This window comes from Lemur catta, chromosome 11 (genome assembly GCF_020740605.2).
Source record: "Lemur catta isolate mLemCat1 chromosome 11, mLemCat1.pri, whole genome shotgun sequence".
Taxonomy (NCBI): Eukaryota; Metazoa; Chordata; class Mammalia; order Primates; family Lemuridae; genus Lemur; species Lemur catta.
The window spans coordinates 77,211,040-77,283,128 of NC_059138.1; the positions used below are offsets into that span (position 1 = coordinate 77,211,040).

Sequence of the window (72,089 nt, forward strand, 5' to 3'; positions counted from 1 at the left end):
TTTTATAAATTCCAATCCTGCTGATTCTCAATATTTATATATATAGACAACTTCTCCTGTTACCAAAGTATTCCCCTCAATATACATATAAAAGAAACTCACCCACAATGACCTTCTGTAAGTATAGTCATTATCATTCATTTAAATCCTTGTGAACCTGATAGATGAATTTGTTTGCATTTATCTAAATAGTACTGAGGTTATACATTTTTGACCCTTTCTGATTTCTTCTTTTTGTTTTTTGTTTTTTAATTGTATTTTCAAAGACAGAATAATGACCAACAAACATGTGAAAAAAATGCTCAACATCTCTAATCATCAGAGAAATACAACTTAACTCCAGTGAGAATGGCCTTTATCAAAAAGTCCCAAAACAATAAATGTTGGCGTGGATGCGGAGAGATAGGAACACTCTCATACACTGCTGGTGGGACTGCAAACTAGTGCAACCTTTGTGGAAAGCAATATGGAGATACCTCAAAGAGATACAAATAGAGCTATCATTTGATCCAGCAATCCCATTACTAGGCATCTACCCAAAGGAACAAAAGACAATCTATAAAAAAGACATCTGCACTCGAATGCTTATAGCAGCACAATTCACAATTGCAAAGATGTGGAAACAACCCAAGTGCCCATCAATGCATGAGTGTATTAATAAAATGTGGTATATGTATACCATGGAGTTCTACTCAGTCACAAAAACAGTGGTGATCTAGCACCCCTTATATTATCCTGGATAGAGCTGGAGCCCATTCTACTAAGTGAAGTATCACAAGAATAGAAGAACAAGCACCACATACACTCACCATCAAATTGGTATTAACTGATTAACACTTAAGTGCACATATAGTAATAACATTCATCAGGTGTTGGGCAGGTGAGGGGGAGGAGAGGATGGGTATATTTACACCTAATGGGTGCAGTGCACACCGTCTGGGGGATGGACACACTTGAAACTCTGACTCAGGTGGGGCAAAGGCATTATATGTAACCTAAACATTTGTACCCCCATAATATGCTGAAATAAAAAATAATAATAATTATAAAAAAAACCAAATTATTTCCCAATTTTTTTACTAAGTATATGTTTGGGAGTATAGAAATAAATCAAGACCACTCAAATGAGAATAAGCTGATACACTGTCTCCAGAGCTTACTATAGTGAGGGAGTCAGCCACCATCACTTGTGTTTGTCAGAGACTCAGGGGCAGGCAGGGGAGTGAGCTTTATAGTGAGAGACAAAAAAGGGAAGGCTTCCCGTCTGCCCTGATTGGAACTTGTTGGCATAGAAAAGCTGGAGGTGGGCTGACTAGAAGCAGGGCATCCTATGTGATTGGTTTATGAAGCTTATTTGGCTTTTCTGGTTGACTTATGGAGTTGGAAGTAAAGTAGGGGAGGAAATTAGGGAAGCTGACAGTCCTTGACCAAGTCCTTACTGTTTGGACCAAGTCCAATGGCTGCAGAGGTTGAGGGTGGCAGTTTTATTTTTATATATGATCTGGCCATTGTCTGTTTGTATTTTCAGTATCGTAGGAGGGGAAAGATGTCTCTTTCTTTTGATATTTAAGAACTCTTGATAGACTAATCTGTCACAGGATTAAGAAACAAAAAAATAATAAAATAAGAAAGAATTCTATGGATTAGAGAGATTCCATCTGTGTTATATATGTTGCAAATTAATCCTAAGCTTTGAATTTGTTTAATGTGTTTATGTTATATCAGTTTTAAAATTTTATAGGGACTATCATTTTGCATGTCCTCTATTTTAGTTAGTTTAGAAAGATTTTTCACATTTACAGATTTAAAATATTCACTTGTATTTTCTTCTAGTACTTTTACTATGCTACTTTTGTTTTTTGCATTTACTTTTTCAATCTATTTTGAATTGATGTTGGTGTAAGGTGGGTGGTAGAAACCAGTTTTCTTTTCTCTTAAATTGATGTGCAGTTACCGCAACATCTCTGATTGACAAATCTATCTATTTCCTATCAGGGGATTCCCCACTAAGAGTTTTGATTTTGATAAGATTATATCAGAGAGTAATTTTTTTTTAAGCTCTAAAGTGATAAAGTAACTTCCAGAGTTTTAAATGGTCAGAGTCCAAGCTGGGGAAAGGCAGGTAGTAAGCATCTTCATGGGCAGTGGAAGGAAAATCTAGAAAACTTCTGGGGATAAGAGCACGCATTTCATTCACAAAAGCTTCTATGTTTACTTTTTTCCTTTAAACATGCAATAAAATGTGTAACTCTTCAATGTACCATCCAATGACTTTTGACAAATGTACATACCTGCGCAACTTAAACTACTATCAAGATATGTAACATCACAGTCACCTTAGCAGTAGTTCTCTCGTAGATTTTTCCATGTCAGCTCCAGCCCCACCCTATGGGGGCAATCACTGTTCTGATTTTTTCCGTCATACATTAGTTTTATCTATTGTTGTCTACAACTTACTTTGAAATGCATCCAAAATAATATGCCTTTATGAAGGGGTAGAGGAATGAATAGATGGATAGTTTTACAATAATGCAAGAATATAAAATGTTATAATAAAATCTGGATAGTAAGTTCATGGCTATTTCCTTAAAATACTTTCAAGGTTTCTATATGTTTGGAATTTTACATAATAAAATGTTAGAACAGAGAAAAGAAAAACAAAAGTGCATAGAAAAGATAAAATACTTCTGAAGATGAAGATCAAGATCAAGTGAATATATCTTGCTAGATATCAAGAAAAATACAAAGAGCTCTAAATCAATACAATGTGGTATTTGTACAGAGATAGAAAAAATGGTCAATGAAACAGAATAGAGAACCCAGAAACAGACCCACACAAATGCAGAAACTTCACTCATGATGGAAATAGCACTACAGATCAGTGGGGGACGAATGGACCTTTCAAGAAATGGTACTTGTGCAATCAGTTATCTACATAAAAAATAAAATAAAATGATGTTCTTTCTTAATAGTATAATGGCAGATTATTTAAGGACTTAAATGGGAGGGAAAACTGTGAAAGTTTTAGAAGATGTGCTAGATGTAAACTGACGATCAGAATTCATTTCCATTTTCTTCTTATGTGTCTCACTGCAGGTCAGAAATCTTAAAAAAAAAAAAAAATCCCAACTTCCCAGGAGCTAAGGATCTTGATACAAATTAGGTCACATCAATTAAGTACGCTCACATGAGATTTAGAAGGTAGCAGTAAGCCACAGCTTGCTGCTTTAGGCTGTTTTCTGCTTCAAGCATAACCATGGAGAGCCCCACAGAAGCGTGCCTGCCCCATTGGGGGCAGGGGCGGTTGCAATGGCAGCAGTAGCTGGACTCTATTTCCAGTCTTTGGTCACCAGCTTCAGAGCTTCTGAGATGTGGTTGATTTGGTGGCCCAGTGGCATGTCCTTGAATTCAGTAGTTGCAGTGGTGGTGTTTTGATTCCCTTCTTCCAGATTTGTGTGTGGATATAAATTCCCATGGTGGGTCAGATCTATTATTTCTGGGAGTCATTCCTGGAGGCCCAACCTAGATCTATCTCCTGGAGGCTAATGTAGATTGCCTCAGAATTAACTCCCTCTTTGAAACTACTCCAGCCCTAGCCAGTATTGGTGGTGACTTTGTGTTGTTGCTGATAGCTGGATTGCTTCACCATCCCCCATGTGACTTCTCAGATTCCTGCATTGCATTTCTTTTGTTTCATACTCAGAATGATTTCTGTTTTTCCAACTGCTCCTTGACTGATACATACAACTACATACATCACTGAGAATGGATCTCAGAAACCCGGGGAAAAAAGAAAGAAAAAGGCAAATTGTAGAAAAAATACTAACAATATAATTGCACTTGTATGTTTAGTAAATGTACAAAAACAGTATGTTGGTTAGGGATAAAAGCTTGCTAAATTTATAAAGAAAAGCTCTGGGAAAATTTCAGCAATGGAAATATAGCTTCTGAATCTCACTAAATTACTCATTTAAAAAAAAAGGAAAGAAAAAGGGCAACAGGATAGCAAAACCCAAACCCACTGACAACATATCCAATAAAGCAGGTGAAGAGATATCCATCTGAAGAACCAGGTATCCTATATCTCAGAATATACCACCTGCGACATGGAAGAGAGTATTTAACCGCTGGCACTCCTCTCCCAGAGTTGCCCCAGAATGTTAATGCCCCATTAATACTGTGATGCTTCCTGCTTTACACACGCACTGGAGTGACTAAGCAGGCTCCTGCAGGTGCTCCACGTGGAGTAGCAGAAAAGCCCAGGTAGAAAGCAAGAGATATGCCAGGCTGTTAGCAAGGGTCAGAGCAACACAGTGGGACTAGGTAATGTCAACCAGAGTCTAAGACGCATCCAACACAACTCTAAATCTTGACAATAGAAAATGAATTTTCTTTCAAAGTGCACATGTAACATTCAGGAAATTTGGCCATATTCTAGGCCATAAAGAAAATCTCAATAAATTCCCAAGAAGAAGAATACTACAAACACCATTCTCTGACCCCAGTAAAATAAAACTAGCAAGGAATTTAAAATAATAATAGTTTTTAAAAACCATGTATATAGATTATTAAACAACTCCTAGGTCAAAAGGGAAATACAAAACAAAATTTCTTAAAAATTACAAAAATGAAAACATTGCATGTCAGAAGCTGATACATAATTAAAGCACTGAGAGGGAAAAATATATTCTATATAAATAATACACATATATAAGTACATATATAATTAACTCCTAACTCCAAAAACTAGAAAGAGAACACAGTAAATAAAGATAAAGCCAAAGGAAGGAACTAGTGAGATAAAAGTATAATACAATTTAATGAGTAAGAAAACAGAAAAATACTAGGATTAGAAGTACAAAAACAGTTTCTTCCAATAAAATTGAAATACACAATTCATTAGCCAAGCTAATGAAAGGGAAAAAAAGGCATAGTGAGGAAATGACAAAGAACTAACCTCAATTAAGGACCTTTAATAAATTATAAGAAACGACTATTGCACCCAGTGACCATTAGTCCTACCATCCCCAGAGCAGTTAATACCTATGGTCCCAGCAGTCATCCAGTTATCATACTCTGTAGCTCTCAAAAGTGTCCTGGTTTAGAAAATGATTTTTATGCTCATCATAATTTTGCACAACTCTACATAAAAATTTGAAAACCTAAATTGAAATGAATAATTTTGTAGGACAAATGTGGCAGCAAAATTAACCAAAGCCAAGACAGAAGTCTAAATAGGGCAACTACCATAAAAGACAAAGAGGAAATAGTTCCATGCATTCCCCACAAAATAAACACTGGGACCAGAGTCTAGTTTTGTGGGGGCATTCTCCAAAACCTTTAGAGATCAGATAATACCAATGTTATTTATACTACTCCAGGGCACAGTAAAAGAAAAATTTTCAAATTCATTTTGTGAAGTGGGAAGATTGATACCAAAACTTGAAAACCGTTACATGAAAAAGAAAACTATGAACCAGTCTCACTTATCACTCTATCCATGCAAAAACCTTAAACTATTAACCAATAGAATATAATGGCACAATAAAAAATGTGTCCTAAGTGATTTCTCTTCCCCAGCATATAAAGTTTGTTAAATATTAGAAAGTCTTTGAATATAATTCATTATACTAATAAAGTTAAGAAGAAAGGTTGACCCAATTGCAAATAGGATTCACCAGTTTCTAAGTGAATCAGATTTCAGAAAATGAAGCCATGAAAATACTAGAAAGCATCCTCTATAACCTGTAAGTGGAGGAATCTTTTCTAAGACTGAAAAACTGATATATCTGACTATACAATTTTTAAAAAATTTTTTTCAGGTGACAAGCAAGAAGCAAATTAAAACATAAATGGCAAACTTGGGAAAAAATTGCAACTTTTATCATAGACAAAAAAGAAATAACCCAAACATTTAAAGAGCTTCTTAGAAAAGGTTCAGAAGTATGATTGAATTTTTCACAGGAAAAAAAAATACAGAGGACTCTTAACCAAATGAAAGAATGTCCAATCTCATTCAGATGAAAGAAATTAGAAATTTATTGACACACCATCTTGGCAAAAATCCATTAAGTGTGACTATTATTCTGTTATTGTCTATGAGAAATCAGAAACTTTTAACATTACCAGAGTGAATGCAATATCTAGCACAGTATCTAGTGAGCATTATCTAGCACAATGGCATATGCATTTTCTCTTTTACCTAATTGTCCCACTTCTAGGAATCTGTTCCAAAATAAGAGACAGAACATTTGCATCACTCCCAGAAAGGTCCTTTGTGCCTGTTTCCAGTTAACAACCTACCACAGGCAACCACTCTTCTGATTTCTATCACCGTAAATTAGATTTGTCTGTTTTTGAATTTCATGTAAATGCAATCATACGATATGTACCTGGATTCTTTGCTTAAAAAATGTTCTGAGATTCCTTTATATTGTTTGGCATAATAGTAGTTCTCTTCTTTTCATTGTAGTGTAATATTTCACTGTATAAGGGTGCTGCAATTTGTTTATTCATTTGCCTATTGATGGACATTTGAGCAGTTTCCAATACAGGTCTATTATGAATAATCTGCTTGGAAATTCTTATTTTCATTTCCTTTAGGTAAATATTTAGAAATGGAATTGTGCATCAAAGGGTAGATGAATGTTTAACCTTATAAGAAACTACCAAATATTCTCCAAAATGGATGTATCATTAACACTCCCACCAATAATAAATGACAGTTCCAGTTGCCCCGAATTATTGCCAACTTTTATATTCTTGGTTGTTTTTATTTTAGTCATTCTAGTATGTGTAGTGATACTCCATTCTGAGTTCAATTTAGACTGAGTACCATTTTCATATGCCCATTGGATATTTGCATATCTTTTGCAAAGTGTGTGTTCAAATCCTTTGCCCATTTTTATTGAATTGTTTGACATTTTACTGATTTATAGAAATTCTTCATATTGTCTGAATATGAGTTATTTGTCATATGTAAGTATTGTGAATATTATTTTCCAAGTCTGTAGTTTGTTTGTTCATTTTCTTGATGTTATTTTTTGGTGAGCAAAAGATTTTACTTTTGATAAAGAATAATTTGTCAAATGTTGATTTTATGGTTAGTGCTTTTTTGGTCTTGTCTAGAAAATATTTCTATGCCCCAAGTTTATGGAAGGCAATATTTTATATTTTCTTCTAGGTGCTTTATAGATCTAGCTTTTTTGTTTAAGTCTATGATAGATCTCAAATTAATATTTGTATATGTTATGAGGTGGTTGAGTCTACTTTTTTCTGTTTAGAAGGCCAGCTGTTTCATCATCATTTGTTAAAAAGACTTTCCTTTCCTGATTGAATTGTTTTGGCAGCTTTGTCAAAAACCAATTGATGTAACTACTTCTGGACTCTAGTTTGTTTCACTGGTCAATTTTCTACCTCTGCTATCTCTATGACAGGGGTTCTCAACCAGGGTAATTTAGCAACTCTGCTGATTCACTTATTATTTCTAGTATTTTTGTAGAGTTCTTAGTATTTTCTATGAATATAATCATATTATCTTCAAATAAAGACATTTTCTTATCTCCTTTTCCTATATTTCCTTGTTGCTGATTTTAGGGCAAAAAGAATTTAGACTTTTACCAATAAACATTTTGTTAGCAGCAGGTTTTAGCTTAGACATTCTTTACCAGATTGTAGAAATTCCTAGCTTAAAGATATATTTTACCATGAATGAATTTTGAATTTTATTGAATGCTATTTCTGCATCTAATGAAATGATCATACTTTTTTAAAATTCTGGTAATAGAATAAATTACATTAACTGATTTGTAAATGTGAAACCAGACTTGAATTCTTGGTATAAGCGTCAGTTGATTATGATGTATTATTATTTTTATGTATTACTGGACTTGATTTTCTAATATTCTTAAGGATTGTATTTTGAGTTTTACATTCATGAGAGATATTGGTCAATAGATTTTTCTTCTTGTAATATCCTTTCCTGGTATTATTCTGGTCTTATAGAATGTTTTGGGAAGTGTTCCTTTCTCTCTGTTACCTGAAAGACTTTGCATAAACTTGGTATTATTTCTGTCTTAAATGTTTATAAATTTAGCAATGAAGCCATCTGAGCTGATAGTTTTCTTTCTTGCTTTCTTTCTTTTTTTTTCTTTTTTTTTAGGTAATTTGTGTCCTCTAAGCATTGCTCTAATGGTACCCTACAAATTGTAATATGTTATGGTGTATTATAATTTAGTTCAAAATAGTTATTCTTTATTTTTATTTCTTGACTAATGGGCCATTTTGAAGTATGTGTATTAATTATCAACTATTTGAGGATTTACAATTTTTTTTTATTTCTGGTTTTATTCCATCGTGGCCAGAAAATATAATCTACATTATTTTAGTCCTTAGAAATTAGTTGAGAGAGAGAGGTTATGGTCCAGCGTATGGTCTACATTTATAATGTTCCATATGCCCTTGAAAAGAATGTGTTGAGTGGAATGTTCTAATACGTCAATAAATTTCATTTGGTTGACAGTGTTATTCAAATCTTCTATATTGCTATTGATTGCTTTTCTACATGTTCTTTCAATTACTGATAAAAAAGAATTTACAATTCCCACTAAAACTGTGTATTTCTCTATTTCTTCCTTTAGTTCTGTCAGTTTTTATCTCATAAAACCCTATTATTAATATTAGGTACCTACTCATGATTTATGTGTGTTTTTGATGAGTTGACCCTTTTGTCATTATGAAATGCCCTTATTTTTCTCTGATAATGCCTTCTGTCCTGAAGTCTACTTTGAGATTAACCTTGTAACTCCAGCGTATTCAAGCTTACTATGTGCCTGATAATATTTTCCCCAATTTTTTGTTTTTATCCTATTTATATTTTTATATGTAAAGTCTGTATCTTATAAACAGCATATAATTTGGTCTTTCTTTTTTATAAAATCAGACAATCTCTACTTTTCATTTGAGTGTTATTCTACTTAAATTTAATATAATTACAAATGTTTTCTGTTTTAATGCTACAATATTAGTATTTTCTAAGTGTTCCATCTATTATTTATTTCATTCTTCCTTAATTTCTACCTTCTTTTGAATTAATCAATTATTCCTTAGGATTTTATTTTGTGACCACTCTTGGTTTATTAGATGTACCAATTCATTTTCTTTTTAAGTTGTTGATCTATGGTTTACGATACGCAACTTTAACGTATTATAGTCCACCATCAAATGATACTTTGCCATTTTACATATAATGTAAAATCTTACATCAATATGCTTCCTTTTTCTTCTCTTCTTTCCAACTTTTGTTCTCTTATTGTCATATATTTGACTTTTATATGATATAATCCTGGCAAAATTATTTTTCTTTATGCTTTCTGCATTTAGTTATAATTTAACAATTAATAAATTAGAAAATAGGTTTTTATTTTAACTTGCAGGTTTACAATTTCCATGGGTCATATATTCTGGCTTCTTTGCATTTACCACAATTTTTTATTTTATGCCAGATATCATGGGTAAAAGAACAGCAGAGACTGAGATAAATAATTTTTACCCCTAAAAAGGGGCACGTTTATTCTTCTGTCAGACACTAGCATGGGGATCTGAATAAATCTAATCTGATGTTAAACTGGATTTGGGCTTTGGTTAGATTTAGTTCACTGCTGGCTTTAAATATTTTCAGGTGGGATAAGGACTTTCCCTTCAACATAGCTGGGCTCTATACATCAGTGATTTCAAGATATCTCTAAGATTCACTGCCCAGCTGCCTGCTTTCAAAACAACAGGATTTCTCTCTATATATCAGAGCCCAGCTTTCAGCCTTTTGAGTCTTTGGGGTCTTTTCTTTGTTCTTCAGTCTCTCTTCAGGTTTTGTCACTTATGGAGGATCTCTCTCCAACTTCCTGCCAAACCTCTGACCTTTGATCATCTCTAAAGCGTACTTGGTGATGGCCTGCAGTGATTCTCTTGGTTTTGGCATGATTTCTCTTGGTTTTGTGGCTCTGGTTCCCAACATTCAGCAGGTTGTTTCTTTGTACTCAGCGAAGGCATGAAGTGCCTAAAGGGGATCTCCCTTAGCTGTCCTGCCCTGGATGCAGCCTTCATGGGCCACTGCATTTAAAGTGAAGAAGGTGCCATGCATTTCAGGGAGAATATCTCTGCCTTATACCAGACTCCCTACCTTGCTCCTGCCTGTAGCACACTACCTACCATGTGACACTCAATGAAGACCCTTGGGAAAGTGGTAGCAAGTGCGTGTAGATTCTCTTTGGTCAGGGATCCTCAGGATTTTAGTCCATCACTACAGTTAATACCTGGTCATTAAGGTTTCTCTTATCTCTGTCTACTGTGGATTCTTCTTTCTTCCCTGTTTTCATCAGTGATGAAGACAGCCATAGTCTCTTCTCCCCTATAAAGGGTTACTTTCTCCAATTTAGCTCATTTACATTTCTTGGCATCATCGACTCCATGAGGGGTTAAAATAAAAAAACTATGGTTTTTGTGACTTATCTTGCTTATGCTCATTGTCAGAATCTTGCAGTTTTCTATATCCTAACTGGTGGCAGAATCTTTCCCCGCCTTTTAATGAAGGCTCTTTGAATGATCATGGAGCTATAACCTCTTACAAAATGTCCTCACAGATGATTTTTAAGTTTCTCCTGAACCTCTAAATACGGATTTTGTCTAAATTGATCCATGACATTCTTATTTGACAAAATCAAACTTGATTTTTTTTATCATCAATGGGAATGGAAGAATAACAGATGAGTCAAATGAAAGGAAGAGTGTATCTATTATGTGCCTGCCATGAGCCAAGCACTGTATCAGATACCTCAGTGGTATTATCTCACTAATACTCGTTGCAGCTCTGCAAGACAGCTATTATTATTCCCATTTTATAGTTGAGAAATGAAGTCTCAGAGATTAAGTTTTTTTCCCAGTGTATTATATGTATGAGAAAAGAAAGTGTATTGAGAACAGGAGGAAATTGTTCAGGAAGTAGTGGGTGACCAGATTGAAGAGGTAAGATGGGATTAGATCAAGTGAACCTTGATTCTTGTTGTAGATGTTCAAAACTGACCTCAAAAGCAATGGGTATCATTATAATTTCTTCTAATGTGATGGGAATATAAGAAAAATTCCTCTGGAAGCACTGGCAGAGATAAAGTATAGTTGACTTGATCTGTGCCACCAATGCAAACCCACATGAATGCATAATCTAGTAAAAACCATGTGCTTACTATGTAAATATAGCTTGGAGGCAGATCCTCTAACCTTTCCCAACAAGAGTGCGCCCTCGGGCTGCTCCTATGTAGGTATTCCAGAGGTGTCACTGCCAGGCCAGGGTGTCCTGGACAGATGGGAAGAGAAGGCCAAAATTCTGCACAGAGACCCTTGCCAGAAACTGGGTAGCTGACCTTCTCACTGGCAAAAGGCAAGAGAGTTTCCCACTGGGCTTTATGAGTATAGTAATACGAGGCATGTAATTTCCTTGAAATCAAGTGCAGAAGTTATAGCTGCTATTTTAAATACATGCTGGGTTTAAAATTTGCTTTCACATATTCCTAAATTGTGTGTCATTTTTCATGCAGTTGAAACCAAAGAGGCAAAGTCCTAAAACTTGAAAAGATTATTCCATAGCATAAAAGCCTTCGTCAACACTTTTCCTTATGCTCATGGAGAGTTAATGAACTTATTAATATTTTTGTAGCTAAAACTCAAACGTGATAACCCCTCGTATCTAAGTACTTTTCTCTCAGCAATGGAAGCTTTAAACTACATTGCAAATACCTTAAAATTCTGTGTGCCCTTTGGGAAAATATATGCGCTTGCTCCCTCTGTGTTCGGAAGCGCCCACAAACCGCGCATCGTGTCTGCCGTTATCACCATCTGGTCGCTGACATCAATTCCCTCGCCGCTTTCCTCCAACACGGCAGCCTTATATGAACGCTTGAGGTAATGTTTGACAGGCTTTGGTGACACAGTGGGGATTAGGCTCGGTTCCTTCATTGTGCTGCCTCTCTAGTGGAGATTTTTCTCGGAATGTGGGCAATTCTCAGATTTGAAAAATCCTGATAGCTTAGCTGGAAGAAAGCAAGCCAGGGAAGAGGGCAAGGAATTTCTTCTCTGCAGGCCTATCCATTTCCTTGTGCTGCGAGAAGTAAACAGTGACCGGAGAGTGGCCAGGTGCCCCTTAATATCTCGGAGCTGCATTAGTCAGCATATTTTTAGCATGTTTCTCATCTTTAGTACACTTACTTAAATGAGCCTCAGAGAAGCCATGACAGAAGTAATATTCAAGCAAAGCTTTGGGTTAGTAACCGAATGAAAGCCACATGGCTCCCTTGCTGAGTGGTAATCACCATTTATACGGTAGCCAGATGTCCAGCTTTGAGAACATGTTACTCAAAAGGAATAGAATTAACTTGGTTTTCATGAGCGAGCAAACGATGGGTCAGATCTGCCCATTTCATTGATGCAGGAGAGTAGAAGGGCGTGAAGCAGGGGAGAACACCACGGCAGAGCCAGCTGGGGAAGGCATCAGGCCCTTTGCAGAGTGAGCTGGAGGGAAGAGCACAGACTCTGGGGAAGAGGAACCTGGGTTCAAGTCACCCGCTTGCTCTTACTAGCCGTGTGGCATTGGCAAGGGACCTAGGTCTCTGAAAATCAAGTTTTACACCTGCAACATAAAGTGACAACATACATCTCATGGGGTTGTGATGAGGATTAACCAGAAAATAATTAGGAGATTGTAGTGAGAACTTAATGAAAGGTAGCTGGGTCAGAGTGACTGTGGCCCTTGGGGTCAGAACAGCGCTCAAGGACCTCATGGCTCTGGGTCTCCATTGGATAAGACAAACCAATATGGGCCAGGACCTGGAGACTGGACAGAAATGCACCTGAGTGGGCAAGGCTTAGTGCTGAATCAGCTGCGGGAAATGAATAACAATCAAGACAGAGAGGTGGGACAAAGGGTGGGGTATGCATGGAAAATGGGGACATATTATAGATCAGATGTCCATCAAGCACCAGAAAGCTCCAGTGTGGGTCCTGACAGGTGAGCGGTGCATCCTCAGAGACAGCCAGGCCAGCCAACTGACCTCAGGAAGTGGGGACCAGCCCAAGCCACTTAAACATGATTTGCCCACGTTCCTCAGGAGATGCTGTCATTGAGGCCAAAATGTCAGAAATAATTCAAACGTTTATTTAAAGTTTGATGGTTCTTGAAACCAGATGACACAATCTCTACAGAAGGATTGGAACTTTTTGTTCTTTTTGAGAAGGGTAGGTAAATAGCTACTATAATACATTCTTTCAACTTTCAGAATTTGGCTATACTTAGCCATCTCCCCTGCCACCATCCACTCAAAGGACTTTGAGATTGTAGTGACACTGTATTTTATCCACCCTTGAATCTGTAGTACCTAAAACTGCCTGCACAAAATTGCTCAGAGTCCAGTCAGATAAATACGCTATTATTCCTCAGCCTAGATGATCTTTTCCTGCCTTTCGTTCAAAGCCATCCCGCCCTTTCTTCAACGGCCCCAACTCATCTCCTTAGAAACAGGTTCCTCTTGCTCAGTGCTCTCACAGTACTGGGCTCATATTTCTTCTAGAGCACTCAGTGCACCTTTTTATGATTTTTTCTGCACCCGTCTCCCCTCATTTCCATCAGATTATGAGCTCTTAAAAAAATGGGCACCGGCTCTTATTCATGTTAACTCCCTAATAAACAACAAGGAACAACAGCAGCAAGTCAACTTTCAGGAAACCATAATTGCATAAACTAACTCCCTTTGTGAAAGCAGCCCTCCCTTTCAGTCCTGGGGGGCCTAAAAGGGGCTACTGTTCTATTTGGCTCATGGTAAATGTTTCAGGGCCTTGCAGAGAAGCCCACACATTGGTGTGTTCTGGGGGAATCCACCAAGGAAGTAGAAGCAGCAGTAATCGTAACTAGTTAAATTTTTAGCAAAATGTCCTCTGTGTCCTTTTGACAGTTAGTCTCCCTGAATTGCCACCCATTCTCAAGCAGCCTTAGATCTGGAATCTGGTCGGTAGTTTAGAGCGCAGATGCTGGAGCCCAGCTGTCTGGGATTGAATCTCGTCTCTACCGCTTCTTAGCTGTGTGCTTAATCTCTTTGTGCCCCACTCTCTTCATTCATAAATGGGATAATAATGGTAGTGCCTACTTCACAGGGGTGTTGTGAGGATTAAACAAATAATTGGGTAATAAGTTGAGTGCTCAGAACAGTGTCTGGCATGTAGTAAGAGCTAAGTTAAACATTTTCGTTGACAATTTACCCTTTTTTAAATATAAGAAAGGAAAAGAGGGGACCTCTGGTCTGGACTAGATGGCATAGAAAACAAGAAAATGATGGGAAGAGACATTTTGCAGAAGAGGATATAGACGGCCAATCAACATATGAAAACATGTTCGACATCATTAGCCATCAAGGAAATGCAAATTAAGAACTCAGCGAGATGTCACTTTACACCTATGAGAATGACTAAAGTAAACAATAGTAATGGACAGTATCCTGACTGTGGTATTGGATACACGAACCCACACAGATGATAAAATTATATGGAACTCAACACACACATACACACACATACAAAACTGAAGAATCTGAAGATAGGTAGATTGTACCAATATCAATACCCTGGTTGAGATATTGTGATATTGTGCTATGGTTTTACAAAATGTCAGCATTGGGGAAAACTGAGCGTGAGAAACAAGGTATCTATTTCTCTCTATTATTTCTTACAACTGCATGTGACTCTACATATGCAGGTAAAATCTTGATAAAAGTGTCACCTAAAATAAAAGAGGAAAAGACAACTATTCACCTTACCTCTTATGTTAGTAGGTATTTAAAAGCATTTGACAGTTAATATCAGAAAGATTAAAAATGGGTTCTATATTTTTATTTCAATGAGATGACAACAAATGACTTCAGATTTTCCCATAGATTAAGTAATGCCCCATTATCAAGAGTTAAAATGTGTTCAGAATTGCCCAGAACAAAGGCATAGGCATTTATTTACCAAAAGATACTGACCGGAGACAGTTAACTTTCCTCTCTGGCAGGCTGTTGGAGAAAATCAGAGATCCAGCAAGATTTCTGGGATAAAACCGGCCTGCAAATATTCAGTGTGCTCCCTCCCTCCCTCCCTCTCTCTCTCTCTCTCTCTCTCCAGATTGAGAAGCTGGAGCCCCATCACTCATTGACACAGAGACTGCCCTAGACTGACTATGAAAGGCAAATCTCTCAAGTGGATGTTTTACAGATTATTGACAAATAAATTGTCTGGCAATGTTCAACACTATAATCATTCTTATTCAATAAAGATAGGATATTTGTGATTAAAATGAAAATATATTCACTTAAAGCTAGTTACCATTAGGCATCCATCAGGAATGAAGCCAGAAGTCAATTTGGCCATACCTCCGAGGGCTTTTGGACGTACAAATCATGTCATGGACACAATGGCTCCTTGTACTTACATAGGGAGTGCTGTAGGCCAAGGGGCTATGACTTCAACACTGCACATATGTGGTTGTTATTTAGAACTCTCCAAGGTATAGACTTACATTACCATCTGCCATCTCAGTTGCTGTTTACATCTGCCTTAAAAGGGGGAGGGGGCATAATCAATCACATTATGTGTAGAAATCCCTCGGAAAAACCAGCAGCCACATGCTGAACTTGGGAGAAGTAGACATGTCTATATTCAAAGAGGAAATGGGGAATTCATACTCTTCTCTTTTTTCAAATATTCCTTTCAAATTGTGGAAAATTAAGTGAAAAAAGGGTTTGTTAAAATTCACAGGCTGCAATATCCTAACACAGTTAAGCTTCTCCGAGAAGCCTCAGAAAAATCTCAACTCTATATGTTTTAAACTTAATTTAATGACAAATTGGACTTTACAAAATTTAAAAATCTATGCTTTTTGAAAGACTCTGTTAAAAGGTTGAAAAGACAAACGACAAACTGAGAGAAATTATTTTCAAACCATATTTCTGATACAAGACTAGTATCTGGAATATCTAGTATTCAGTTTCAAAGAACTTTTACAACTCACCGGTAAGAAAAATCAATCCAATTAGATAATGGGCAAAAGACATGAAGTAACGTTTCACCAAAGAAAATACACAGATGAAAAATAAGCACATGAAAATATGTTTAACATCGTTAGCCATCCACAGAATGCAAATTAAAACCACAGTGAGATATTACGACTGTACCTCCCCATGAGAATGACTTTAAAAAAATAGTGGCAACACAAAATGCTGGTGAAGATACAGAGAAACTGGATTATTCATACATTGCTGGTGGGAATGGGAAATGGTACAGTCACTTTGGTGGCACTGTAACATTAAGCATGCAATTGTCAGCAATTGCACTTCTGGGCATTTATCCCAGAGAAATTACAAATTATGTTCACATAAAAGCCTCTACACAAACGTTCATAGCAGCTTCATTTGCGATCACCAGACATTGGGAACAACCCAGTTGTCTTTCTACAGGTGAATGGTTAAACAACTGGGGCACCTACTGTGGAATACTACTCAGCAATAAAAAGGAGCAAGTTATTGGTGCATTCAACAACCTGGGTGGATCTCCAGGGAATGACGCTGAGTGAAAGAAAGGCAAACCCACAGGTTACATACTGTACGATTCCATTTTTATAAGATTTTTGAGATGGTAAAATTATAGAAATGGAGAACAGACAGATTAGTGGTTGCCAGGAGTTAAAAAGTGGGTGGGAACAGGGGGGTAAGACTGAGGGGAGGTGTGTGTGACCATATGAGGGTGGGAAGGGGGGGCCTTGCAGTGACTGAAATGTCCAGTATATGGCTGTATCGGTATCAATATACTGGTTTTGATACTGCAGGATAGTTTTACAAGATGTTACCTTTGGAGATAACTGCTTAAAGAATACAGGGAATCTCTCTGTATTATTCCTTACTACTGTATGTGAATCTAAAATTTTCTCCCAAAAAAGTTTAATTTTTTTTTAAATTAAGGGTTTAGGAAGAAAGTATATCTTTTCCACTCAAGTTTGGAATGAATATGCTCCTAACTCATGGGCCAGCAAGGCTGTTGCTAAGAAGATGAAGCAGGCAGTTTGGAACAGAGAGCATGATTCCAGGCACCATTCCCTAGCATCCAGGGGCTTCCCTTCCGAGCCAGAGCATTACTTCTCGGCAGCCCCCATCTCTTTCCATTTGGGGAACAGACCAGGAAGTCTACTCCCTGATGATTTGTCACCATGGCCTCTGAAGACATTCTAACCCTAAGAGTCAACCTCAGGATGAGTTTACTATGGTTTCAGCCCTGTTACTGGGGGTGCTGGCAAGTGGGGAAGGAGACATCAACCTGTTACCAGTGACTAGCAGGCAGCTGAAGCCAGCGAGGGGCTGCCTGGACCTGCACTGCATGCAACCTCGGGAAAAAAGGAGACGGTGTGGGCAGTGCCCACAGATCTTCTGTGAGAACATATCTCCTGGGCACCACTGGGTGGTCTCTTGGCTGCTGTCGGGGGTCTCAAGCCCTTCCAGGCTGTGCTGAGCTCTACCTGACCTCCCAGACTCACCGTCTGCTCCTAATGCCCGGACCGATGACTGCCAACTGCTGCTCCTCCGAGCAGCCCACTGACCTCTCCTCCAGTGAGCTAACCCAAAACATAGGCCCTTCCCCTCCACCTGACAGCATGCCACATCCCCGCCTTGCTGAGACAACTTGGGCCCAAGTCATTTATGGAGTGCCCACACATTCTTAATATTGGAACATGTGGTTTAGTTCCTTGGAAGAAACACATATTTCCTGTCCTCCACACCCAATCCATACAGTCAGGGGCTGCTTCCTTCTGCTATGTGCTGTTTGAAAGCGGTTAAGAGCTTGGTTTCTAGCATTGAATTACCCAGTTCAAAGCCCAGTCTTACCGTTTGCTAGTGGTGACACGTGGCAGATGATTGGGCAACTCTGGCTCCAGCTTCCTCATCACTAAAATGGGATGGTGGCAGTAGCTCATGTCACAAGGTTGGTATGGGGATTAAATGAGTTGATAAGTGTGGAGTCTCTACAAGAGTGCCTGGCCCATAGGTGGCCTTATGTAAATGTTAGCAACTGCTACTGTTACTTCTCATCATGGTAGTACTCTGAAAGGCAGCAGTGGTGAGTGAAAGTACTCTGAATCAAATTCTAATAGATTTAAGGGTCAAAATTAGCTGGGTCAAAATCCCCTCTTGGGCAAGTCACTTAACCTCTCTGTGCCTCAGTTTTCATATTTGCAAAATCAGACCCAAAAAGAACCAATTGCACAGGCTTGCTATGGAGATCCAAAGATGTAGCTGACTCACGTGGATTTCTCCGGCGTGCACACTGGGAGCTCAAAGCACGACTCTGTGTATTGTATTTTGCAATGTACAATCATTGCAGTGGAGAGCAGTGATGGCGAGGTTAGTCCTCTATCCTCCTCCATCCCCCTTGCCCTGGCGCCTGTGAAACAGAGCATCCCCATGGCAACAGCAGCAGCTGGTCCCTAGATAAGAGGAGCTGGAGCCGGCCAGCAGCAGCCACTGCCGCAGAGGAGCCAGGCCCAGCTTCGGTGAGCAAACGCGCCCTCCCTGTCGCTCAGCTTCTCTTCCCAGCGCCTGCACTGATTGGTAAGTGCTTTGGATTTTTACTCCAAGAACTTTTGTGGCAACAAAAACAAGTTTCTAATAAGTTACAACTTCTTTGTGGCTGCTGGGACAAAAAAGGTTATAGCTGGTGGCAGGGGGTTTGTGCTTTATGGAACAAGGCTGAGCTGGGGCAAGGTGCGGAGCAGAGAAAGTCACCACTTTCAAGTCATTTTTCCAAAGGTGGTATGGTACTGAGTTCTGTAAAAACCCCTGAATCCTCACAGACTAAATTGCAAAGTTTTAAGATAACGGTGTATCTGCATGTTCACACGGGGGGGAGAGGTTTATCTTACAAGGCTGGGGAAAGGGCGCTTCTCAAAAACATCTCTGTGCCCTACTTCAAGTCAGAGTCATTCCTCCAGGAATACTGCCAATTTAGGTCTTCTAAATGAACAAATTTGATCTTACAATGTGCTACTTTTTAACCTAAATTCAATCCTCAGGTTAAAAAGAGGTTTGACAAGGGACGTGTATTTTACATAGCCAGAGGGTGCAGTAACCAGAAACCACATGGGCTGTGGCTATAACTTTCTACCTTTTTATCCCATCAAGTAAATCTAGACCTGATTACTTTGTGGATATTCTTTAGATTATTATCTGGCTAAGCTAAGTGTCAACTCACACCTAAAAATCAGTCTTATCATGTTCCTAAGACCCAGAAATGGGTATTCTGCAGCTGGTTTGCACCTAGAACTGTTCTCATCTCATTACCAGCTTCAAAGAAGGCCAAAAATGGGATTAGGAGATTATTGTGATGGATCAATTCAGACATACATATTAAAATCACAAGGGCAGGACTGAAAGATCAAAGAAGGCCACTCACTCATTAAAATGTTAGCATGTGGGACCTGGGCTGGGTGCTTTACACACATTGTAGTGTTAATACTCTGAACAACCCTGAAGAAGAGCCACTATCATCCCCATTTTACAGATGGGAAAACTAAGTTTCCAAAAGGACCAGGTACATCCAGCTAGACAGGGGTACCAGCAACTAAACCATTGCTTCTATCTCATATTGCCTCCCAGCATCAAATGCTTACAGTCATGAGAAATTTTCTGTCCATGAGTTACATATTCTCACATCCAACTGAAGCACCTACTCAGTGTTAAGAGAAAAGACAAAATTCCCAGACCACCTTCTAACCACAAACTGAACCCACAAATCTTTGTTTAGCAACAGAGACAGCATTACTACCCTCCTGAAACGGGAACCAGGTCTGAGCCAGCGGAGGCTGGCCTCCATAAAATGTGTCCTCAGCATTCCCAGGCTTCCCTGATGTGCCTGCCCTTCTGTAACTTAGTGGGGTTCCTTCCCTGGCACCCAGTGCCTTGGCCCTTTCAGTTCCTGTTCTCAAAAGAGAAGGTGACTTTTGTCATTAACAGTCCCTGTGTATTGTGACATCAGTTTATATATCTCCTCTCTCCCCGGTACTTGCATTTACAGTGTCTCTCTGTGAAAAGAAAAGCTTTGTTCCTTGTGAAAGGGAAGATAAAGATTAGTAAGAAGTTGCAAGAGTTAACTTGTTAACTTCAACGCAAACTCATTTGGTAGCAAAACCTGACCTGAAAGGATATGAATCTTTTTGTAGTCTGTCTTTATGTCATGTAATGTGAATATTCATAGTTTTACAGTTTTGCAGCAGAAAAAAATGCATGTGACTTTTGGTACTCCCCGGGACCCTCTGGGAGTGTTATGTAATAAAAATGTCCTGGTTTTCACAGCACACTGGGCCCCAGGCTTTTCATAAGGGGCCAACATTGACAATCACAATGGCGACCCAAGTCCCTGGATGAGTGTTAGAATGCAGAGCCCACAGTGAACCAATAAGTGGCCAGAGAATGTTCAAGGGGTCACAAATCTTTATACTAGAGACAGTTTATGAAATACTCCCAAATGTAAAGTATCAGTCAACAGACGTCTCTGAACATGCTAGCTTTGGGGTTGAAATCTGAAGACCCAGAGGACCAACAGTTTAGGTATGAAAGAAAGAGCTGGTGCCTTAGAAAGTTACCAAATTACAGGGAGCTGCTGAGGGAGATGATGAAACCTTCTCCGGGCAGCATGACAAGAGCAGCGTCCCTTTACAACACCTGCTTAGGGTGGAGACAATTAAAGAGAAGAAGGCACGGGCATGATCAGGCATAGGAAATAGAAATATCCCATTTCTTATTTCAGGAATTAGAGGGCTCATGTCTTACAGTGGTTCACTCCGAAAGAGCACCCCTTATCACTGAGCATAGAAGTGGAGAGTGGTTGGGGGGCACCACAAAGATGGGAGCCTCTGCACGTTTTATCACAGCAGTGATAGCTTGTGGGGAGAGAGGGCAAAACTGATTATATTGTTCTTGGGCTCCATTTGTCCTCACTGTGTCCTTGAAGATTTAGCAACTTCATCAAAGTCATACGGCTTCTTAATTAAAGAGCCAAGATTTAACCCAGGTCTACTTGACTTGAGAGCTCAGGTTCAAATTAAATAACCAGCTCTTGGGCACACAGGAGCAGCCATACGATCCGAGTACAAAGAGAAGCTTACCTCTCAAGGGTTGGGGAGAAGGAGGGGAAACTGCTGCTAGACAGACCTTAGTGTAGATAGTAGGGGCTTGTGTTCAAATGATGCCTCTGACCCTGAGTGTCCAACTAATGGTAGGTCATTTTAACCCTTGTGAGCCCCACTTTCTTCTTCTGGAGAATAAATATTTTGACCAGATCCTCCACGGCGGTGATTTTCAGCACAACATCTATGAGTAAGCTCATGACTCTGCTTGAAGAGGAAGAAAATTGGTTAAATAAGTGCGTAAGACCACATTTGAGGCTGTAACTTTGCCTTGAGACTGCAGCACTGAGCCCACTCACCCCAAATGACGTTCCCAGGGCTGTCCTCTGCACTCAAGCCGGTGGGGGCTGGCCTGGCCAAGGTAACAGCATACTTCCTTATGGTCCCAGGGAGTTGGCAAGCTCTATACATATGCTAAAAACAGTGGTCTGAATTGATTTCTGCTGAAGTCACTCAGTACAATCAGTTTGCTTGAAGTGACACTAAAAGCCGTACTCAAGTGATCAGTTAATGGCTCCATCTGCTATGCAATGATCTCAGCTTATAGGGGGAGAGAGTTTCCAGCCTTTCTGGGGAAAACTGGTTTATTCCTCAGAAGACAGCTGAGTTGAAGTCATTCTATGAGGTTGAAATGTTAGCACAACTGATCTGTGGGTTCAGTCAAGGAATCTCAAAAGAAGAGGATCAGTTAGGTTATTTTAACCTTCTTCGTTCCTCCCTTACAAGTCTTGCTACGGTTGGATATGAGTAATAAATTATCCAAAAGGAGCTCAAGAGGCACAGTCTAGGCAGGCACTAATGAAGATTTTCTATAAATCTCAGCTAATGCATTTCTCGTTCAGACTTGACACGTGTCCATTCTGGATGTCCACTCCTCTTGCAATGGCTATAACTAATAGCTCTGGAAAGTTCAGTGGATTTGTGGTCCAGGAAAGATGGGGGATGGGGACACGGAACAGTTTTGCTCTCATGTCAGGAATCCCTAGGGGGAAAATAAAGATGCATTCAAGACCCAGATTTTCTCCTACCACATCTCTACCACCATCATATATGAACAGGGAGGCAATTATATTACTTTATAGTTGCAGGATGTCAGTGTAGAAAATCAGAAGCCTGATTCAATTTGGGTTCAAAGGATTCACTTTGTTTTTAAGAGACTTGATTGTATAGTGGAAGTCTGCAGAACTGGACCCAGATCTAGGCTGGGCTATTTAAGAGATATGTGACTAAATAAATTAATTAAACTTTCTGAGCCTCAGTTTCCTCATCTGTGAAGTATACGTAATCCTATTTTGCAGAACAGAGAAAACGTAGGCAAGCTTCTGTGACTCTCCGCTAATTCATTTCTAATTGAGACTTGGCAACTGTTCATTCTGAAACTCCCAAAGTGCCTCTGAGAGAGAGCAAATTTTGAATATTTGATACATGACAATTACCAATAAATCTGTGTGTGTATATGAGTGTGAGAGTGTGTGTGATTAATTTTATTTTGGCTTAAATCTCAAGTTGAGAGCTTCTAGTAGCTAAGTATAAGAAGCAGATTTGAAAAACCAGAATTTAATTGGGAACATAATAGTAAGTGCTCAGAAATATAGCCATTTAATAAATAAATGAATAAACGAACAGAAGGCATGCTATGGACTGTTTCTTATACTTCTGTAGTGCTGGAGAAGAAATACACACACACCCTTCTTTGATGATGTCCACTCAGCAAATGCAGCCACTGGAGCTCTCAGAAGACAGGCTGGACAAGCTAGATCCTCGCTGCAGCCACTTAGGTAAATGTTCCATTGTGAATGTCAGTGGTGGAAATCAGAGAGGGGGAGTCTCTGCTATTCAGTCTGCGGGCAAGTCTGAGAGGGGCCTCCCGAAACCCGATAGTCCGTGCCTTCTGGTCACAGCCAAGGCCAGATGGGTAGGCAAATAGCCATGGATCTGTGGGGTCTGCCATGTAAATATTAGCTGAAACACTGGAAGGAAGTTCATTAGAGAGAGAGAATGAGAGAAAGAGAGAGAGAGTGAGAAGGCATTGTCCTCTTTTTGGGGTCTGCCAGAGTCCCGGACAGAGCATTTCTGAGGCAATAAATGGAATGTAGCAGCATAGCTTGTTTCCAGTATTTCCTGACACACTTACACCCCATGTGCAGAACCAATAAAATATTTCAAATATCTCTCTTTGCCTATCAAGACAGAATTTTAAATAGCCTTTTTCTGCTTTATTGTCAATCTGTTTCCTTTCCAGAACTGACTTTTTACATAACCTTTGTAATGAAAATACCAGAAACATTTCTGCCTCTACCCATTTCTAAAAATGAGACACTCAGACTTTTGATGGATGGGCCTTTTGCATATTCATAGCCTTTGTCTATGCCTGGTTATGACTCCCCCCTCCTCTCCCCTCTCCCCATTTGCCGTAAACATATTTTATGTTGAGGATTTCTCCAAAAATGGGGAAAAGTGCAATGGAAAAAAAAGTCAAAATCGAAGCAAATGTCTTGCTCTCTGCACTGAGCACTGAGGAGCGTCCTGGGGTTGAATGGTGGCCCTGTGGCAGGTCTATATCCAGCCTGTACCTCTAGAGACCCACAGTAGGCAGCACCCATTCTGAGCAACATTCATTCATTCATTCAACAAATGACTGTGCTATGTATAATGGGGGTGGGGATTGACTGTGGTATGTAGTAACACATTTTAAAAGTTGCTTTTTCAGCCAGATATTACAATACATAGTCCCAATAGTCAGATCAACCTGACTCCACCAACATGCTTTTGTGAAAGGGAGAGGCAATTAAGAATAAAATTACAAAAAGGACATAATCCTCAATCTCCAGGAAATCTCTGTCTGGAACAAGAGATATCAAATTATAGAACAATGAACCAGTGTTAGAACAATGACAGCGAAGCCTAAAGGTGAGCAACATCAACAAAAGCACTGTGAAGTAAGATGGAGCAGAGGAAAGATTTTAATGAATGGGCAAGGAGTGATCAGATTGGATACATTACAAATAACAACTTGTGATGGACTTGACGTAAAAGATAGGCTTCAAAAGCCCTGGTGTGTCGATGCAGAGGATTGAGAAAAGGAAAAAGATGAGAAGAAGACTGTGGGACCCTGAGATAGGACGGGCAAATAGAGTTACAAAGCCGGGGGGAGGGAAGAGACAAACACTGAAGCCTGAGGGTGAGTCATTAGGATGACTGGTTGGCCCTAGGAATGAAGGCAAGTGAGGCATTTACTGAGAGCCCTGGGGAAATGTGCCAAGATCGAGGGAGACTAAGGTTCCATCCTGGCCCTTGGGGTGTCCAATGAGAGCAAGGCTTAAGCGAAGGAAATTGAGGCGCACTTAGCACAGAGAACCTATTCTCCTGTAAGAAATTTAATTCCAACCCACTCTGTGGCCTGACAATATTTTTAAGTTCTTCTTTGCCTTGAGGATTCATCCATTTGAGTTCTCTTAATTTAGAGTTTTACAGAATTCTAGTCTTCCATTTTATTATACGAATTCATGCGAGGCTACTAAAGTCCCCCGTGGAAGGGGCCAACGTGAATAAACACTTTTCTTTTTCAGACCAAATGCCCTGTGCCCGTATCACCAGGTGTGATAGGAAACCAACCAGTTTGTGACTGGCCCCTTACGCCTGTTTTATTCTTTTCTCTTTGTATCCTATCAAAACCAGATGATCTTTCAGACCAGTTCATTAAGGACTGTGAGCTTAAAAAGAAGCCAAGAAAGGGGAAAAATGCACAGCCCACCCTGAATGTTGAGTCAGACCAAAAAAAACCAAGGAGGAAGGATACACCAGCACTGCACATCCCGCCTTTCATACCAGGTAACGAACAACACAGTCGGTTTGCGCGGCTGCAGAGGGGAGTCCTTGCCACCAGCTCACACTGGTCTTGCAAATCTTTCCTTAAATATCTGGGTATACTTTTAATAATGGGCGCATTAATTACAATATTGCAAGCTGCTATAACAGGTAAATTTTAAAATATCAGTGGTTTCATAGCATAAGAGCTTATTTTTTTACTCAGCAGTAGTGGATGTTGGGGCTGGGGGAGGCAAGCTCTGCTCCAGACAGTCATTCAGGGACCCAGGCTGATGGGTTTTGACATCTTCAATACACGATGAGCAAAGTCACCAGGAGCTTCCCAAGTCACCGTGAGTATCACTATCCGGTAGGCATGGTGGTAGACAGAGCAGAGGATTGACAGAGACATCTGTGTGACCCAAGCCTCCACCCATCAGAGGCCTCACCTGACAGCAAGGGAGGCCAGGAAAGTTGTCTGAGTTCTAGGCCCAGGAGAAATGCAAAACCGTTTGGTAAGCAGCTAGCCTGTCTCTACAGCACCCCTGGATGGGACACGTGACACTTTCTTATTCTCAAAAGTTTTTTCTTATTTTGCTTCCTCTTCTCCTTCCCCCTTGGTCATTTATTTGCTTTCATCTCTATTCACAATGCAGTTGAGTGACACAAAGCAAACGAAACCCTGATCTTGCTGAGAAGGGACTTTCAGTTCTCTAAAAAATAATGGTAGCACAGGAATAGCTGAAATGTGCAGTAAGAAGTGATGTCATAATGAGGCCCTTAAAGGGACCCTGGGAGTTCGGTCTGGGTACTGAACTGTAGAAAATTTGTTAGAAGAGAATTATTAAATGATGGAGACAAGTTTCACCTGTAGGATAGAGGTGAGAAGGCAGGAGGCTGGAGGCAGAGGGATAATTGAGGTATCGGGCGCAAGTGGGCAGCTCGCAGAAGAGCAAGCTCTCCCCTCTGGCTGAAGAGGGTGGACTTCGGAGGCAGAGCCTGGGCTACACACCTGTCGGACCCCTGTGAGCCGTAACAACCTGGGCACAGATCTTTGCCTCACTTTCCTCAGATAGGTGATGGTGGGTGTAATCGTAAATTCCTCAGGGTTTTGTGAGGCTAAAATGACATCAGGCATCCTTTGTATAGAGGATGTTCCTAGTATAGCCTAAATAAATACTAACTCCTATTAAAGAGAAACTTCCTCTATTAAAATAAGTTTGAAAAGCTATATCGACTACTTCACCAGATGTGTAATTGTGCACAGTCCTAATATGTGCACATTTATGTTTTTGCATTTGACTCTGTTTCTCTCTCTGTTCCCTTGACCATGCAGGTGTGCTTTCAGAACATCTAATTAAAAGATATGATGTTCAAGAGAGACATCCAAAGGGCAAAATGAGCCCAGCTCTTCATAACACTGACCTGGAACAGAAAAAGCCGAGGAGAAAAGACACACCTGCTCTGCACATGCCCCCCTTTGCAGCAGGTAAAAGAGCTGGTGCAGGGCATTTGCAGGGGGCGAGGGGACAGGTGACAGCCTCACCATCTGGAGGTGCCAGGGGCATGGCCTTCGTCCTGGCTGGACAAGCTGCGCTGTGCTCAAGTGCTCTGGGGAGGAGCTGCGCTCACTGCTGCCATTCGGGTTTATCTTCACTGGCGGCTCCCCAGGGGCCGATGTGGAGATGGGGAGGGGTCAGAGCGTTACTCACGCTTCAGCAGAGCTGGTCAGAACCACTGAACCAACAGAATAGAAAGGTCAGCGGGCCCTTGAGAGGAGCTGAGATGCCCTCCTCTCCAGTCTCCCATCCATCACGCATCCTAAGACTGGTGGCTGATTCTCCCAAGACACCTGGACTAATTGGCCAAATCCTCAAAAGGAGAGAGAGAGAGAGAGAGAGAGAGAGAGAGAGAGATGCAGAAATAATGAGAGCTATTATATATTAATATGTGTCAAATCCAACCAAAAAGTCTTACTGATCTTTGTGCACAACTCCAGGCTCTAAGGAAGCTATTCTGTGAGATATAGTCCTTGTCCCTGAGAATTTTATGTGCAAGTTGGAGAATAAGACATGAACATTCATGACCAGAGTATGAGACTGTGTATGTGTATGTGTGATATGTTTTGCATAGATCGTTGTGGCAGGCGAGTAACAAGGGGAAAATGTACTAATATTTACTAAGATCCTAATAAATGTTAGGTACTAAGTTTGGCACGTCTCAGGGATTTTAAAAAATAAACTGACTAATACAATAGAGTAGCTATTACCTCCTTTTACAGACAAAGAAACTGAGGGAGAAATATCAACTTATTCAGCTACTTTAAAGTCTTATGTGGATGAAATTGATGGATAGTTGGCTGATTGGCAGATTGGTTGGATCAACGATGAGATGATTAGATGGATAAATGAATGGATCAAATTATGATCAAGATCAAACACTGTTACATGGCAGAGCCAGGGCTCAACCCTAGGTCTGTCTCACCTTTGAGTAGTTTTTCGCTATGGTGTGGTTTGAACATGTAGCATTGTAGGAATCCAGAAGGAACGTTTTAGGGAGAAGATGAAGTTTGGTTGTTACTATAAAACTATGTTTCCCCGTTATTTATTTTAACAAAGAAAAAAATCAAAAGGTAGCTCAGAAGAAGACATCATGACAAAACAGTGGCTTGTCCCCAGCCACATTAGAGGATCTAGTTTTAAATTCCATGGGATTTGTGTTCTCTGCACTCTGTCCTTCTTCCTCTCTCTCTTCCTCTCTTCCCACCTCTTCTTGCCTCTATCCATCCCTTCTTCTTCACCACTTGCCAGTATATCAAGATTAAGGGTGGGTATGCAACCCACCTGGTCAGGTGAGTGATAACCCTCTCTCACTTCTCTCACTTGTCTCTCTCTCTCTCTCTCCCTCTCTCTCCCTGCTTAGGAGATACAGAAGTCTAATCCTCAAAGTGTCTTCATTCTTTTTTTTTTTTAAAGACAGGATCTCACTCTGTTGCTCAGGCTGAAGTGCTACAGTGGCATAATCATAGCTCTCTGCAGCCTTTAACTCCTGGGCCGGCTCAAGAGATCATCCTACCTCAGCCTTTCCAATTATCTAGGACTACAGGCACACCCCACCATTCCCAGATAATTTTTAAAAATTTTTTTAGAGATGGGGTCTTGCTATGTTGCCCAGGCTGGTCCCAAACTCCTGGTCTCAAGCAATTCTTCCACCTCGTCCTCCCAAAGTACTAGAATTACAGGTGTGAGCCACACTGCGCATGGCAGTTCTTTTAACAATGTTTATTGAGTACTTGTCATAGTCCAGGCACTGTTCTAGGCACTGGAACTGGAAAAAAGTTAATAATCATATAGATAAATACATAATAGAAAGTTTGCTAGGAATAAATGCTGTGAAGAAAAGTAAAGCTAGGCAGAAGAAGAAAGAAAAGGAGATTGCATCTTTAGATTGCACAGGGAAGACTTTTCTGAGGAAGGGATGTTTAAGCAAAGACCTGAAGAGCGTGTGTAGGTGGTACCATGGCGGTAACTGAGCAGAGAGTATTTGAGGCAAAGGGACAGTGTCCCGAGGTGCCAGTATCTTTGGCTTTTAACTCAATCAATATTTGTTAGGTACCCACTATGTGTAAGACACTGTTCAAGTGCTGAGCACACACTAAAAAACAAACCTAAAAGGAAAAGTCCTTGCTGTCATGAAGTTCATACTCTAGGTGGGAGAGATACAGCAACTAAATATCTGGTCCTAAAGCAGGAAAAGGGAAGTTTTCCTAAAACTCATAGCCAGGTTGGACACCATAATTTAACTTGCTCAGAAGAGGGCAGGTTCTGAGGACTGCCTTTGATACCCACTGGCAGGAGCCATTGGCTCTCAGTAACACCCTGCATCAGTCTTCACCTCATGTAACATGGCGTCAGCAGAGATGGCCAGTCACAGTTCTCGGACCGCACATGGGACATGAAGGACAAAGCACTGTCTCCCAGTGAAGGGTCCTTCCACAAATCATTCCTTGCCAGTGTTCTATCTTCTTTCAGAGCAGTTATGCTATTGGAAAAGAGGTCCAAGAGACCTCAGGAGAACTGACTTAAGAATAGTTTGTTAATTCCAACTATTTCCCCAAGAGAAGAAGGAACTGTTACCTGGTGATATTTCCATAGTAGAGGTTCACAATGTTAATGGAATACAGGCATATCGCATTGTATTGTGCTCAGCTTTTTTGTGCTTCACAGATACTGGGTTTTTTACAAATTGAAGGTTTGTGGCAACCCTATGGTGAGCAAGTCTGTTGGCACCAGTTTTCCAACAGCATGGCTCACTACATGTCTCCATGTCACATTTTGGTAATTCTTGAACTATTTCAAACTTTTTTATTATTATTAATATTATATCTATTATGATGACCTGCAATCAGTGATCTTTGATGGTTGTATTGTAATTATTTTGGGGGTGCCACGAACTGCACCCATATAAGATGAAGTTAATCCATAAATGTTGTATGTGTTCTGATTGGTCCACTGACCGGTCACTCCCCCATCTCTCTCCCCCTCCTTGGGCCTCCCTTGAAATCAAAAGCTAGAAATGATTAAGTTTAGTGAGGAAGGCAGGTCAAAAGGTGAGATAGGCTGAAAGCTAGGCCTCTCACACAAACAGTTAACCAAGTTGTGAATGCAAAGGAAAAGGTTTCGAAGGAAATTAGAAGGGCTACTCCAGTGAACACATGATAAGAAAGCTAAACAGCCTTATTGCTGATACAGGGAAAGTTTGAATCTGGAGGGAAGATCAAACCAGCCACAACATTCCTTTAAGCCAAAGCCTAATCCAGAGCAAGGCTCTAACTGTCTTTAATTCTGTGGAGGCTGAGAGAGGTGAGGAAGCTGGAGAAGAAAAATTTGAAGCTAGCAGAGGTTTAACTCATGAGATCTAAGGAAAGAAGCTCTCTCCTTAACATAAATGTGCAAGATGAAGGAGAAAGTGCTGATGTAAAAGCTACAGCAAGTTATCCAGAAGATCTAGCTAAGATCATTGATGATAGTGGCTACACTAAACAACAAATGTAGAGGAAACAGCCTTCTATTGGAAGAAGATATCATCTAGGACTTTCATAGCTAGATGGGAGAAGTCAGTGCCTGCCTTCAAAGTTTCAAAGGATAGGCTGACTTTCTTGTTAGGGGTTAATTCAGCTGGTGACTTGAAGTTGAAACCAATGCTCATTTACCATTCTGCAAACCCTAGGGCCCTTAATAATGATGCTAAATCTACTCTGCCTGTGCTCTAGAAATGGAACAACAAAGCCTGGATGACAGCATAGATGTTTACAACATGGTTTACTGAATATTTTAAGCCCACTGTTGAGACTTACCTACTGCTTTAAAAACAAAAAGATTACTTTCAAAATATTAATATCACTGCTTGTTGACAATGCACCTAGGCACCCAACAGCTCTGATAGAGATGTACAAGGAGAATAATGTTGTTTTTATGCCTGCTAACACAATATCCATTCTACAACCCATGGATCAAGGACTAATTTCAATTTTCAGGTCTTATTATTTAAGAAATACATTCCATGAGGCTATAACTGCCATAAATTGTGATTTCTCTGTTGGGAATAGTCAGTTGAAAACCTTCTGGAAAGGATTTACTATTCTAGATGCCATTAAGAACGGTTGTCATCCATGGGAGAAAATCAAAATATCAACATTCACAGAAGTTTGGAAGAAATTGACTTCAATCCTAATGGATGACTTTGAGGAGATCAAGACTCCAGTGGAGGAAGTCACTAGAGATGTGGTAGAAATAGCAAGAGAACCACAATTAGAAGTGGAGCCTAAAGATGTGACTGAATTGCTGCAATCTCACATTGAAACTTGAACCAATGAGGAGTTGTTTCTTGCAGATGAGCAAAGAAAGTGGTTTCTGGAGATGGAAACTACTTCTGGTGACAATGCTATGAACAATGTTGAAATGACAACAAAGAATCTGGAATAATACATAAACTTAGTTGATAAATCAGTGGCAGGGTTGGAGAGAATTGACTCCAATTTTGAAAGAAGTTCTACAGTGGGTAAAACGCTATCAAACAGCATCACATGCTACAGAGAATTCTTTCATGAAAAGAAGAGTCAATCATTGTAGCAAACTTCATTGTTGTCTTATTTTAAGAAATTGCCCCAACCTTCATCAACTACCACCCTTAATAGTCAGCAGCCACCAACTTTGAGGCAAGACCTTCCACCAGCAAAAAGATTATGACTGGCTGAAGCCTCAGATGATTGTTAGCATTTTTTATCAATAATGTATTTTTAATTAAGGTATGTGCATTACTTTCTCTAGAAATAATGCTATTACATACTTAGTGGACTGCAGCAGAGTGCAAATATAACTTTTATATGCACTGGGACACCAAAATATCCATGTGATTCTCTTTAGTGTGATATGACTTTATTGCAATGGTCTGGAACCAAACCTGCAATATCTGAGGTATGCCTGTGATAAAATCCCTGAAAAGTCCTGCAGCAAAGGAATCACTTTGACTTTTTATAACCCAGCTGTGATATACTTGCCATAGAATTTTTTTTCTACTGCCTATTAGTCTAATCATTCTAAAGGTTATGGTACAGTATGAGAAATTCTGCCTTAGAATTATATATACCTTAAATCAATTTTTCACCCTTTGTTTTTTGCCTCTATCAAAGAATTGTTGTTCGTAAATAAAACGAGAGGGATGGACAGGGTCACATATATTCTGACTTGCCAGGCAAGGTGGCATGGAGCATGGGGAGACATTCTCTGCATAAATGGTCCAAGGACCAGGTCAGAGGGTCTGAACCTGCCTCCACTGCACTTCTCATAGGTAGCATGTATTCCTACCTACACTGATCCTCTATCTGATCACGTTTCCACCCAACCTCTGCCTCTGCCTGGGTCCAGTTACCTTTTAAGACTCAGCCAGCTCAAAGCCTCTGCTAAGAGACCCCTTTAAGTCCAAAATTATTCTTTTCTATTCTGAACTAACTCTGTTATTAGTCATGAGCATGCAAATACGCAAGACTTTGTCATCTCTTTTAGTGTTGCCTTTATTGTCCTCATTGTTGTTATTGTAGCTGCTGTTTTAGTTGACTTCCATCAATAACTTGCTTGATGAATTCATGAGGACTGGGTTGTAATAGCCTTGGGTTTCCAGTATTGACCTTGATGTCTAGTCTAGTCATTTCTATATAGCAATGCTAAATATATATATGTTAATTTGATAATCTATTTGGCAATCACAATTTTGCAGTACCTGATGGAGACTAATTATTTTCTACCCATTCTTGTATCTATTTTCATTGAAGACCTTCTAAATGAAGACATAGTAGAGGTCCAAAAGTATTTATGGGCAAGGAGTCATCCTAGTAGACAAAACTGAACATGGGCTTTAGACTCAGAAAGGTGTAGGTTTTGTCTCTGGTTCTGCTCTGCACTAGCTTTGTGACCCTGGGCAATCAACTTAAACTATAAAAGCCTCCTTCATTTTATCTACGCCTGAAAGGAGGACCATAAAATCTGTCACTTAGGGTTGCTACTACAATTAATTAAAGTATATAAAGCATTGAACAGAGCTCCTGGCATAACAAAAGCTCTCAATAAATGTTAGTTCCTCTTCATTCTCCATTCAATCTTATATTCTTTGAGATGAATCAAACCATTAGTGAAGGCGAAAATTCTCCAAGCATTTTACCACTCCATCTAAACCTGCCAATTCAAGGAACTTTCTAAAGTATTGAGCTCTGTTTACCTGACAATGGATGTTGCCTGCATCCCAATATCTACATCCTAAAGAGTAGCTTCCCTATTGATTCAAAAATGTTATCAAACAATGCAAAATTAACAATAGCTGGGGTGGGGTTAGGGCTGTATATCCATAGACTTTACATATCATGGAATTCCTTGATTCAGCAAATCTCTGTGTTATAAGTATGTTTAATTATGAATATTGATGTGATTCTAGTTTTTATTAGCATATTAGCTGAAGTACTTTCTTTTTGAAGAGTCTTTTAGTATCTAAAGATTTGCCAGTAATCGAAATGCTAGTTAAGCTGATAAGGATAGAGCCTTCGGCAGATGTTCAGAAAGACTCACGTTGGTTCTAATAAGGGCATTGAGAGAAACTCACAGATAAATGCACTCTGGAGACATCTCCTCTCATTAGCCCTTGGCAAGTGAAAACTGGACAAGGCTTTGCTCTCCCTTCTAAATTCCTTGCTAACTACTTTCATTCCCCTAGGTTAATGAGCTTATTTGACAGGTGCCAACTGCCAGAACAGTCCCTGAAAGGGGAGTCACCTCAAGCTTTTATGCCAGCCCAGGCTGACTCCCCATTTGGCCCACAGTTGCCAGGGCCGCCATCTTGGTGACTGCATGGCAGGGAGCATGGTTATGATTGCCTAGATCTGGGTAGCCAAGGCCTACTTGAGACAGAAAGAAGTCTCCAGGTGAGGTCTGTGGCAAATGTAACGAGGCAAAGTAAAGAATAATGAGGCTGGAAGCACTGAAGAGAGGCCTTCTAGAAAATTGGTCCATGAACTGTGAACGTTTGGGCAGGTTGGGGCATCAACCATCAAAATACAGTACTTTTGCAAAGGAAAGTGACACCTCTTCTGTCCTGCTGGGAATAGAGCATTCTCTCTGGCGTGGTTTATCAGAAGAGATGTTGCTTTTAGCTCTGGCTCCCTCAGATCAGAGGCACATGTCTGTAATGTGCCTGAACAGCATTAGAGGGTTCCCTGAGTAGGATCATGCTCTGAAACAGCTTGCTGCAAGGCTGATTGGCCCTTAGAGACCTTGGACTGGCAGCCTTGGCCTTAAAACACACCAAACTCTTATAAACAACCAAGTTTCCTAAACTCTTCTGTATAGAGAGAAGGAGAAAGGAAGGAACTGACATTTGCTAAATCCCTAAATCCCTTTTGCTATATTCAAAGTCTTGTGACAGATGTTAGAATACGCTTTGAGAGCCTCACAGGTCAGCAGGGGAGATGGATGTATTGTCCAATGGTTCCTACAAGGTGAAAAGTACTTTAACAGAAGTTCATGTAAGATGTGTCTGGAGCATACAAGAATGTGGGCCTACATCTATCTTGGGGCATCACACCCTGTGGGAGATACAAATTATTTTTTCTCCAATTTTCATATGAATAAGCCTAGGCTCATGCAGCTTAAGTGACCTGCCCAAGGCTGAGTGATCACCAAAGGCAAAGCTTTCTGGGTCTAGGGTCCACATTCCTTTGACGACATACCTCTGCTTCCCACAGGAAAGCATGAGGATCAGGAAGGGGTTAAACCAGACCAATGCTTCCCAAATCCAAGTCATCTTCAGATCACCAAAGCATCGAGAACAAGAATGCAGTGATGACATGTATTTACCCTTGATTTAAAGCTCATCCTTAGCAACAATATCTGTGAAATCAAGATTTTGCTGAGCTACTATATATATTTTTTATTATAAGACACTAATCTTAATGCTTAACTATATTAATGTAAAATGCTTGTTCACTTTCCACTTGAAATGATCTGCCATGCCCCTGTGGACAGCCCAGCCAACTTCAGGAAGGGCTGGCCTTGATAATTTAACAGGATCCTCCTCTCCCTGAAGTCCCAGGACTTTGAGGTCATGTAGGGAGCAGATTCTCATCTGCTAGGTTTCAAGGATACTCAAAGTAACCAGAAAGTTGACAAAGATTTATTTGGGAATTTAAAGGCTCTTGCCCATTTCAAATCAACCCAAATTTGGCTTAACACGAACAGATATCAGGAAGGAAGGATGGGAAGTTTTGGGGCTCAGCATAGCCCTATGTTCTCCTACCATACTAGCCTTAATTCCAAATAGAAGTCCAAAACACTATGCAGCGGGTATCAGAGAAAATATCTCCCAGTGTGTTTCATAAGCGATTTATGCAAAAACCTTAAGTTTCAGCCAGACTCTTGAAATTGTTTTTCTCCTCCAATAAATATCAGCTAATTGGTAAAGAATCCATATGAACAAACCAGGAACTGAATCCAATGAATAGTCATTAAGATCAGCACGTAGTTCATTAATTTGCTGCTGTTGAATGGAGTCCAGTGTTATAGAAAGTCCTCTTGTGGTGCACAGCTTCCCTCTCTCAAGTTTAGATCTTTCTGAAATGCTTCATGGACTGAAAGGTCTCTAACTGGGAGAAGAGGGAGGGAGGCCGTGCTAGGCAGCGGTGGGAAAACGATGCCGTATGGCTGGAGTGGGATGTCAGAAACCACGAGGACTGGCCTTGAATCACAGCTTCCCTTGTCCTTTTATCAAAATGACTGGGCTCTACACTTCACAGGATGAGCAGAACCACCCGGACCTCCTTGGCTGGTCCTTTCTGGGCTGATCAGTCCAGAAAATTGTGCTCAGACTTCTGGATTTCACAGACCAGTAAACTGTTAAAAATATATATTGTGGAGCCCAACATAGGAATAGCAACTTTTTATTTTGCCTAATAAGGATGCTTTAGAAAACCATCTAACATTTCTAAAATTTCATAAAAGAAGGGGTATCCCCAAAAGAAGGAAAAGAATAACCTCAAAATAAAGAATAACTTTTTAAATGGTACCCATACAGCCATAGAAAAAGCTCACTACACTTTCTTTATTTTCTCATTTCTTTCTGAAAGGTGTAAACTTTATCATTGATTGGTACAGTATTGACATTTGGAAATGGCATGTCCGGACCATCAACTCAATATTTCCCCCAGATGTTAGTAAAATACTTTTAACTATAACTTTATGAGGCTCATCAGTTCTTTTTCAAAAGGAAAATAAACTAATAAATTGTGAAGGGAAAGGAAAAATCCACATTTAGCTGCTGAAGGTGTGGCTCTGTGCTAAGCATTGTTGCACACATCTTACCTAATTGTCACAACACCCCATTAAGATAATTATTAGTGTCCTCACTTTACATATGAGAAAATTTAGGTATGAATGTGCTAACTGGGCCTGGCACAGACTCCATGAGTGGTAAAGCATAAGTCCAAAGCAGCTGGATGCTTTCCATCCCACGGCGCTGCAGGCTCAGGAGCAGAACTCAGAGAGGAGGGTGAAAGTTGCTCGGACCCCCAGGTTGTACGTCCCCTTGTAACCGTTGCTCTGTCCTCACTGCCTACCTCTGAGAAGGCCAAATAAGACCACCAATCTCCCTCTCTCTCAGCTGGCACCTCTAGCGGTTAGCTTTGCAGGCACTAGGAGGTCTCTGGGTTGCCATGCTGCCGTGTGCTGTGTTTATGCTGCAAGTTTGTCTACTATTTTAATTAGAGGCACTTAATTTCAGGTCTGTGCTTTGTTTTGCAGGTGTGACACTTCTCAGGGATGAGAGACCCAAAGTGATCACGGAAGATGACGAAAAGGATGGTGACAAGATAGCTATTTAGAGATAGTTCCCCTGAGACCACCCTGTAAATAGGTTAGATCAGTTCCCTGTGGTGACCTAGAGAAAAAAAAATAGACTTGTTTCTGCTCTCATTTTTGTCATAGTCTGATTTTAAGATCCAGACACTTTTTCCCCCAGAGACATACTACATCAAATTGCTGGTAACTTCTTTGTCTCTCTCTTCTTCTTTGAGTCTGCTTTCTACTCCCACGTTTTGAATTTTCATTTTCCAATGCAATGGAAAAGAAAAAGATTATCTTAATTCAGGGAGTAACAGGGAAAGCTGTGGTATTCAGTTTCTTCATTTTCTGGGTCAATTCATGGAGCAAAGAACATGGAAACATGGAGATGTTTACTTCTCGGTTTATGCTGCTGGGCAGGATTTGACTTAGTTTCATCCAGACACCAGTCCAAGTGGGGGCTCCCTGTTGTCAGTTAGAGAGGTGAGAATGTTTGTGTTCTAACTCACTGACTGCTTTGGGGAACATGGTCTTTTATTTCTCCTGTCCAATCTTAAGAGTTCAACTGTCTCTGGTGACATTGCTAAGATCCTTGTAACAGATACTCAAAAAGGTGAATTTATGAGCTGGGAGAGTCAGCCCAGCCCACCATGCTTTGGCTGAAAATAACAGAGGCAGAGAGTGCTGGTCTGTCTGGGAAGCTTAGCAATATGTCCTCATAATTAATTTTTGCTTTTAAGAACAGTAGTTCTTAACCATACCGTCCTGACATTTGTGAGCTGGGTCACAAGTAAACCATTACTGATGATAGGTAAAATACCAATGTTTGTGATGAATTTACTTTTTTAAAAATTAAGGTCAATGGAAGACCATTCTGGTATTTTTAGACCTATTTAGACTCCAATATGCTTTCTTGGATGGGAGGGAAAAGTGTGTTGTTAGCTAGTGAGTAGGGGTCTGTATATAGCCCCTGCCCCAGCCCATAATCTGTGGGTGCCCATGGGAAGGCTTTGCACATGGGTCTCATGCACCAGGAAATAGACAGGGAGAGAGGTAAGAACTATTATTAATAAGAGGAAAAGTAAATATTCAAATCATCATACATAAGAGGGATAATTTGAAAGGTCTGTATATACTCTGGCTCCAACAGTTTATTAATCCCTTCTGCCTTTCTGTCCTCCTCACAAAGATGAAAAAGATGTAGTACCCTGCTGGAAATAAAGATACTTCTACCCACATCTCAATGCCCTGCTGCATTTCTCCTAAAAATACCCTATTTCCTTACTTTCGATTACAAAGAGACTCACCAGGTTTGGTTTGGTTTTATTTTGCTTTTGTTTTTGTTTGTCCTACAGAATTTTAATAATGTTTGGATTAACTATTAGTATTTGACAGTCCAAACAAGACAATGTACATAAAATTCTAGATTTCCACATTCTCTTGGAAAAACATCTCAAGACCTGGCAACTCTGGGCCTGAATAGAAACGTGGCAACCATCACCAGGAACTGAGTACTCGATGCCCATTTTGGAAGAAGGTTGTATTTCCAGGTTTGCCACGTGCCCCACCTGGAACATTTCATCCATTGACTTCAGTTTGGAGCCCCCTAGTGAAGACCCATGTCGTGTTCCTGATGATTTTTGGCCTTTTTGATGCCAGTGCTCCGCTCCCACTTCTGATGGTTCCAATCATAGCTTTGTGCAGAGGGGAATAAAGTTGTGGCCGGACTGCTGGTTGAGGCATAAGTGGTAAAACCAGCCTCCATAAAGTCTTTCAGAAACCAAAAGCAATTACAGGTATGTGGATAATAGGATAAGATCACCACAAATATCAGTCTTTACCACGGGATCCTCGCTCAGAAAACACAGTTGTGCGCTCATCCTATCAGATTTGCTGTATAAACATGATGTACATTTGCAGCCATGGCCGCAGGCAGCTCAGTAAACTCCAAGGCTACTCACAAAAGCTCTCATCTTTTCTGATTTCCTGGGGTGGGATGAAAAGTAGACTGGCTGTTGTAGAAACAAAGGCCTTGGGTTCCAGCCTCAACTGTGTGACACGGAGAAAGTCTCTGGAACTCTCTGAGTCTGGCTCTTTATCTCAAAAATGAGAATGATAATTCTTACTTTGCCTTTTTTGTAATTTGAGAATTAAGTGAGATAATGTATGGCAAAGGGCTTTGTAAGCTAAAATGCCCTATCCAACTGTAACTTCGGATAATTTTAAGACACCTTCAGAGCATGGGCTGTGCCTCTTCTATTGCCACATCCCCACTGCCCGGGTACTGAATGGGCAGCAGTTACTACATGGAATCAACTCACAAATGCTGAAGAAGGACTTCAGGTAAGGAGATCCCATCGCCTGCACAGCCCTAACTGAAGAAAGGAAGAAAGACCAGCCCTTTCTTCCTGGGAAGATGGCCTTTGTACTAGAGTCCCGGTCTCAAATGAGCATACACAGAATGGTGAGGGGCAAAACCAGCCAAAACATAACGAACCCTGGACGTCACTGGGACGATTTGGGTGGAAGCCAAACCTCCCCCACTTCCCTTCCCCATGTGGCCCCTTTCTGGCAAAGTAAAGTAGAGGTTTAATGAATAGAATTACATTCCAATTAAAACAGTTCTCAGCACATTGGGAACAACTTCCCTCCAAACAAATGATAGTCATATTAAGAAATTAAATGCATTATGTGGTAGCCCATTTAGAGAGAAGGCTCAAATTAAAGGCATCCCAAAGAACTGGCAAAGCAGTTGGCCATTGTTCATTCTGAAGGCATCTACCTGGAACCCTGGCTACCAGAGAGGAGGCGGCACTAGACCTGAGAGACTGAGCTGTTTTTCAGAAGCTTCACACAGGGCCTTTCTTTAAATCCAGACACCCTGTAAAAGCTGTTGGCTGAGATCACACAGCCGACTTCTAATGCCTAATTATCACTTGGAGAGGCAGAGGCTGGTGCTGAAGGGTGGAGGTAGTACCATAAAGGACTCAAGCAGTGTTTCCTTTCAAATGCAATTAAGTGAATTTTCTCTATGTTGTCCAGGTTGTTTTCTTTAAAACCAGAATAGACTGAGATAGCATGCAGTTGTGAAAATAAGTTAATAAAGCAATTATTTTTGCTAGCTGAGAATAAGAGGCCAGTTACATGATGGATTGTGTAGAATCTCTGTTATCCTGTGCCACTGAGGCTCCCTCACCATGGCTTGTAATTTGTAAGTGTGAAAATCTTACTCAGAAAACTCCCGGCAGCAAATGGATGCATAGGAAATGGAGGAACTGAGAATATCTTCTCCAGCTCTCCTGGATATGGCATTGCCTTTGAACTGGCTTTAATGTATAATCTCTGCAGAGTTTGAACACACGTATAATGACCATCATTCTTGACCCAAAAATCAGGGCAGAAGATTCTCCATAGGCAAGTGTACTTATGGGGAAAACGATGTACTATTTGAAATCAGCTTTGCCCTGGAAAATCCAAGATAACAGCTTACCTTTCTCAAGAAGAAAAGAATGGGTATTTCCTAACCTATAGTAGCAGGTCCTTCCAGCTAAATGAGATTCCTCAAAGGAAACTGCAGGAGACTTTCTGAGAGCAAACAACAGGAAACGGAAGACAATTTTGCTCATCCTAGCCAAGGTGGCCTTTGCATCTGATGCCAATTGTGTACTTTGAGGGTTGAATAAAAACAGTGGACTGCAGATTCTGGTGTCTTTATGTGTCAGAGCTGTAGAAAAACAATCTACACTTTAATATTCATCAATCAAATCATATATAAATTATATTTAAAATGTATTACTTAATCACTACTTAAATAATGCCCTTCAGGGAAAAACAGTGTCTCTGAGCCCTTGTGTCTGTTCAGTCTTTTTCCTATTTTATCTCATTTGCTCCACAAAAGCAATCGTAAGAAAGCTCAGTACCCAGGGAAACTGATTTGGAGAGGAAGCTAGGACAGGAACTCAGATCTCTGATCCCCCAGCCCAATGCTGTTTATATAGTATGGAACTCTTGAAAATCCTCCGTAAAGCAGTGCCCACAATACAGATGAGTTAAAGACAGAGGTCTTTCGGTGACCCAGAAAGGAATCAATTATATAAGTGGTTTCTGACAGTTCTCTCCACTCTCTCCATCTCAAATTTTGAATGAGTAAGTATATTAATAAATATGTTCAACTGTCCAACACCCAAAATTTAATCATTGCTATGAGACCTGTGTTTTAGGGAGGTGGTGGGGTTATATTTGTCTTGTCACTCCACTTCAGACTCCACATTATCTATTCCCTACTTTGCAGCTGAAGTGACCCTTTTCAAACACAAATCTGACCCTGTGGGTCCCCTTCTTAACATTTTCTCCTTGCTCAGAATAAAGGCAGAGATCTCACGCCTCAGCCCTGCCTCCCACACCCTCCTCTGGGCTCTAGTGACGTTGGCCTCTGCCACTATCTGGGGCCCTCTTCTCCCTCTCCCTCCACCCATTCCCCACCCCTGGCCCCTTGACACACAGTGACTTCTGGTTCATCCTTCAGAGCTCAGCAAATGGCCACCACCTCTAGGAAAACTCTTCTTGGCTTTGTGACCAGGTCAGGTTTCTTCATTATTTGCATGTCCCTGAGCCACCATGTTCTTTTTCTCCATAGTTCTCACCTCTTTTTGTGATCATCTGTTTGTATGATGGTTAACATCTATTTCCTCACTGTTGTGTAAGGACTATGAACACAGGGACTGTATCTGGGTTTGCACCACTTGCTCCCTATACTTGGAATAGGGTTTACCATGATGTACATGCTCAAGAAGTATCAGTGAGTAAGTGAATGAATGAATGAATGAATGAACTTTGCAAAAACCCAAGCTTGATATCCTAAGGTTGCCCTGCCATCTGCCTAGTTGCAGGAACACAGGGTTCCTAACTCCTGCAAGAGACTAGATAGTCACTACGGAGGTGAACTCAAACGTCAGCCACAGCATGCTGGTCTGCTTCCCAGACCCCATGTCTCCTCTTTAGCACAGGGAGTCCTCTCAGTATGCGGCCAAGAACAGTTTCATGTCAATCAAATCCTCCTACTCTCAGGGATAAATGGCAGGGGCAGAGAAAAGGAAGGGCAGTTTCCTACCAACCTGAGGGCTCTGGTGTCATAGTTTAAGAATGCCATGGCCAGTGGGGATGAGGGCCTCACAGATGCTGGAGTTGGGGAGTTTTGGTATAAGAGGTAGGGGAGTGGCCCGCTGTGCTCCAGTATCTAAGGCATCTGTATTGCAAGGTGCTGGATTATCACCATGTGTGCTCACTCTCCAGGTTGCGTAGCATGAGGAGAAAAGCCAGCCATCACTGATATTTGAGAACTAACAAAACGACAAGAGAAAACCCAAAATGTTGTTTTGAACTTGTAAAACTATTACAATAATTATAGTCATTTGTGGGAACTATTTATTACTCATATGCATTATTATTGTTATTGCAATAGCAATTAAGTTCCTCATTAATTATGGGTGAAGGCATCTTTGTTCCATTTCTTTTCTAATCACGGTAGGAACCTCTCTGTATTTTGACTCTGTCTCCCAGTGTGTTGACATTATAGCCCAGATGCTCACAGCCTAGGCTGGGAAGCCTTGAGCTGGTAGACATACCTTCCATTCACCTTGACCTTGTTTCTGCAGATTTTGGTCCATCCCATTGGCTGTAGCTCTAAGTCCTGTGTGTCATAGAGTTCTGAGAATAGGAGTCCCCTTGTGCCCTGAATGCCTTAACCAGCTGGGGTAAACAGGAACAGTTCTGGCTGAGAATTCTCAGGGCCCAAATCATCCCTGCTGTTCCAGGTGGTTTCTAGGTGAGTCTGCTTGTAATGTGGTATCAAGGACCCTTTGAGTCCATGCCCACCTGTGCACAGGTCTTGGAAAAAATGTGCATTTGCTATGAGTTTTGCTGGGACCTCCTATTACAAGAATTCCTGATCCTTTGATGGTTTAGCTGTACAGCTAAGAACTAACTGCCTACCTTGGTGCTGTTATCCTGGCCACATTCTTTTGTTCTTTGCAGACTTTGGGCCTGGATCCAGGGCCAGTTAAGGTGAGGCAAGTGAGGTGTCCCTGTGCAAAATGGAAGGAGCTGCTCACTCTCAGCAGCACGCAAGTGCCAACCCCGTCTGGCTCACATCCTCCTCTCCCCCTGGATTTTTAGTATCTTCCTGTCCCTCACCTCCCTCTGCCTTCTTTCTGCTCAGTTGTCCAAGCCATTACCTATAGGACCAGATACTGCTCAAGCTGGGCTATTCAGCAAGAGAGTACAGGCAGTTCTCATATGCACAGTTCTAATATGCACAAATTTCAATTACCACCAGTCCCACAATAAAATGGTTTAAATCTCAGATACTATAGTATCTAGTACTGAAATAACAATGGCGCAGTAAGTATAATTGCATAAAATACAAATCTCACTGGTAGCTCTTCAGTCCATACACTACTGTGCAAATAACAGATGTGTACCATGATCAGTGACCAATCACATCATTCCTTCTGAGGGCAAGTGGTCACTATGTGTCTGCTATTTAGTTCCTCCACAGACAGCAAAGCATGTAGTTGTGTCACTCTCTTGTCCCCTAGTGATAAACCCAGGTAGCATTTTACAAAATCAATCAGTGAAAGAGGGAATTGGCCACCAAGGTGAAAGTGCAGGAAAAGTGATAACACTGGAAGTAAAATTGAAGCTGAAGGTAATGGAGACATAGAAGACACGGCCACCCATGGGCATGTTGACACTTCTGCCACAGGAGAGACTCCAGGCGTGCAGCCAGAGGAACTTAGTGAAGACCAGCTTATTGACATGGATGAGGAAAGCAATTGTAATGAAAAGGATGAATGTGTCCCAGACAAAGTAAAGCCAACAAAAATCTCGCATTAAAAAAAACTCTTGGAGCTCTTTCATGATGCTGAAAACACAAAGGATAAGATATTAGAAGCTGTTTCAAGCTTGGAAACCTGACAATTTGCCAAGGCATAGGGAAGACAGTCACTCTGTATCGTAAGTTGTATGACAAGAATAAGGCAAGTGCTGTTCACACTACTCTTGATATGTTCTTTGCAAAGAAATAAAACACTTCAATTCTCAATATCTCTAATGTTTTAAATTACCATGTTCTAAGCAAATGTTAGTTTTACTATTTTTTTATTTTTCTCTACAATTATAACCAACACTAAGAGAGTGTTTAATGCTTTCACAAAAATTTTAATGGTCACAGAATAATGGTTATTCTTCCCATGGATTATTAAAATTGTTTTGCACGGTTTCAGCTTTCACAGTCATAATATTTATGGTCCCAAAATACCATGCAAAGCAAAGATTGCCTGTCTTTAGATCTTGGGACCAAGCCAAAGTGTGTGAGTGTGTGCTGCTTGGGGTGGAGGGGGAGAAGGCAAAGTAGGAGCGATTGCATATTTTCAGTTCACAGAGATTCCAGAAAGCAGGAAGAAATATTAATTAGAATCCAGAGAATGGGGTCTGGAGTTATCAGCCATGAAGTTAACTAATCAGACTAGAGAACAAGGTATAAAAACAAACAAAACAGAAAACAAATAAATATTAATAACAAGAAGACAAAAATTAAGCAGGTTCTTAATGTATTAGACATTCCAGATCTGGAGCTAAATGTGCCTGAGGCCTTACTTTTTTTCTGGAGAGAGAGTCTCACTCTGTCACCTGGGCTAGAGTGCTGTGACATCAGCCTAGCTCACAGCAACCTCAAACTCTTGGGCTCAAGCGATCCTCCTGCCTCAGCCTCCTGAGCAGCTGGGACTACAGGCATGCGCCACCATGCCCTGCTAATTTTTTCTGTATATTTTTAGTTGTCCGGCTAATTTCTTTCTATTTTTAGTAGAGACAAGGTCTCGCTCTTGCTCAGGCTGGTCTCAAACTCCTGAGCTCAAACGATCCATACACCTCATCCTCCCAGAGTGGAGGCTTTACTTTTATCAACAGTAATGGATACTTCTCTGGTACAGAGACAGTCCCTTAAAGGATCCAGGCATTTTCAGGAGCGTATTGCTACTGTTTTAAATCCTTTCAAGGCAGAGAGAGAAGGTGACCTCTGCCCTGGGCCAGTGGTCTAGAACCTTGAAATGGACGTCAGAGTCTTCAAGACTGGCTGGTGTCTACAGTGGATAGAGCAATTGGAGAAGCAAAGGGAAGAACAGTCACAAGCCAATTGCTTTCAAAAATGAGGATTTAATGCAAGGATATGAGTAGGTGGCACGTCCTTCTTAAGCATGTGAACTTGACTCATGGGGAACAGTAAAACAGCCTTGGACTCCGAGCACTCTCAGCTGGTGGGAGCTTGGTCCCAGAGCACCAGCTGGACAGCACCATGGTGGGTGTGGTGGGGCCAAAGCAGCACTTCCCCACCCAACATCTCGGATCCCTGCTCCACAAGCTACGTCTTTAACTGGGACCTCCGGCAACAGGCAGAAGGATGGCACAGGACTGAGACCGGGAGGAGGGCTTAGTCAATGGGGATGGAAAATGGGGCCCCAGGAGCTCGATGGAGAAACTGAGGACCGTGGCACGCATGGACAGCAGACTGTGAACACTGGGCTCCCCTCTGCTGCACACAGGTCTGTAGACAGGGGCTGAAATCACATTGTGTAGAGAAACCCTGGCCCTCTCAGGACACATGAGAATCAGTTTTGTGACTCTCAGCCAAGTGAAAAACCAGGAAGGTTTTTCCTGGCGTTTGGAGTAATGATGGGTCGACCACACCTAAAGGGAAGGGTGGCAGATTCTGCAGGAGGTGATGGCTCCTCTCTGGGGCGTGTGCATTGCCGTCAGAGTGCTGGGCTGGGCACCGGGGGCCCTATTCATACGACCCTGTCACAGGCAGGCTCTGTGAAATGAAGATGAGGAACCCCTGTCTCCTGCTCATCCTTTCAGTGTGAACTGGGAGCCGGAGGGTGGGAATCCAGCGCTCAGACCAGCAGCCACTTGCTGCTGCCAGGCACCCAGGGTAGCTCCCGTGTGCTTCTCACAGATCCTGGGATCGCCTTAGGGTAAAAGTGTCTGAAACACCCTCCAGAGTAAGTAGAGGCAAGGCTGTGGGCCCTCCTGAGGTTCCGGAAACAGGGTCTTAATACCAAGCAGACCCTCAGTTACCAACAGGGGACTGCCAAACTGCAGCAGCGATGCAGGCAAAAGTAGGCGGAGGGACAGAGAGGGGAAGTTTAAAAGAAGTGTGTGGAGGTGGAACAGGTAGGATGCGAGATGAGGGAGAGATTGTACTCAGTGGTAGATCCAGGTTCTGGAATCTTGAATATTGGGGTCACTTTCTTCTAATATTTCTGCACCAACTTGCCATAAATGCTTGGGTGGAAACAGCGGTCCCCAACCTCTTTGGCACCAGGGACCGGTTTCATGGAAGACAATTTTTCCATGGGGGGGAGGGGGTACAGGGCAGAGCTCAGGCGGTGATGCCAGCGATGGGAAGGGCAGCTTCGGTTAACACAGATGAAGCCCACCAGCAGCTCACCTCCTGCTCTGTTGTGTCCACCACCCCCAACCCCCCACCCCACCAACCAAGTTTCATGGAAGACAAATTTTCCACTGGGGGTGTGGAGCTCTGCAACCAGGTGACAGGCCGCAGACCGGTATCGATCCAAGGACCAGGGGTTAGGGACTGCAAGATGGAAATGCTTCCTGGTGGCAGTCTGGATTTCCTCTTCCCTGAACACTCTGTGGCTCACAGCCATTCCCAGTACTCAAGAGGGCCTATGCAAGCCAGGGGCCCTGAGGCTTAAGCTTCACTGACTTCCAGGTAACTCTGCCCCTAGGTGGGCCGAAGAGACAGATGGCTGCCTGTCCTGTGAAGGCAAGGGGGCTGCTACGAGCCTGGGCAAGTCTGGCCACCCGCTTTCTTCACCTTTTCCTGCAGTCGTTCTCAAATATCATATGTTCTCCACACACTTTCACTAGCCAGCTTTTTTTAGCAGCAAGACCAATGGAATTAAAACGTGAACATCAATAAGACAAGAGCGCTTGTTTTAAGAAATTAAAAAAAACAAAAAAGGAAGTCACAGTCTGCACAGTTTTTTCAGTGCAGGTTAGGTTGTCCTTCGATACTGAGCAATAGCGTACGCGCTTCAGTGCCCTGGTCAATGCTATTATAATTCCTCCGTGCACGTTCCTGCATGTTCTGGCAAACACAGATCTTTCCTTGACACAGCCCCTCCATGCTCTTCCCAGCCACACGAGGCCCTCCCTTCCCACCCATTGCATGACCATGTGGCTCATGTTCCGTCTGACAGACAGTAGCTGAAACAAAAGTAGATTCCACACATGAATTGAAACGAGCCGTCAGGCATAGGAAGGGTTTCAGGCGTGCTGCAATACCCGTTGCTCTCACGCTTCTACTCGGAAAATCAGCACCATGGCTGACTCTACTCCACCTCTGTCCTATAGGAAAGCTTGTTTCCATTGTCAAATGTTTGGGGGATCCTTTGTTCACAGGAAACCCCGCTTAGAAGTCCAATGTGTAGAACACACAAAAGCTGAGTTGCCAAGCCAGAGTAGGGCAGGTGGCCCCAAGCTTGGCCTACCTTTTTGTCTCCTCTCCCCACTTCATGCAGGGGCCTTTTAGGAAGCCCCCAGAACTCTTCAGAACAGTCAGAAAGCACCGCGCCAGGCAACGAGGCAGCTCCGAGCTCTCCTTCAGCTGCCTCACCGTGAGCGCCTCTGTTCATGCTCAGCCCCGAGCCCCCCTACCCCCCCACCCCCCGTGTCAGCGGGATGCGGGTTTGCATTGTGCGGGTAATGTATGGGTTTTAATATACAAGTCTGCAGTCTCTGTCTTTGATACGCCCTGTGCATTTCTGAATAGGAACAACGTCCCTGGCGACTCCTCACTCTGAGCAGCAGCCAAGTCTGCAGCCAGTGTCCTACAGAGCAAAGCAAAAAGCCAGCAATAAAAAAACTAAATAGCAGATCAACAGGGTGTCGTTCTTGAACAAATGCACATTCATAATTCGTAACTGTATAGTTATAAATCCCCTCCTAGAGCTTTGCTCTAACTACCCAAAACAGAGAGGAAGCTTTTATTTTTTTCTCCATTTGGGTATTCGGTGATGCACACTTGCCAACAGTACAAATATTTATACTTTTTAGTACTTTAACGCATTACCTCAGATGCAGTGGAGTTACAAAGAATCAGTGCCTGATTTTACCAGACCCTGCCTCTGAAATAGAATTCTGATTAGCCACAGATATAATTTTAGAGAAAAATAGAGTATGCTTGATTTACAATAAGAGGTTTGGGGTTGTAGGCTCCATCACTAAATCCTCAATAGCATGAGTGTATGTGTGTATGAGAATATGCATATAAATCTCAGTCCCAAAGGTACTTTCCAATCAAAGTGAAGTTTGGCAATGCTTGGCAAAAGGGAGAACATTCTGAGGTCCATGTCATCTCAAGCTCAATCCTGATCGAGAGAGGTAAGGACAGAGGTCAACAGGAAGACAATTCTAGAGCAGAGATTATGTTCACCAGTCAGGGATGCTGGCTCTCAGCAACAGAGCTGCTATAACCTAGGTGCCTAAATTAGCAAATGATATCCAATTATTTGGAATAGCACTGACCAATAGAATTCCATGTGATGATAGGAATGTTCTAGATCTGTGCTGGGCAATGTGGTAGACATTGGCTACCAGGTGTCTACTTGAGCACTTGAAATGTGTCTGGTGAGACCAGGGAACTCAAGGTGTAATTTTATTTATTTTAATTAATTTTAATTAATCTAAATTTAAATAGCCACATGTGGGTGCCTGGCTACTGTGGGAAGTGTAGATTTGAAATGTTAAGATACTAATTTGGGAGACTGTGGCTGGATTTAGCATCAACCATCCAGGCAGTCAGTCTGATTGAGAATATGGACACAAAAGTTGGAAGGTATCTTTGCATCCTCATGTAGCAGAGACAATGGGGTTTAGGAACTTCACGTTAAATGGCAGAGGTTAAATAATCACAATGATGGAATTTGATAGGAATAATACCAATGCTAGGAAAAGCCCTTAGCAGGAAGCTCCCACCCATATATGGACACCCGCTGAGATGCTTTTGTTCTTGAGAGAGCCAGGCTAAATGCCCAGCCACTTCCACGGTTGCACAGAGGAGGCGTAAACCAAAGGGGGGATGGATGGGAAATGATATTCCCTGACTATCTACCCCACACCGAGTACTTTCACCAGTGGACTCTCATTTCATCCTCACAACAATCCCACTCCCAGACAGTAGGGAAGAGAAAAAGTCTCCGAAAAGTAAGCGCCCGAGGTTTACACAAAGAACAAGTATAACCCTTGGGGTTCAACCACTGCTCATAATGGCACCAAAACCCCTCCGAAGGTGCTGTGTCTCTCTTCTGATACAGGTTTTCTCCAGTGGGCCGTGTCTGCACTCGGTTATCTTCTCTCCCTACGATTTCTCATCCTCTCCTAATGTACATCCCCCTCAGCCCTGGGGAGCTTAGCTTAACCCCTCCCTGTTTCTCTCCACCCCTCCTGCAGGCTCCAGGCCCCCACCTGCAGCTGCTCCTGTTGGCACCTTCCTCTCATGCTCAACACGTGAGTTCTGAAACTAAGGCCTTGCCAACCTCACTGCTTTTATGGTCTTTGCCTCAAAGTTCTATGTTCTTCTCCTGATATAAAATTGAATTGCCACATTCATTCAACAAATACTTATTGAACACTGGACTAGACATAGGACAGATGATATGGTAAAAGTGTAGGTAGGCAAGGACCTTGCCCACAGAGAGTTCACAGCGCGCCACTGGATAGGTGTCAAATGGGAAAGAATTCAATTATGAATTTAAATACAATTATGTTAGCTATACTGGGCTACGGGAGCTTCTAACAAGGCAGCCTGACTTGCCTAGGGGTGGATGGGGCAGTTAGGAAAATCTGCCTCCAAGGAACGGTGTTCCAGCTGAGATGTGAAAGACTCATGGAGAAGCAGGAGGAGAGGAGGGGAGACCAGGGGAGAGCAGCTCCAGGTCGCGGCAAGAACAGGTGTTAAACCCCTGGAAGGCTCCAGGCTTCTCAGAGGAACTCAGGGTGAGCCAGTGTGACTGGCGTGCGGGAGGGGTGGGGGGATGGTGTGAGAGGAGGTGGAGGGTCCTTTAAATCAGGAATACCTCCGTCTTCCCTGTTTTTCCCTCCATTTATTTCTTTCACTCTTTCTAGGACTCCTATTACAGAGATGCTGGTGGTTCTTCTTCTCTCCTGTATGTCTCTTCATGTGCAATTTGCTTTCTCATGTCTCCATCCTGCTCTTGTGCCTCCTGGGAGAATTTCTCTGCCTGATCTTTTAGTTCACGAATTAGCGCTTCGCCTTGATCCATTCTACTCTTCAACTCACGTCCTGAGTTCTTTATGCCAACTCTTCTATTTTTCTCTCCCAGTCATTATAGTAACTGCTTGTTCCTGCTTCATGCTACTGAACACTTTCCTTTTTGAGGATACTTACAATGCTTATTTTAAAATTGTGTTCTGCCCAGTCCATTACGTTTGTTTCATCTGGGTGAGTTTCCCAGCCTGGAGCCTTTTTGTTTGTTGGTTAGTTGGTTGGTTGGTTGGTTGGTTTGTTGGTTTGTCCTCCTCTGGTACCTTCCTCTTTCTCCTTGTGTGAGCTCATAGTCCCTGGGGTATAGCAGCCCCCTCACCTGAGACTTTGTACCTAGGGAACATCTTCAACCTGGGTCTGGCTTGGCGCCCTTCTGCTGATTCAGGGAGTGGGCAGGGCCTGCCTGGTCCTCCAGTGTCAACTCTGGGCATGTTGAGTTCCGTGCTGGCCCTCCCGTAGTGACCCTGTGCCTCAGGGAAGTTCCCTTCATCTCTGGCAGCCGTTCCCTCTGCCCCGTCTATAGCCAGCCACTCTCAGGAGGGGGCAGATGCACCTGGGAGAGGAGGGCTGCTCCGGCAGACCTGGGCAGGCAGGTCAGTCCACGCTCATTGTCATCTGTGCCCCACTCCAGCCAGACCTGAGCACAGCCTTCGTGTTTCCACACCGTCAGCAAACGCTGCTTCTATTCTACCACAAAATGGTCATAGAGTGAGCAATTATTTCTATAGGATAATGGGGGTGGGAGAAAAGGACATAATTAAGAAGGTTTTCTTTAGTTTATTCTCACCTACAGTATCCCAGCCTCTCTGGCAGCTCTCTCCACTGCCAAGCCCCAAACGTGTGCACACAAACCCGCTCACTGACCAGGTGCCCGCCACCTTCAGTCTCTGAGTGTGTCTCACCTGGTTTGCACTGTTTTCTCAGCTCCTTCCGTTGCCTTCTTACTCCCATGGCATCTTCAGGGTCAGGAGAAGGAGAAGGAGCCAAAATCCCACGTGGAATCGACATCTTACTGCTGTTTCCTTCTTCACGTGTAACTGGCTTAGTGAACAGTCTGAACCCAATGGGTACAGGCAGCAACTACTTTATATTTACCCTTCCTCTGCTTTCAACTATACTCTGCCTGATCCATGTCCCCACACCTCTTGATGACAACTTGGAAAGATGCTGTAGCTCTCCACGCCCTTCTACATACAAGAAAAGTCTCGATGTGGTCATTAAGACTCAGTTTCAGGGATTAAAATGTTTATTCCAATATCAGCCAAAATTCCAACCCAACAGGCATCCAAAACATCTCCCATCTGCTGCCAAACCCTCAGGGGAAGGTCATGGACAGTCTTCTCTGACTTCTTGCTCATTCACTCCTTAGCCCCAGCACACCATGGCCCAGGTTCTGACTCTTCATGGGGAACTACAATTGGAAGTCCCTGGTAGGAAAGCCTCTGAGAAACCCGCCAAGGTACCTTATGCTAGGAAACAGCAGCTTTAAACATCCAGAGAGCACAAGAGCAGCATCAAAACCTTTTCATTTTCCCCAGCAGCTCTCTCCAAAGACACCTCCCTTGGCCTCCTCAAGTTTTCCCTTTGCTATACCTCTGACATGTGCTAAGGGTTGCAAACTGGTTTTTTGTCACTTAAAGGTCCCCTTCCTTACTTTGGGTCCTCCCAGGACCTAGCCCAGACTAGTCTTGCCACATTTCCCACTTGTATTGTGCACTGTCCATCCCTTCAGGACCAGAGGAGTCTCTTTGTCCCCTGAGCAATGAGGGCCCTATCTCCTGGCCAGCAGGAGACTTTGGTAGCTGCAAAGGGAGCTCCCACACACTGCTACTTTCCCCAGCCACCACACAGGCAAACAACAGTGGTCTTGGCTCTAGGGTGAGCTTTCACACCATGATTTATTGCAATGTCTGGTGAAGGTCCATCCAAAATGATGAGACAGACCCAACCGACATTTTTGGCATAGGAAACCTGTGGCAGCCAAATGAAGTGTTCCTTACTAAGAAAAGAGCTACAGCGGAGAACTTCCTGAGCTTATCCCAAACACAGACTCTGGGCTGGTGATGCTTTCCTACCAAATCATGAAATGCTAACAGATCACTTTGTCTACTTGGTGCTGAGGACTATCCACCAGGAGGGAAGGAACAGTCTTCAACAATCTTCAAATGTTCAAAACAAAAAGGGACAGATTATATCAATGTCAGTTTCCTGGTGTGATAAGTTACTCTAGTTATGCAAGAGGTTGCTATCGGGGGAAACTGGGTCAAGGGTACATGGGATCTCTCCATATTACTTCGTGACTGTGAATCCACAATTGTCTCAAAATGAAAGTCTAGTTGCATTATATTCCATTCAATGAATGTATCATAGTTAATTTGACTTTAATAATAGAGCCTCGATTACTTTTCAAGTTCTTCATTATGTAAATAATGCTGTGATGTGTACATTCTTACAGAAATATTTCTGGTTGTTTCCTCAGGTAAGATCAATAGAAGTAGAATTCCTGAGACAAATAGTGTGGTTATTTTTAAGGCCCTTGGTGCATATTGTCCATTTCTTCATTTTACAGAGGAGGAAATTGAATGACACAGATGGAAAATGACTGATCCAAAATCAATAACTATCTAATAACAGATTCAAGATGCAGGTTTCCTGAGTCTAAGGGCAGGTTCCTTTTGTTATTTATTTTTTTTTTGAGACTAAAATTGGAAATATGTGCATATAAATTAATAAATAAAAAGTTTCATTTATGTATCCATTTATGCTTGAATCACTGAGATTGTAGGGACCCAACGCAACAGTGAAGCCCGTGAGCAGTCCTCAGTTGTGCTGGGCTTCTCTGGAACCACTGGGCACTTGAGTCTCTCAGGTGACCACAGATAAGGATCTTTTCTAAGTGCTTTAGGTGCAGAGGCCCTTTAGGTACCAATCGTAGGGCCTGTGGGCCCAGGGGAGCCCGGGGCTGCTATCTGTCCTCTGGGAAAGAAAACAAACCAGCTCTTCTCTCTGGGGCGAAGACAACCAGGCCCTCTAAGGTACAACCCATCAGTCCCAGGGATTCACTAGCCTGTTTCTCCCGTAGGCTAATGAGGGTCATTCCAGGATAAACAAATCCCCAGAGTATGAGAAATGCAGCATTGGTCTCACCCAGCTCTGTTTCTGACGATGTTATTTTGGAAGCTATTTCATAGTCCTTACAGTCAGTTTTCTATTCTTAAGTTCTAGAATTTATGTTAATTCATCCATGTATTTATTCCCTCCTTCCTCAGGTATTTATGGATTGTTTTCTAAGCACTGAAGACTCAGAGACGAACTATGACACAAGCGCAGCCTTCCCTGAGCTCACACCACCCTGGAGGAGGCTGTCACGCAGACACTCACGGCCCACTGTGTGCAAAGCTAAGTACTCGTCAGTTCTGGAACCCAGAAGGGCGGGGGTGGAGTTAAATGATGCCAGGGAGGTCTTAGAAGAATTCACAGAGGAGGTGAGATTGGATCTTGGTTTCAATCACTTGGCAGAAAAAGAGAAAATAGGAAAGAGAGAGAACACTTCAGAGCAGAGGATAGCTGAGTAAGAGCGAAGAGAGGTGGAAGCAAAAGAATATCTTCTGCATCCTATGGTGATGCATCTTTCCAGACTAGAGCCTGGATTTTGTACTGTGCAATCAGGTAGCCCTGGTTCAACTTCAGGCTCCATCCCACTGATGGGATTTGGGCTTAGGCATGTGTCTTTACCACTTTGAAGTCTTGCCTCTTCATCAGAAAAAACATGAGTGGGTTAATAAAATGTGGCATATGTATACCATAGAGTACCACTCAGCCATAAAAAAATGGTGAACTAATACCTCTTGTGTTAACCTGGATGGAGCTGGAGCCCATTCTTCTAAGTGAAGTATCACCAGAATGGAAAAACAAACACCGCATGTACTCACCATCAAATTGAAACTAATCAATCAACACTTATGTGCACAGATGGAAATAATATTCATCAGAAATCAAGCAGGTGGGAGGCGGGAGGAGGGGGCGGGTAAATTCACACCTAACAGGTACAATGCACACTGTCTGGGTGATGGGAACACTTATAACTTTGACTCAAATGGTACAAAAACAATTTTTGTAACCAAAACGTTTTATTCTGAAGTTTAAAAAAGAAAAATAAATCAGAGAATGCATATGAAAAAATAAATAAATGATAAATATAGACTTTGCTAGGCCATCATGAAGACTAAATGTAGAAAGACGTGTAAGTTTTTAGCATTGGGCTTAGCATAAAAAAGGCACAAAAGAAACAATAGAAGATTTTCAGTAAAAGTTAATTTTCTTTCTACATTCCATTAGACAAAAGTTATCTTCCACTTGGGCCTTCCTAGGAAATGCTGCCCCTGCCCAGAGAACCACAGTGATGGCCTGGTCTGAGGTTAGCTTAGGTTGAATGGATTCCATTCATTCCTCATCAAAGGCTTTTCTGTGGCAGTATCACAAATTGCCTAAAAACCCAACTCCTAATACACCATAAGCCTGCACAGAATAGGCACTTAGTGAGGACCCAGTGAGACAAAAAAGTAAAATGTTTTGCATTTTAACCATTTTTGCTTATTGCATTACATTTTACCTTTTTAAATTTAACAACAGCAGTAAATTTAACTTTGGTGTTACCTACAGATTCCGAATCTAAAGTATCCAGTACCTAAAGTACTCACCTGTTTCACATCAGGGAAGAGCTGCTCACGTCAAGTGTACTGGGGAAAGACAGGGCTACAACCCGCCTGTTTCCTACCCAGAATGTCAACTGATGGCCCGGTCCAAATTGTAAGTTCAGTCCAGCAAGGAAAACAGGATCAAGGAAGGGAAGGGCGTTTGGGGTTGCTAAAGGATCTTGGGAGATTTCCCTTTAATCCAGGAGCCATAGCCACATGGGACACATTTTTCTGATTGAGTCCACTTTGGGAAGCAGAACATTTTAAACTGTCCTCAGGACCGTTGAAAGCATAATTTGAAGGCTCAAATGTCCATCGAGGGAGGACGTGTGGTGCAATGGGGAGCTTTGAGACGACACCCTTGGGGTATGGATAACAGCCCAGCCATCCACTAGCTGTGCCTTCTGTGGCAAGTTACTTAACCTCCCTTAGCTTCTGCATCTTCATCTATAAACATGGTTTGGTACACCTTCCTCACTTGGTTGATGTGACAAGTAAGGGACATCATGCATTTAAAGCCTCTGGTTCCTCTAGACAGTAATTCCATTACAGTTTACCTTCCTTCCCCACCACTTTCTTCTTGGTGGCTGTGGCCTTGTTTATACTAATTAGGTGTTTCACCAATAGACACCACGCTGCACACACCCACACGCACACATGCATGCACATAGCACACTCACACACACACACATACACACACACACATACACACACACATACAACGTCAGCCTTTCAGCTCAACAGAAGTATTTCGGGAATGCCCACCTGCATCTCAGTTCTTGGGTTCATTTCTGCTCCCTTCCCTCTCCTCTGCCTCACCTGCTTTGCCAAACTTCCAGGGGACACCTCAGCACCCCTTATTCCTCCACAGTGTCATCTCAGCCACCCTTTCATCACACCTCAGCCTCCCTAACCTCCAAGCTGCAAACTGAACAGAAGGGTTTGTTTCAGTCTGTGATTTCACTCATGTCAGAATTGCCCTGTGCAGTATGGAAAAGAAAAACCGGGCTTCCAACTCAACTCAGTTAAATAAGTTTTTACTTTTAAAATTTTAAATACTCTTTTTAAATGTTTCCAACTGGAGAGTGAACGCCTACTCTGTGCCAAGCACCTCATTAGGTACTCCGGGTACAGAGGCTGACTCATTTCTGTCCTCAGCGGGCCGGGGAAGGCGTTTATGTGAATGAATCAGTGCAGGCCCCTGCAACAAACGCAGTGACGGACACGCACCTGAGGAACAGAGACCGCACACGGGACCGTCAGGCCTACCCTGCTTGGAAGGGAGAGAGTGGGCCAGGGTAACTTAAGCATGAGATGACACCTGACAGAAAGGTCTGAAGGACGGACAAAAGAGGAAAGGAAGCAACCAATAACGGAGACCTAAAATAGCCTGGCGGGTCAGAAAACCGACCTACAGATCAGACAGTGCAGGAAGAGTAGGAGGAGTCAAACTATTACAGAAAAGCACAGGTGGGCAAACCAGGGAGGGCTGACCTTCCCCATCCGCTCAGGGGAAGCCTTGGCCGTATAACTGCGTGATCTGTGTTCAGAGGCTCACAGAGTGCGGGAGGGCATTTGGGGATCAGAGCCCGAGGGAGGCAGGCAGGGAAATCAGGAGCCACAACCGCCCAGCTCACAGGACGCAGCAGGGCCCACAGGGATGGGAACGGGGCACTGAGGACCAACTGGCTGGTCCTTTAGCTCTTCTCGGGAGCCCCACCCAACCGAAGGGGAGACATCACCCCTGAACACCACCAAGTTGAACTTGTGGGGAGGGAGGAGATTGGCACTCTTCAGTCAGCAGGTGGAATACGTACCTTTCTCCCAAGCATCCAGGTCTGGGGCCAACCTTCCTCCAACTTAATCTCTTGCCACTGGGCCGATCTGGCCCATATTGTGGCAAAGGGAGAGGGGAGCTGAGGAGGGAAGACATTCCTTCCCCCAAGTGACTATGTCCGCATCGTTTATTTTCCCAGAGCTCCATCACCTCCTCCCACTCTGAATCTGACAAAGTCGTGTGTTGCTCAGAAGGGACTCGCCCCGGTGGAGGCGGAAATGCTGATGAACAGGGTACATCCATTGATGGAGTCCCTGGTGAGTCTCTGCCTGCAGATGCGCCCACACCCACTCAGATGTCCCCACTCGTCGTGCGGGGCCAGGCGGCCCAGACAGGAGGCGCTGGGGGAGGAACTTCAGTACTTCATTTTCCTTAGACACTTGCCTGGGGACGCTCCTCCTTCCCAAATCCTTTCTGCCACGCAGCGCTACTTGTCTTATGCTAGTACCAGTTGAGTGATGACACTAACTCATTGTAGGCTGTTTTTGAGGGCTTCTGTCATTCTTGGACACAAACTGTGATGGTAACTTTTACATGTCAACGTGGCTGGGGTATGGTGCCCAGTTGTTTGGTCAAGTCTAGATGTTGCCACGAAGGTCTTTTAGAAGTGAGAAGTATTTATAGATGCTGAGTAAAGTGTAATGCGGGTGGGCCTCATCCGGTCACTGGAAGGCCTTAAGAACAAAGACTGAGGTTTCCTGAAGAAGAAATCTGGCCTTAAGACTGCAGCATAGAAACTGTACCAGAGTTTCCAGCCTACTCCACCTACCCCTGGGATTTCAGACTTGCCAAATCCCACAATCACATGAGCCAACTCCTTAAAATATTACAAAAGAATAAATCAATTTCTCTTTCTCTCTCCCCAGCCCCCCCCCATGTGTGTATTATTGGTTCTGTTTCGCTGAAGAACCCTAATACACTGACACACTTAAATCTTAATCCCCTACGGCTTGTGTTTGGTCTATTTTATACTTAACAGCTAACATGGCTAAAATCAATAATGGTAAATTGTAACCCAAGGGGGACCTTGGGGATTCATTGACAGACATTCTTGGATCTAATTCTTCAAAAGAGAGGGCTGGTAGAGCTCCGGGTTTCATCAGCTGGAGGAAGGAAGGACTGCTGAGTTAGGTGAGTGGGAGAAGCAATTCATCCTTATATTAAGGTGGGATTGGAAGGTGTTCCTATCATTTTAGGGTAAAATGTCAGGATCTGAGCTTAGAATTTGCATTCCTAAGGGAAGGTCATCCCATAGGGTTGTCCCAAGGAAAGAGTAACAATAGTGGGCATTCAACTAAAGTCCATTTTCTTTTGTTCCCTGAATCAGGGTGAAAGGTTCTGCCCCAAAGGACACATAAATATTTATGAGATAAAGTGACTTATGATGCCTAATATTTTTACCTCTCAAATGGATAGGCATTGAGTGTCTCCTTGTCTTCTCCTAATGGCTCCTTTCCACTTACCTGCATAACATCTGAGCCCCATAATTAAAGTGGTGACATCGAGCAGGAATCTCCACTCATCGGGGGTGGCTTTTGGAGGTTGATGTCACTTGCTGAACCTGTTGCACACAGTGTATCAACTCCGTGTGGAGGGGACAGTGAGAGAAAGAGGCTGCTGGTGACAGGGATTCCTATCTCACAAAGCATTTTCACATTCAACATTACAAATGTCTCCCATTTACCTCATAGGCAGTGAGCAGCTACTATGCTCCCATTAAGCAAAGAGACCGAGGTTCAGAGAAGCAAGTGACTTGCACAAGTTCTCTAAGGTAGCCGCAGTTATCCTGTGAGTGGAATCCAAGCCTGTGTCTCTGAATCCTCATCCTTTGCCATGTATATTCTTGCCTTTCTGGGATTCAATGTTACAACTGTCTCCACTATGTACCCATATTTATTTTTAAAGTCATTACTAAAACACTAGCCATTAAAATACTCCTTTCACACATAAAAGTGTTTTGAATGTTAAAGAAATAATAAAAAAAACCCTCCCCTGCTGCCAAAATTTGACTAAGATGTTTTCAAAAGGCATTTATTGCACAGCTCTTTACTGAGCAACTACTATGGGGAAGGCACTCTGGGTAGCATGCTGATAAGACACAGCCCTTGCCCTCGAGGAGCTTAATCTCATGGGGGAGCTGAGACATGTTTACAGAACATTAGAATCATAGATTTTATATCTGAATGGTCTTGAAGATTAGTTAATATGGTCCCCTCTCTACTTGGAAAATGCCCCCAAATGTTGGCAACCTGTTAGTACAAAAGTCTCTGGGCTCGTGGTCCAAAGCTCTGTCCACTTGTCCTCCCTGCTGTCCTTGAATGTGAGTATGTTAAAGACATCATTCCCAAACTGTGTCCCTAGGAGCCCTGGGGTGCCACGGGATATTTTAAATTTCTAAGAGAAATACAGCAAGGGTTTCTAAGGGATATCTGTCAGACTCCATGTGAACTGCTGCTAGTTCCAGTTCCCCATTGCGTGCACAAAATTCCTTTTTATGAGGTGATATCTTTTCAAAGCTGGGTTTTCAGCTATTGCCATACCCAAGAGAAAAAAATCACAAAAAATCAAAAAGTATCACAAAAATCAATGTGGAACAGGAAATGAGGGCAGTGGTGTCCAATCTGATGCCAAGGTTGAAGCAATTGTTCAGGGCCCAAGAACGTGTATATCCCATTAGTAAGTAATTTGGTAATTTGAGACAAAATAAAAATATTATTGTTTTCTATCTATCTATATTTATATATTTTCAAATGGTTGCCAAGTTTTTAGAACATAAATACTTAAGTTAGTTATTTGGACCTACAACTTAAAAAAATAGAATAAGACTATCTTTTGTACTAGAATGCTGGGAAAACAATTGCTGAAGCAATGAAAAAATTTAGAGACTTCCGCAGATTGAAATCTTGCTACTCAAAGTGTATTCCCCAAACCAGCACTTTTGATGTCACCTGTGAGCTCAATAGAAATGCAGGATCCTCTGCCCCACCCAAATCAGAATTTCATCTTCACAAGAGCCCTAGGTGATTGGAACACACTTTATCAATGCCTGCAAAAATGCTGCATTTAAGTATGGTAAGAGCAGTGTAAGCAAAGGTTGCAGGCCTGCCATTGCCTTGCCACACAGAGGGTGCATGCTGGGATCAGACTTCAGATCCTGCCCAGGACATTTACTAGCTATGGATCTTGGGTGACATTGTGAACCTTGAGCTTCCGTTTCCTTACCTGTCAAGTGATAAAAATGGTTGTTCCTGTCTCCTTGGGATGGTAATAAAGATTAAATGAGATGATGCTTACAAAGTAGAATGCCTGCCCTATCATAGATAGTCAATAAACAATGGTTTCTTTTTTCTTCTTGAGTGTGTGGCTCTAGGGCAGGTTGTTTGTCTTCTTTGTCTGCACCTTTGATAGGTAGCAGTTGCAGAAGAATTGGAATTTTATATATAGTCATCCCTCTGTATCCATGGGAGAGTGGTTCCAGGACCCCCTGCAGATACCAAAATCCGAGGATGCTCAAGTCCCTGATATAAATTGGCACAGTATATAACCTGTGCACATCCTCCCACGTGCTTTGAGTCATCTCTAGGTTACTTACAATACCTAACACAATGCCTACACCTCCCTTCATTCTTGTCAACATAGTACTTGATGTGTGGCAAATTCAAATTTTGCTTTTTGGAACTTTGTGGATTTTTTTCCCCAAAATTTTTTATCCACAGTTGATTGAACCCACGGATGCAGAGCCCACGGATACGGAGGGCTGACTGCAATCATTAGAGAGATGAACACCTCCTCAAACAGCCAAGCACGTGCAAACACCCACTCTCTTTCTAGGTCTTGTATGAAGGGACACTTTCTGGAAACATGCGGAGGCTTGCCTTGAAGCTCTCTTTGTCCCTACACCAAAGACAAACACTGAAGGCCCACAGGCAGAGAAAAACTGGCTGTGGGATTGGTTTTCAGTTATTTTCCAAGAGCAGCGGGAATGATTCTGCTTTTAAGACAAGGATACATTCTCCCAGGACTGTGGGTTCCCAAGCTGGGAGACCCTGCCTCGCTCCTATTGGACCCATCCACGCCTGAGGCGGTGCCTGGAGACTGGAAGGGCAGGATGATGTTTGCTGGTTTAAGTGCAGTGCCCCACGCCAGCCTCCATTCTCTATCCCGGGGACCTTTGTGCCAGAGTGTGGCTTCTCTCCCTACACACCACCGCCACCTGCTGGAGAAATCTTCGCATTGCAGTTGCTGGCTAATGCTAGTGCCTTTGATTAATACTTAGCCAACACCGATTTAGAATCCGTATATTCAGGGTATTGTGAGCCTTTAGACAAGGTTGAAGTTTATTTTTGCCATGTAAAGATTTTTTTTTCTCACGGCAAAAAATGTCATAGAGTTAATATATGGGTGTACACGGGCACAAAAGAGAACCAAGGTGACATTCCAAATTATGAGAGTCCCTTGTGTGGAGGGAGGCTCTGTGGAGAACTGGGACTCAGCAAAGTGTGACAGCAGCATGGAATGAGACAGGGAGGCCAGACCAGGCCTCCTTGAGGAGTCTGAAGCGTTGCCACTTAATGCAGTTGTTGTTCTAACTGCAAACTAGTTGCTCATTGTAACAGAGCTGCAAGAAAAAATAAATAAATAAATGGATGAATACCATTGACCTAATTTGATCTCTTTGTCTTCACATATGATGAAACTGTTCCTTTTGAAGCCTAGAGTCAATAATTTAGCTTTTCAGTAGTTCAGACTGACCTCCCAAAATAATAGTCTGAGTTCACCCTCTCAGATATAAAATATCATCACTCCAAGATATCGTAGCATAGAAAAGTCTAAAATCTAAACGCGTATCTACTTCTTCTGCAGTAACCATTCCAAAGTACTCTGATTTTGATTGTCATTAGTAAAGAGAGGGATGAACTGGAGATTTAAGCCTTGCTCATCTCAAAGGACAGTTATATGGGTTAAATGAGCTCATAGAAAGCCCAAAAACGTAGCAGATGCTCAGTAGTCATCTGTTCCCTGTCCCGCTGGGCTGGAATTCCTCTTCCTATCTGTGCCCACCTTCTCCCCATCATCATCCCCTAACCCTACCTGGGGCCCCGGTGCTGGGGTCCACCCCAGAGGGTTTTCATTTCACACCTGCCTCCAGCCAGCAGCTGAGCAGGCCGGAGGGAGACCGGGACGAGGGCTGGGAGGGTTAAGAGGCAAGAGGGCTCAGGAAAAGGAGGGTGAGACCAACCTCAAGGAGGCGGGTGCTGCCTGAAAAGACACAGGGCCAGGAGGGTTCATTCTGCGAGGTGACGCCAGGGGCAGGAATTCCTGCAGCACTAAGTACTTCAACAAGAGGCCACAGAGGGCCAGGAGGGCAGCAAACCCACAGGTGCCTCAGGGAGGTGGTGAGCGGGCAAGGAAGAGGCAAGGCTTGGGGCTCGGGCAGACCTGGGTTCAAACAGAAGCACCCCAGTCGCCACGTGTGCAGGACACAGAACGCTCTTAGCCTGCATCTTCTCCAGGGTAGACCACGGACGGTAACTTCTGCCTCAGGATGCAGCAAGAATACATGAACGGGCATGTGAAAGCCTGTCCCTGGAGACCTCCTCACCGGAAATGCCCAGAATGTGTTTGTTCTCTTTGGGGAACAACAGGGTCCCCTCCTGGTCTCACTCCTCTTCCCCGCACCCACCCCGCACCGCATACATGAGCATGTACCTCATCCCACACTCCTAGAAATGCCCCCCACTCCGTTTCCATCCTCCAAACCCAGGGGCAACTTCCTGCTCATGCTGTGCCAATACCTATTGAGATCTTCTTGCCAGATTCTTGAAATTTCCTGCTCACGAAGACAGGAGCGACTAACATCACCAGCAACTTTTAGACACACGCAACCCCTAGCTTTTCAGAGCAAATTTTAATGGTGATCACATTCTTAAACAAGCGGGATAAATCTTCACTCAGGCATCACCAGTCCAGGAAAAAGTTGTGGAAAGGGGTAAGGGCAAGAGGGCTCACACTGCTTGGCACATGATCGGTTCTCAACGAACTATTTATGTTTCCATCGAGACCACAACTGTTTCCAGGAGCCTTCTTAAAACAACGCCAGTCTTCTCCCCCATGCCCCAACGGCTGCCCCTGCCTGCTGGGTTCCCAGCCCTCCGCACCGCCAGGCCTGGCTCACCAGCTGAGGAAACAGGGGATGCAAAGGCAATGACTCCTAGGACAGTTGGCATTTGCAACAGCCAGAACTCACGGAACATGTCAGGGAGGGCAAGGAGTGAAGGCGAGAGGCTGGCAGGGGCAGATCACAGAGGGCACCTCGGCTGTCCTGGGCACTCAGACTGTGTAGTTCTGAAAGGAGTAGGAAGCCACGGGAGTTTGTACACAGGGGAAGTGACTTGATCAAAGTTGGAATTAAAAATATCACACTGCTAGTTTTAGTACCTATGACTTTGCATTCATCAGTCAATCTGTACGTTTAGTCCATAATCCAGTGGACAGTTTCCAAGTGTCTAACAAAATTTATAATAAATTACAAATGGCATTGATCTTAGAAAATGGAAGAAAATATTCTCCTGTTTGTTAAGCACTGTGGCTTCTCAATCTGGATTGTCATTAGAACGCTCAGTAATAAGTTCACCTATAAGTGAAAAAACAAAGTTACCCATAAATAACAGAAATTTAGAAATGGAAATACACATTAGAGATTGTCTAAATCAATGGTTTTCTATATTAGTATTAAAAATGACCCACCCCATATGAAAACGATTAGACTTTTGGAAAATATTGCTTGAAAAAATACATAACAAGAAAAAGTCATTATGAATTCAATAATAGTACAGGTATATTGTATTACTTACAACAACATCCACAAAGATTTGGGAGGAAAAAGTATTTATCTTTATCTATATAAATATATATACACACACAGACACATATACATGAGTGATATGCATTCCTTTTGTACAGTCTTTGGTCATTGCATATAAATAAAATCTTTTCCAGTTAATGATGAGAAGTAAAACAAAATATTAGAAAATTATAAAAAATAATGCTAGAGGTATTTTAGAAATAAGCAGATTTAGCAATCTGAATACCAACAGGCATGCCGTCTCTCCCCTCAAAACATAAAACCTAAAGCACAAAGATAGTGATAATGCGTATAGGTCAATTCAACACCAACGCGAGTCCTTAAGATATAAAGCCAAGTCAAAGTCGTGTCCTTGGTATAGTTTGCAGAAATTTGGAAGAAAAGAGTTCTCATCAGGGTGGAATAACTTCTGAAACATTTAAATAGCCCCAAATTTCAGTGGTTTATGGTGTGAAAGGATTGTTTCCCATGATGCCACAGTCCAGTGTGGGTTGGGTTGGGGGTGGGAGATGCCTTCCTGTACTCAGCCATTCAGGGGCCTTCCGTCTCACAGCTCCCGCAACCCCTGGGGCCTCAGAACCCTCCACTGCAACCTCTGCATCCTGTGGCTCATGAGGCCACAGACTTGTTGAAACTCGTACAGGAGCTTTTGGGCCAGAGCTGAAGGACAACACGTACATCACTTTCCCCGCAGTCCTTTGGCCAGAGCTCAGTCCTGTGGCTGACCTAGTTGCAAAGGGTCTGAGAAAGGAAGTCTACGTGTGTGGCCAGCAGGAAAGAGAACCAGTTTGGTGGACACCCAGTCGGTATCAGCCCTCTCCCCTCAACTAAAAATAAAATCGTGAAACCCCAGAATTAGTATCCTCATCTAAGAAAGACCACACAGACACCAGAAACGGGCGTCTCAAACAGCATCTTCCAGTGGGATTTGCCCGCTGTGTGTATATCATGAACTTTCCAAAAGGCACACTGACATAGGACACTGTAAAGAATTTAGTTTTCTGAGTTTTGACTTTCTCTCTCCTGAAACTCATCTGCCTGAGAGCCGGTCTATATGTTCGTGCAGTTTTCATTTCCTATTTCACCTTCTCCCACTCTACAAAAGGAAGGCATGTCACAAAACACTGGTTGTGAAACCTCGTGTAATGATTACTCAAAGCACCATAAGCCTCTCAAATGCTTTTCTTCCCCTGTACTTGAACTTTTTGCTATTTAGGGTTAAAATGCTACATTTGAGCTCCCTCTTAGATGGCAATGGGCTCTTGCTGGTATTTGGGGAATGCAGGCAGCGAAGCCACCCACTACCTTACCCTCTAACATGACAAAAGAAAAAAAATGTATTGATAGAGGTGTATCATAATTAATGTTTCTTTTTTCTCAAGTGATGAATGACTAACATATTTATATGCTATGCATACACACATATATATAATTTATAATCATTTGATGAGTCTAGGTGAAACTTTTAGTATACCTAAAAAAAAATTGAGAAAGTGAATGACTCAAATGCCTGGGTTATAAATCCTTCTCCAGCTAAGATAGTCTCCAACTCTTCACTTACAACAAAATTGAAATAGGATCTATTGAATCTGTCAGAATGCTAGATTACCGTGTGCTTATTTTTGGCACAGTACTCAAAAAGAGTTTGAAGATTGAAGGAACATTACTATAATAAAATTTCACCCATTTCCATATCTTTATTTATGTGAACTAGTTTCCTCAACGCTAAAATTGAAACATCGCATCATTCTAGCAGTAAATAATATCCTGTCATGGATCTGTGAACTAACTGAGGAAAAACACCTTATTCTCTCATTAAGAAATACATTTCCATAGAAATTTATATATTATATCTCTTTAAGAAATACATTTCCATTGAAATTATATATTTTATGTTTAATACTTTGCTTATCAAAATTTATAACATAATTTTGTTATTTTGCTCCAACCATAATTCTATACACTCTTTATAATTGAAGATTGTTTCCTACTAGATTATGTGATTAAATATCATTTAGTCTCAGATTTTGTGGTGCTGTGATTTTTCATCTTTTTTTTAAATGTTTCTTTATATTTTATCTTTTCTAAGTATTACTATTCATGAGAAATTTGGACAGTTTACACGAGGTGATGGTAACTAGATTAGCTGGTTTTATCTTAATTTTAGATCTTTCAAGTTTCATGACATACATCTTACTTCATCTGTTTTCAGTCCTTTACCATATTTTAACTTCATTTTTTAATCTTTAAGTTTTAAATCTTCTTGCTCTAAAATAAATCCATTTATTCAATTATATTGTTTTATCAGTTTTCTCATTTATTAATAAATGAGAAATTTATTAATTTCTTAAATTATTAATAAATCTTTCAAGTTCCTATATTACTTCACTTTTCTCTAAATTTTATTCTACTATGTTTTTAACTGCTTCAGATCTTATTTTTAATTTTTAGTATCAAGTGTATTTTCAGTTATTTTTACCCATTTTCATCTTTTTTTAGAATTCTTCAAACCAGGATCTGGTGGCTGGGTTTACACCAGCCTGTGATTTACCTGCCTATACCCAGAATGATTTCTTTTCCTTTTAGACAGTTACAGGCACGTTCTCCGGGTATGTGGCTCATCCTGAGAACCAGGGGGAAATGCGCATAGGTAGGAATGGCAAGAAATTTGGTATAGGTGGAGTGAAAGGTGCATAGGGTGGTGGGACATGGCTGCAGAAGACACTGGAAAGGGAGGCAGAGGCCAGATCAGACACACCCCAATGCTCCTCCTGCAGCACCCCCCGAGCGCACACGTCCTTCTGTTCCTGCAGCTCTGCAAAGCCCTCCTCACATCACTTGGCAGTCACTTGTTCCTACAGCTCTGGGTGAGAACTCCTGAGACCTAAAACTCTGTCCCAGTCGCTGTTGCATTCCCAGCACCTGGCACAGTGGAGGGATTCAACCATTACTGAACAGAAGGATGAAGGGTGCTCAAGACTAGGAACGAGAGGCATGAAGGAGGGAAATGAAAATGATACGGTGTGAGCGTGCATTGGTGGAGAATGGGCGCACACGTCACACGCATTTGACTATGAAGACAGTAGAGGACAAACATCCCACAGGAGCATGTGACTTCTGCTCGTTCCATGAGCCCCTAAGGCCCTGTGCTCTGCTGGTGCCACCCAGTTTGTAACATAAACCAAGAAGCCAACGCCTTCCTAAAGTCATTTTCTGATGGCTCTCTAGGCACTGCGGTTTCTGTTTCTTTTAATAACTATAAATTTCTTATGAGTTAGGGCCCCAGGACTACATTTTAACTGAGTTCAAGCAGCGTTTTCCAACCTGCCTTCACTGAAACGCTGCACTGGCGGGAGGTCCCCTCTGAGATCTTGCTTTCTCGCTACGTTCCCAAGGCGGAATTTTGCAGATGCCACCGAGCCCACCAAAGTAGTGCTAAGTAGAGTTGGGGGGGAGGACAGGCAGACCATGGACATTTGGAAATTGTGCAGTGTTGTCCTCTTGAAATTTCTAGCTCCAATTTGAACCTTTTTCTGAGCTCCTCACCAACAAATCAAACTGCTAATTGGGCCTTATAAACACTAGGAGTGCAAAACTGACTTCCATCCTGTCCCCAGTGTGTTCCCTCTGTGCCCTCCCCAACCTCCCCTGCTGAGCCCCCTCTCAGCAGCCAGGGCCTTCATCTCCCCCACTCACACAAACACTGAGTCATCTCTGACCCTCCCGCAACCCCCTACCCAAGTTCTGCTGAGCCGGCTTCCCAAGTTCACGTCACATCTACCCACCTCTCCATTTCCAATGCCACCTCCTAGTCCGGCCTCAGTCCCTCCCTGTCACTGTGGTCTCTTTACGGGCTTCTCAGTTTTCTCTCTTTACCTCTTCCAACCCACTGTCCATTTGGAAGCCACGATGGTCTTTCTAAAATATGAATTTTATCTTGCTGAGACCTTGCTAATTTTTGTAAAAAATCTTTCCATGACACTTAACATCAAGTCTGTAATCCCTCATACGTCGCTAAGGCACTGCATGATTCAGCCCTTGCATATCCTAACTGGTTCCCCTTGTGCCAGCCCCCCAATTGTCCACTGTGCACCTGTGATATCGAGTGTGTGCCCCTTGCTCTCACTCTTTCCCCTGCTTGGAATGTGCTTATTTATCCTTCAGATGCCCAAGGCTGCAGTCCTGCTGCTATTAAGATGAGGGGAGTCAACAAGAGGGTAAGAGGAAATGACAGCTTCAGCTTTCAAGGACACTAGAAACATGTTGTCAACAACTGAAGTTATAAAATCACATCAGCATCGAGCAGATCCCTGGAGGATGTAGTGTGTGCGCACACAGACACATGAACACACACATGTGAATACACACACGCACACTCACCCCAATTCTGTTCTGCAAAAAAAAGTTAAATTAATGTGCTAACATCTTGTTGAGACTTCAGGGAAGCAAAGACATTGTCTTTTATTTAGATTTCTGTCTTTATTATGCTTATTGAAATTTCTACAGTTTGTCTCCCACTATTTCCCCTAACTCTGTGTTTTCACAAGTTAAGGTTTATTAGTGCACATACACATGCATGCATGTACACAGTAGAACTATTCAAGAACCTAAGCTCTGTGTTTGATAGAGAAACAAACCTATACAGAAATGTAGTGACTCTATTTTCAGAATGAGAATGATATTCTTAAAAGCCAGCCCACCCTTTTGAATTCTAAGATTCAACATTCATCCAGCTAAAAAGTGTCACCATTAACAATCCCTTGAAACTCATGCCACTAAGAGACACCAGGTGGCAGTGCAGCCTAAGAAGTGACTGTGATCTAGCCCAGTTAGCTCTGCAACCCAATTCCACCAAATTAAATAAAGCAGTATAAGTCTTTAAGCGTGTGCCTTTCCCAAGCCCTTGAGCCACTAAATCGTCATGGCTTCAACCTCATGTCCAGAATGAGCCAGGCATGATGCCCTTTAAGTGACACCATTTTGTTTGGCCTATTAACGTTCAAATTATTTTCAGATGAGACACTGTTTACTGAAAACACAACTGTGTTGTTTAACACAACATAACCCAAGGTATTTTTAGCCTACTTTAGGAAATAATGAGATCACACTCTGATATTTGTTTTCAAAATTCTGGAAACTATGGGTCTTCCACTGGTAGGATGTGTGAGGGACAGAATGGCCCAGACAAATTATCTACTTTTAAAGGTGAAGCTCTAAGGGCCAGACCCGTATTCCTTTCTTCTCTAGGAATATCGAGTCCTAAAAATGCAGTAGAAACATATGAGGAGAAAAGCTGTGCTGTTTTTTAGAAAAATAGAGTGACATTTCAATTTTTAAACCTGTATCTATTTTTCTGAGTCCAGTGAGATTTTGACACATGAAAAGCTGTTTAATCAGCACAACAGAGCATTAAGATAAAGGAAAAATTATGTCCTCTCTTCATCCGTAGATGCTAATTGATTTTAACAGAATGAAAATGCCAATGGGTTGGAACCAATTGCCTGGAGCTCTGTGTCCGTAAGACTTCTGAGGCTATTTCTGGGCTTGGTGAGAAAAATTAGTGATGGCCATAAGCGGAGGAAGAAGAATGGTAATACATTTTCCACGAGTTTATGCATTTTCTGTCTCTGTCTCACTCCCAATAGACACCCTGTCTGCTCATTACATTTCCAGGGTCTGTTTTATATAAAACACTATATTGATTGCTACAGAGGATACAAATATGAAAGAGAAAAAGATGGTCCCTGCCCTCCAGGAAATGAGAATATAGGAGGGAAGAATTAAGATCTATGTAATTTGAGGTAGAAGAACTTCAGTGTCACCAAGAAGTAAAAACAGAGCATTATGATGATCAACCACAGCAAAAGGCCACTTTTACTCGGGGAGATCAGGCACTGAGTCCCAGGGAAGGTGAAACTTTCTGCTGAGCCTTACAAAATAGCTAAGACTTCTGTAGGTAAGAAGCATATAGAAAGAATTTCATAAAAACGTAGTCATGAACAAAAATAAGAATAGACCTGACTCAGTCAAGAAATAGCTACATGTGAAGGGGGGGTGGTACAAAATTGTGCTGACAGTAATAGATGTCACTTCATGATGAATTGTGTCCTCTGGAAAAGACACAATTTATGTATTCCCTATATGTGTGTCCATTAAACAGAATTGCCCAGTGATATTTGCGTGTTTTCATGGCTTAGAATTCCTGAATTCAAATGTTTTGGCATTTAGTTGATCTCTTTGTGCTGAGTATGGTGGGGGAGTAGGGGACAAGGGAGATCTTATGCGAAGTGTTAGGAGTGCCCAGATGTCTCTGCAAACTCTCCAGTGCTCGTGGACTGGTGCTGTGTTTCCACCTGTGAGAAGCCCACTGAACAAGACAGCAGTGGACAAGCTTCTCCAACAGAGGAGAATGCACACACTGGCGAGCGAGTTCTTCATGTTTCTCTTGATAAAGCCTCCACCCAGGTCACTGGAAGTGGATTTTCTGGTTCTAGGAGGAGTCTGACATAGAAGGAAATACCACCTCTTGCAATAGAAGGCCATAATTCCTAAGTAAGGAACCTGGAGGCAGTTGCAAAATCCCAGAGAATAATCAATCACAAAAGTGAAGATGGCTTTGGAGGAATATAAAATATAATGACTTTGAGAATGGGTGACAAGGAAAATGGTGGCAGTAATAACAAAAACACATCTATTAGGAAGAGGACAATATGAGAGGTGCAGAAGAATTTGAGAGTGAGGCTTACATTATCTCCAAGACACTCAAATGAAGAAGTCCAACGGGTGGTTGGGAATGCAGGTATAGGATTGAGAGGGCAACAAGGACAGATATATAGAGTTAGAAATCAAGCTACTGACATTGGTGGTTAAAGTCCCCATAATCCTGGGGAAAGTACTATGAGTAGGAGAAGTTGTAGACACCGGCAAAGCAGAGAAATACAAGGTAAAAGACAAACCAGGAAAATGCACTGCACACACGCAAAGGGTAGAGAGTTTCTAAATAAAAAGATGTGGTCAGTATTGTGAAAGGCTTTGGAAAGTTCAAGAAGAATGGGCCTGTGGGAACATCATTATGTTTTGACAGTTTGGATATCTATCCATTTAGTGGTTGGATTTCATTGCTTATTTTCCATGAAAATCAAATCTAAGTGAATTTTGTCCGTAGAAGTAGGATATGGTTCAGTGGTGGAAACAGGTTTTAAACAGGAGAAGAAATATGGCTTCCTCTGTGACATCAGGGAAGAATAAGAGAATGGTATAGAGTCAGATACCCACAGAGGCGGGAAGCAGAATGATTAGGAAACGTTTTTCCCCACATGGACCATGTTTTCCTCATGCCTTAGTTGAGAGGACAGGGAAAAGAAAATAAGAAGTTGAAGAAAGAGCCATCCATTTGGATCAACTGATGAGACGTGAGGAGGATGCCCTCAGTGAGCAGTGGGCCACGGAAGCCTGAGGTCCAGCCGTGATAGTGACTATGTCCGCTCAATCATAGGGCTTCTCCTAGCAATGCTTCACCACACAGTTTCAGTTCAGGGCACAATCCTGGCCTAAGAGGGAGAGGGAAACTAGCAGTCCAGTGTGTTGAGAAGAATCTTGCTGTTGTTGTTGGTCCTGAATTCTCTGTTGGATGACATGAGCGTGGCTGAACTATGGACAATTGGTGATGATGGTACATCTAAATAGTCTGGGGCATAACAGTGTATGGAAAAAATATAGAGGAGTGCAATCAAAGGACCTTAATTAAATCTCCTGTCTGTGCTTCCTTACTAGCTCTGCAAAATTTTTGCAAAAAATCTAGCCCATCTGAATCTCCATTTACTAATCAGCAATAAGGACAATAAGTCTTCCCACACAGGTTTCTTATGAGAGTTAAATATATTGGTATATACAAAAGTGCCTGGAACCTGATGTATTCTAAAAAAAAATATTAACTGAATTTTAAAATCTGTTATGCTACAGCAGTATTCTATTGTTTCAAAATTTGAGCTGCTTTGATTGGACATATTTGCCTCTGCTGTTATAGTTATTTAGTATCCTGTTACCTTTGTGTATTAAAGTTTGGAATCTTCCTTTATCCAGGGAGTCATAAGAGATCCTGCTAAAAGGGCAATGACTGTAAATGAATTCTTCCCATAATGGCAGATTTTCAGATACGGTGTTTCTATAGGCTCAGATCAGCTGAATCTCATTCAGGTCTACAAAACAAAGCATGCCATCGAAAATCCACGGAGAGTCCAAGTTGAACATTATGAGTTAAAGATGCAGTTAAAATACATATAAAGTTAAAATATGCAGATGAGGAGGATATTTCATAGTTGTTATCACTTGTTATTCCCCAAAAGCACCTTTTCATGTTCTTTGAATGTAATAAAATTATAATGAATACTCCTAACTCTCCCAGATCAGTCTTAAAAATAAAACCACCAGCAAAGGCCCACTTTGTCCACCTGTGATACTGCAGGGGCTTCTCTTGCTTCCCTGGCCTTGCTGAGGGCAGCTGGAACTGTGTCCAGGGTCAAGCCTGGAGGCTGAGACATTAATCCTTCACCCACTCCCAACCCGCAGTCCTACAGCATCCTCACTTCTAACCTGATTTGACAAACACCTAATAAACTAAAATGTTGGCCCAATAGTACTTCTTTCATTGGAAATGGATCAAAAGGAATATAATTGATCAAGTAATGTTGCAATCAATGGGAAAACAAATTGAAAGCTTGCAACCATATAAGTGGCTTTCCATCTGCCCTGGACTTAAACAGTAGTTATCAACCCTCTCCCTCCATCCCGCGGGGACTCAAGTCATGGCAGTGGGAGTGCTGGTGTGATTTTTCTATTTCAGAAGCTCAGGGACGTGCGCATGGTAAGGCTTAGCTGGCTCGCAATAGGCAG

At 42.1% G+C, this 72,089-nt stretch overlaps 1 protein-coding gene across 1 annotated transcript; it reads left to right on the forward strand.

Annotated features, from left to right (window-relative positions):
• Positions 1-18,579: 18,579 nt before the first annotated feature.
• PPP1R17 (protein phosphatase 1 regulatory subunit 17) lies at positions 18,580-37,665 on the forward strand. Its single transcript, XM_045563995.1, has 5 exons — positions 18,580-18,671; positions 22,907-23,022; positions 24,923-25,075; positions 26,388-26,540; positions 36,391-37,665. The coding sequence occupies exons 2-5, from the start codon at positions 22,941-22,943 to the stop codon at positions 36,468-36,470; spliced, it is 468 nt and encodes a 155-aa protein (XP_045419951.1). The 5' UTR covers positions 18,580-18,671; positions 22,907-22,940; the 3' UTR covers positions 36,471-37,665.
• Positions 37,666-72,089: the final 34,424 nt, after the last annotated feature.

Coding starts and splice junctions, on each gene's coding strand:
- PPP1R17 (XM_045563995.1), top strand. CDS start 22,941: ATGATGTCCACTCAGCAAATGCAGCCACTGGAGCTCTCAGAAGACAGG. Junction 23,023..24,922: donor TCCTCGCTGCAGCCACTTAG/GTAAATGTTCCA, acceptor TATCAAAACCAG/ATGATCTTTCAGACCAGTTC. Junction 26,541..36,390: donor CATGCCCCCCTTTGCAGCAG/GTAAAAGAGCTG, acceptor TTTGTTTTGCAG/GTGTGACACTTCTCAGGGAT.